The following is a 72,089-nucleotide window of genomic DNA, read 5'->3' as shown; positions in this document are numbered from 1 at the left end:
GACATAGAGCGGAGGATTGAGGGCGGGTGCCAGTGGCGGCTGGTGCTCCATGGGCCAGGGGGGGGGGGGGGGGCGGCAGACGGACTGCACCATACACCCCCCCCCCAGCCCCCACCAGGCAGCACACCAGGACCACACCAGGACCCCGGACCCCCCCAGGACCCCGGACCCCCCCCCCACGGCTAACTCACCCTCAGCGGTGGCGGCGGGAGCTTCAGCTTCGGCTTCTTCCCCCTCAGTAGAAGCCTCTCCTCCCCCATGCCCAATGGCCCAATTGGCCAGGAGGTGGATCTGTGTGACAATAGTGAATATTCATTCTCTAATGTCACACAAGTGGGTGGGCTCTGCGCCCCAAGCCCACCCTTTTCTTTAGTCTGTGAGAGCCTCTGGCCCTAGTCACATGGTTAAAAAAAAAAAAAAAGCCCCATTGAACTCGATGCGTCCGGCGCTCCGCATGTAGATTAGTGGGCTGGACGCATCGAGTTCAATGGGGCTTTTTTTTTTTTTAACCATGTGACTTTTTTTTATCAGATGTGTCCTGCGCCCCGCATGTAGATTAGTGGGCTGGATGCATCGATAGGGGGGGCGGCGCTCCTGCGCCCCCAATACACCAGCCACCACTGGCGGGTGCATAAAGTCCTCAATGGCGCTTACCTCCACGCTCTCTGCTACTGATAGTGCAGTCAAGGCTTTACCTTTGTCTAATGCTGATTTCGATGACAGGCCTAGTAACAGATCTTTCCCAATCCCTCCGGTACCACTCACAGGGGTATCCACTCCATTGTGCAAAAGGGAACAATAACTGCGCTAAACCTGATAAATAATAATAGAGCAAGCTGCAACTATACAGTGAGATATCACCCAACCAAAACAGAAATATAAATATAAACAGTTGCGCTAAAAAATGTGTACATATGACAGTCACAAATTGCTAACAGAGCAATGTAGAGAGCCACAGTGAATGGAACAACAGTGATAGTCCAAATGTAGAATCCTCAGTGTGTATCTTAGTTCAATCTCATTTTATTAATGGTAGATTTTCAATACAAACTGTGACGTAATCCAGATACCCTGACTGTGTATCTCCGCCAAGAAGCTGCTTCCTAAGCTCTGGAACACGGGATACGTGAATCTGGCTATAGTTACCCCAAGAACTCGACAGTACAAGTTTTGGAGTGAAACCAGAATCAAACTGTTTATTCAAACACAAAGCACAAGGAGATGAACACTTCTGGGACAACCCCTCCCCCTTAGTCAATCCACACAAACATACACATCCCATAATAAGCTTACTCAAGGCAGACAGGAACAACAGAACAATGGAATGCAGGTATTCAACAATAACAAACCCCCACCCAACTAGCAAGGGTCTGACGCACTTTTGCAATATCCTAGCAATCTGCAATATATTTTCATATATTTCCTGAGGGACACTGTTCAGAAATATTATTATTGTCCCAAGTGAAAGAGCCCCTCACTCTTTCAACACAAACCACACATATAGAACCCAGGATAACCGGGGTAACACGAAAGGTAGAGTCCAGTGTGGTTGTACAGCGAGTCTGATTAGTGCAGACCCGACTGGGGTTCTTGGTCACCCTGTGCCCCTAATAGACACAGGGTGACTTACACATAGGAGGAACTGGGGAAGCTGGACAAGGAGTCTCCCAACCTCCCTAAAGCAATCAGGGTTCCACAAGCCCCCCAACCAAAGTGACTCACGTCACACAAACATATAAATAAAGACATGAGTAATAAGCAAGAAAATCCAGCGATCTTGTAGTATCTCTTATGTCAAACAATCAATTTGAAGACGACTGATAGAACGTTGTATCAGCAGAGGACAATATGTAAACTAGAATCAGGTGACATGGCATATCAGCGCGCAACACATAGATTGTAACGAGCACCTCCAGAGGAAGTACAGAACTGTAGGAGAACCATTTACAGAGTAAATATTTATCCGTAACAATGAACAGCCGACAGGACATCAGTTTTGAATGTCAGGTAAAAGGAAAAGTGACATTAATAACTATCATTGTACATAGACCAATAATATATAGAAAGGAAGCCAGAAGAAAGAGCTAGAGAAAGTAAGAAAAGCAGAGTAAGGGGTATTGGTTGAAGCACGCCCCTTGCTAAGGCCCAACAGCTCTTGGGGTCAGGGCTCCCCCAATTCAGAATTTAGAGTTTTCTGAGCATCGGAACACATTCCAGGTGGACCAGACGGTGGAAAATCGCTCCTCCCTGCCACCCTCCCAAACCAACAGATTTTCCAGGTCTCTGATCCCATCCACCACCAAGGCTAACTCATGCTTAGAGGGCACGTTTGAAGTCTTCCAATATCTGGGGATCACCGTCCTGGCTGCTGCCAAAAAATGCAGAAGAACATCTTTCTTAATCGATTTGAAAGAGCCTGGAATTAGGGACAACATTAGTAACAGTGGTGGCCTGGAGCCTGCAGTACAGAGCAATAATTGTTTCCCAGAACCTGCAGATTGGGGGACATTCCCACCAGATATGGAGCAACGTACCCTTAGATGACATGCACCTCCAGCAAGCATCCAACAGAAGCGGATTAACATGTTTGGTCGTGGAGGGGCACCTATACCATCTGTTCAAAAGCTTAAACCCTTTCTCCTGCACCTTAGTGGCCGGAGAGAGTGTATGAGTCAGGGAAAAACATTTTCACCAGTCAATAGGGGAGATATCACTTCCTAACTCAAACAGATGTGTATGGGGGTAGATCAGGGAGGCAGACCCCGACAAACAGAGGGTACAGTTGGGACAAAGTGTGTGGAGGGAGGAGGGGGCAGGGCTGATCCTAGGGTAACAGACGCCTGGGTGCAGAAATATTTATGGCGCCCCGACGTGGGCAACGACGTGGGTAATCTTACTAACTCCTCCCCTTTTCCTAATGGGACCTCGAGAGGGGTCTCTCCAAGGAACACAGAGAGGGCCTCTGTTAGAGAGTCTGTTAGAAAGAGCCCCCACCAGGCCCCATTAGAGACTACAATGGGGTCGTATCATGGGACCTGGAGGGGGGTCTCTCGAACAGAGGTCATCTCTGAGTGCATTTTAAAGTCTATGTTAGAAAATTGCCCCACCAGTTCCCATTAGAGATTACAACCGAGTCTAATGGGACCTGGAGGGGGGTTTATCTTACAGAGGCCCTCTCTGTGGCTATTAGAGAGTCTCTGATAGAAAGAGTCCCCTCCAGCCCCCATGAGAAACTACATTAGAGTGTCACTGAACAATAGAAAAATAAACAATTTTATATTAATTAATAGCACTTTGATGCCCAGGCCCAAGACTAGAAGACTTCACTTACCTTAAATAATGGGTACTGGGGCTTTGCTGCTGGTCCTAGGGCCCGGCTTCTGGGACTGGGTCCTGGCTTCTGGGGCTTTGCTGCTGGTCCTGAGGTCTGGCTGCTGGTCCTCCTGATTCCTGGCTGCTGGTCCTGGTTTTGGGGCTGAGCTGCTGGTCCTGTTTTCCGGCTCCTGGTCCTGGCTGCTGGTCCTCCTGGGGTCTGGCTGCTGGTCCTGATTCTTGGCTGCTGGTCCTGATTCCTGGCTCCTCTGTGGTGTGCCGGTCTCTGTGGTATGCTGGGCTGTGGTGCCAGTCTCTGTGGTGCAGGTCTCTGTGGTATGCTGGGCTCTGTGTTGCTCGGCTCTGTGCTGCCAGTGGTGCTGGGCTCTGTGGTGCCTGTGGTGCTGGGCTCTGTTGTGCCGGTGGTGCTCGGCTCTGTGGTGCTTGGCTCTGTGGTGCCGGTGGTGCTAGGCTCTGTGTAGCTGGTGGTGCTGGGCTCTGTGGTGCCGGTGGCGCAGGGCTCTGTGGTGCAAGTGGTGCTGGGCTCTGTGGTGCTGGCTCTGTGGCGCCGGGCTCTGTGGTGCCAGTGGTGCTGGGCTCTGTTGTGCTGGCTCTGTGGTGCTGGCCTCTGTGGCGCTGGCCTCTGTGGCACAGGGCTCTGTGGTGCCGGTGGTGCTGGGCTCTGTGGTGCTGGCTCTGTGGCGCCAGGCTCTGTGGTGCCAGTGGTGCTGGCTCTGTGGCCCCGGGCTCTGTGGTGCCTGTGGTGCCAGTGGTGCTGGCTCTGTGGCGCCGGGCTCTGTGGTGCCAGTGGTGCTGGGCTCTGTGGTGCTGGCTCTGTTGTGCCAGGCTCTGTGGTTCCGGCTCTGTGGTGTTGGCTCTGTGGTGCTGGCTCTGTGGTGTTGGCTCTGTGGTGCTGGCTCTGTGGTGCCGGTGGTGCTAGGCTCTGTGGTGCCGGTGGTGCTGGGCTCTGTGGTGCCGGTGGTGCTGGGCTCTGTGGTGCTTGGCTCTGTGGTGCCGGTGGTGCTAGGCTCTGTGGTGCCGGTGGTGCAGGGCTCTGTGGTGCCGGTGGTGCTGGGCTCTGTGGTGCTGGCTCTGTGTGGCGCTGGGCTCTGTGGTGCCAGTGGTGCTGGGCTCTGTGGTGCCGGTGGTGCTGGTCTCTGTGGTGCTTGGCTCTGTGGTGCTGGTGGTGCCAGGCTCTGTGGTGCCGGTGGCGCAGGGCTCTGTGGTGCCAGTGGTGCTGGGCTCTGTGGTGCTGGCTCTGTGGCGCCGGGCTTTGTGGTGCCAGTGGTGCTGGGCTCTGTTCTGCTGGCTCTGTGGCGCAGGCCTCTGTGGCACAGGGCTCTGTGGTGCCGGTGGTGCTGGGCTCTGTGGTGCTGGCTCTGTGGCGCCGGGCTCTGTGATGCCAGTGGTGCTGGCTCTGTGGCGCCGGGCTCTGTGGTGCCTGTGGTGCCAGTGGTGCTGGCTCTGTGGCGCCGGGCTCTGTGGTGCCAGTGGTGCTGGCTCTGTGGTGCCGGCTCTGTGGTGCCGGCTCTGTGGTGTTGGCTCTGTGGTGCTGGCTCTGTGGTGTTGGCTCTGTGGTGCTGGCTCTGTGGTGCTAGGCTCTGTGGTGCCGGTGGCGCAGGGCTCTGTGGTGCCAGTGGTGCTGGGCTCTGTGGCGTCGGGCTCTGTGGCGTCGGGCTCTGTGGTGCCAGTGGTGCTGGGCTCTGTTGTGCTGGCTCTGTGGCGCCGGCCTCTGTGGCGCAGGGCTCTGTGGTGCCAGTGGTGCTGGGCTCTGTGGTGCTGGCTCTGTGGCGTCGGGCTCTGTGGTGCCAGTGGTGCTGGGCTCTGTGGTGCTGGCTCTGTGGCGCGGGGCTCTGTGGCGCCAGTGGTGCTGGGCTCTGTGGTGCTTGCGCTGTGGTGCCAGGCCCTGTGGTGCAGGCTCTGTGGTGTTGGCTCTGTGGTGCTGGCTCTGTGGTGCTGGGCTCTGTGGTGCCGGGCTCTGTGGTGCCGGGCTCTGTGGTGCCGGCTCTGTGGTGCCGGCTCTGTGGTGTTGGCTCTGTGGTGCTGGGTTCTGTGGTGCTGGGCTCTGTGGTGCTGGGCTCCTGTGTGATATCCCGGTGGGGCTGCGGCTGTCACTGTGAGATGGTGCCTCCATAGTCCTGGCTCACAGGCAGAGTGATATCAAATGCACTCCGCCTGTGAGAGGAGGAGCCGTACAGAAAAAGCACACGGCTGCAGTAGAGAGCAAAGTCGCTGCTTCCTCTGTACGGCTCCTCCTCTCACAGGCGGAGTGCATTTGATATCACTCCGCCTGTGAGCCGGAACTACAGAGAAGGTAATGGCTGCAGTGAGAGACTCCTGCGAATTGCGGGAGATTTAGGGTTATGTGCGCCCCCCCCCCTGACGCGGCGCCTGGGCGTGGTGCACCCCGCGCACCCACCCAGGATCGGCCCTGGGAGGGGGGTCATCTTGGAGCAAGAGCAGATCAAAACCTGAGGGGTCCCCACGGACGTCCGAGAGAGAGGAGAGAGTGCGTAGATAAGAAAGAACCTGCTTCCTCTGTAGCCAGCCCACTCAGTGTATATCCTTATTAAAAACTATGAACCAGTATGTATCCACCACCAAGTGTAATAATCCTCCACTAGTAAGTGAATTCGCTTACCGGAGCCACTCGACCTCAAGGGTCAGTCACACTCAATGTATCCTATAGGGCACAAATTCCAGGTAAAGGAATCACTGGTCAGTCATCCCAGCACATCCAACCATACCTCGCAGCATGGCAGAATATGGGTATACCATAGGAAGCAACAGAGAGCGTACCATAGTGTAAAACTTTCATTTATTTGGAATAGAACATAAAATATAGCACTATCCAAATATCCCCGTCTGTTACTTAATTTCAAAGAAAATATACCTTTAACTTTCAGGCCAGTAAAACTGGTTTGATGGAAATGTTAGGGGGCTATCCGGTTCTTTCTTCTTGATATCCCTTAGGCCCTGTTCACACCTGAGTGTATTTCAGCTCGTAAAACGCTCATTGCTGAAGTCTCAAAACACCCAACCAGCAAAATCCCATTCATTTCAATGGCCCCTGTTCACATATGAGCATTTTGTCGCCTGAAGCAAAATGCCTGAAGCTCAAAAAGTAAATGAGCTCTTTTTTAGGCATTTTTTTTTAAGCGTTTTTGTTAGATGTCCATGCCTGCCTCCAAACACCTGCAAAAAACGCCAGAAAAACGCCCCAAAAAAATCACCTGAAAATGACACGCTCAGGTGTGAATGGAGCATTAGGTGTTCCCCAATATGAATACGTAATTGACGCTTAGTTTTGCCTATGTAAAGTTTATTACATGGGCATTGAATACTGAAGATAACTTGTCCCCCCCCCCCTTTCCCCCCTTTTTTTCAACACATACAGTACATATATTTTTTTACATTCTTTATATATATTTTTAGATTTGGGATATCGTCTCCTCTTTGCTCCATGATCCCTTCTGCGGTCCAGGGAACTTCCGTCAATGTTTTTGGGGTGTCCCTTCCAAGTCTCTGACACACGGTTGGTTTTCCTATCATATGTATAGACTTTAAACTTATTATCTAGATGTGTGTATAGGTATTATTTTTCTTTATACAGTATCTCACAAAAGTAAGTACACCCCTCAGGTGACAACACTGAAGAAATGAGACTTTGCTACAATGTAAAGTAGTGAGTGTACAGCTTGTATAACAGTGTAAATTTACTGTCCCCTCAAAATAACTCAACACACAGCCATTAATGTATAAACCGCCGGCAACAAAAGTCAGTACACCCCTAAGTGACAATCTCCAAATTGGGCCCAAAGTGTCAATATTTTGTGTGGCCGCCATTATTTTCCAGCACTGCCTTAACCCTCTTGGGCATGGAGTTCACCAGAGCTTCACAGGTTGTCACTGGAGTCCTCTTCCCCTCCCCCATGATGACATCACAGAGCTGGTGGATGTTAGAGACCTTGCACTCCTCCACCTTCTGTTTGAGGATCCCCACAGATGTCTCAATAGGGTTTAGGTCTGGAGACATGCTTGGCCAGTCCATCACCTTTACCCTCAGCTTCTTTAGCAAGGCAGTGGTCATCTTGGAGGTGTGTTTGGGGTTGTTATCATGTTGGAATACTGCCCTACAGTACTTCTGGGAACTCGGCGGCAAATTTAAAAAAAATGTGAGTATTCAAAACAGCCAAACTCGGCATTTTGAATGCTTTCAAGTGCAGAGGAGGGGTTTGGGGTCTTTTAGACCCCCAGATCCCTCCACCACAGTACTTGTGAAAAAAAAAAAATTTAAATGTAGGAAAATATCGGCCAATATCGGCCGATACCGCGGCCAATATCGGCCGATACCGATATCCGATGACCAAAATACCAAAAAAGATATCGGTCGATCACTAGTTAAAACCTCCCTTATTTTATTCCACTGTGTTCCGTACTGTGTAATAACTCTTGTTGGTCCAAGAACTTCTTCTTTTTGGAGGACATGTGGTGGGACCTCCCCTACAAGGGTCGACCTCTCTCTACACGAGGCTTTACTTTTGGCTTTCTTTAGAACTTTATGAGTATAGTGAGTAAAGTTTTTGAATATGCCGTCCAGTTCTGGGCACCGGTCCTCAGGAAGGATGTTCTGGAACTGGAGAGAGTCCAGGGAAGGACAACAAAGATAATTAGGGGAATGGAGGACATCAGCTTTGAGGAAAGACTAGAGAAGAAATGCTTGAGAGGGGATATGATATCAACGTGCAAATACCATACTGGTGACGCTAGCATAGGGAACAAACTTTTCAGAGAAAGGGAATTCAATAAGACACCGGGCCACTCACTAAAACTAGAAGGAAAACAGTTTAACCTTAAACTACATAAGACTTTACTGTCAGAGCAGTAAGGATGTGGAACTCTCTTCCACAAGCAGTGGTATCAGCAGGGAGCATCAATATTTTCAAAAAACTATTAGATGGGCACCTTAAAGACCACAACATACAGGGGTATACAATGTACAACATACAGGGGTATACAATGTACAACATACAGGGGTATACAATGTACAACATACAGGGGTATACAATGTACAACATACAGGGGGTATACAATGGACAACATACAGGGGGTATACAATGTACAACATACAGGGGTATACAATGTACAACATACAGGGGGTATACAATGTACAACATACAGGGGGTATACAATGTACAACATACAGGGGTATACAATGTACAACATACAGGGGTATACAATGTACAACATACAGGGGTAAACAATGTACAACATACAGGGGTATACAATGTACAACATACAGGGGGTATACAATGTACAACATACAGGGGTATACAATGTACAACATACAGGGGTATACAATGTACAACATACAGGGGTATACAATGTACACCATACAGGGGATATACAATGTACAACATACAGGGGGTATACAATGTACAACATACAGGGGTATACAATGTACAACATACAGGGGTATACAATGTACAACATACAGGGGTATACAATGTACAACATATAGGGGTATACAATGTACAACATACAGGGGTATACAATGTACAACATACAGGGGTATACAATGTATGGTTAGCATAAAACACACACACATCATAGGTTGAACTGGATGGACTAATGTCTTTTTTCAATCTCACTAACTATGTAAGTATAGCCTCTCTCTCTGATTATTTTATACATTGTTTGTGCTTCTTTATCAAAATCAGTCTTTTGAGTACAATTTCTTCGCAGTATCTGCTGACTTCCATCTCCCCATAGAGGTCAATGGGTGGCCGATTGGGTCCGCATGAAAAAGGGACAGACGGACCCGATCAGCCTGATCGTGTGAAAGGGGCCTAAGGGTGCAGTGAAGTTCCTTCAGATACCATTTCAGATTTCCCATCCCTAGATGGGAACAATGGTTGGAAGGTGAAGAAAAGACAAAGGTCCTATTGTTTGCAGAGGTGTAAAGCCATTGTGTTATGGAGAAATGACAGTGTCCCCATTCATCAGGGTGATTCATTTGTTAGCTTGGCCCCTAAGGCAAGGTAGGTCATTAGAACCCCATTATAGAAGAAGAAGAAGAAGGTTTGTTTGTCCGGGTGACGGGTTACACAATCTGGACAATAAAAAGTATCACTTAGCAGCATTGGCTACTTTGTTGTGCCTAATTATATCTTATCTCCACTCTAACGATCAATAAAAGGGATGCCAGCTGATCAATTCTCCCTTTAAGTCTACAAACCCTCCTGGACTGTCAGTTGGTGTCGGTTTTACTGTCAGTTAGCTGCGTGTCTGCACTGGAAGTCCTGAATGAATCTAATCCCTCTGCCAGCTCAGGCAGCCCTGTGTGGGGTAAGAAGAGAAAGCCTCTTGAATTTCTCCGTGACGTCATCGGGACTATAAAAAGAAAGGGCGCTTTATGCGATGAACACAATGAGCTGCGGCTGAGCGTTTGTTTGCCGTTCCCTGGAGAAGTGAAGTGTCTCCTCTCTTGTTTTTACGAGCTGCTAAACGTTTTGAGCTCCGCATTATGCTGCAGCAAAGGAAACACGCCTGGACGGAGAGAAAGAAGAAACCAAAAAGTGAAATGGCAGCTGGGAAATGTGCCGGGAACTTCGGGAAAGTTTTCTCTCATCCTTCGGGTCGTTTTCACAAGACTTCCAGCCACAGGCAACACGAAGGCGGCAGGATGAGCTGCTCTGATGGGAACACCACCAGCTTGGTCTTGAAGGGGCCACCAGGAGGGGTCAGGACCTTCAGGAAATGTTCACTGGCCATGAGTCAGTTCTTACCCCCCATTAAGGCCCTGACCATGGAGGGCGGCCTGCCCCTTCAGTCTAAACAGTCCAGCGCCCTTCTCGGAGAGGCGGCGGTCAGAGGACCTGCGGACGGTGAGGTCTGGAACACGGAAGGGTCACCGAAAACCTCAGAGAAGGAAAACTATGACTCTGCCGGTCAAAAAGGGACCTTGGACTTGGGATCTTCTCCAGGATGTGCACTGAGCAAGTCCATTCACCACCCCAATTATTGGGAGGATAAGACTTTCGAGTTGGTGGACTTCATAAAGCCATCATTGAGGAAGGCTTCAATGCCAGATCCCTACAAGTCTTGTCTTTTGGTTCTTTCCACCAGGAGGGAGGGTGGGAAGGAACCCAAAGCCCAGCAGGTACCAGAGATCTTCAGGAGGCCACAGACCCGGAGCAAGACCACAAGAAAGGACCTGCTAACTTGGAAGAGCACCGAAGACTTGCTCAAGGGTGGGGAGAAACAGTCCTCAGGAGACTCGGCCTTCGGGACGGACACCTGGAGTGAGAACGTAGAAGTGGACCTGGAACTGGGTTTGGGAATGGGCAGCTCGGAAATGGATTTTCACACCCATCAGAGGATCATTAACTGGATCTTACAGGTCAACACCGCTTTGTTCTCCCCTTCCGCAGACTCTCTAAAATGTTCCCTCACCGAACAGGACACATCCATAAAGATTGTATATGAAGGAGATTGACATAGATTTAACATTTCTGAATGAACTAATATTATTTTGTGTATATATATATATATATATATATATATATATATATATATATATATATATATATATATATATATATATACACATATATATAGTATTGGGGGGGGGGGTGTAAATATTGTACATATTTCAGGTTGGGGTAAACTCTCTACACTCTGTACATCCATAACTGTTATACCCAGACTCATATGTGTATCAGCGTTTAATTCATTAATCTTTGTTCCTGGGGGGGCAGATTAATCAGCAATTAGAGCCACGATGATGAGTGAAATGCCCTACCAATAATGTCCAACTGGCGGCCCTCCTTAAGGAACTACAAGTCCCATCATGCCTCTGCCTGTGGGAGTCCTGCTTGTAACTGTCAGCCTTGCAATGCCTCATAGGACTTGTAGTTCCGCAACAGCTGGAGGGTCGCTAGTTTGACACCTTTGTGGCCTAACCCATAGCAACAAATCAGATCAGTGTGATATGAATATGGGCGGGTTGCTATGGAAACTGCACTTTGCACCTTGCTTCGTGATTTACTGAATAATCCCCTCTATGGATATCATATAAATGTAGACAATGCTCCTCATCTCTCTGATCCAGATCATGTGTGAAAGGGACTGAGATTAGGAAGAACAATGTAACAATATTATTTTTCTTTGATATTAACCCCCTGGTCACACAGGTGCGGCTTTAAAATCTTAAAACTTCAGCGTGAATGCAAAGCCGCACATCAGTGCAATTTTCACTACTGCTTGCAACTTCATACAACAGAAGTCTATGCAAATCGCAAGGAAATCGGCAAAGAGTAGTGCAGGAACCTTTTTTTAAAGTTGAGGAAGAACAATGTAACAAAATTATCTGTCTTTAATAATAATCCCCCTTTTACACAGGTGCGGCTTTAAAATCGCCCTACTTCAGCGTGATCTCAAAGCTGCACCTCAGTGCGATTTGTACTGCCGCTTGCAACTTCATTCAACAGAAGTCTATGCAAATCGCAATGAAATCGGCAAAGAGTAGTGCAGCAACCTTGCTTAAAGTCGCATTGCCGACAATGGGGTGTGACTTGGAACTACTGGGGGCTTATAGACAGATCGGCATTTATTTACCAAGATTTGGTTCCTGGAGGCAGATTAATCAGCGATTCGATGATGAGTGAAATGCCCTAACCCATAGCAACCAATCAGATCAGTGTGATATGAATATGGGCGGGTTGCTATGGAAACTGCACTTTGCACCTTGCTTCATGATTTACTGAATAATCCCCTCTATGGAAGCATATCATGAAGATCTCATATAAATGTAGACAATGCTCCTCATCTCTCTGATCCAGATCATGTGTGAAAGGGACTGAGACGAGGAAGAACAATGTAACAATATTATTTGTCTTTAATAATAATCCCCCCCCCCCCCCCCCGTTCACACAGGTGCGGCTTTGAAATCGCCCTACTTCAGCGTGATCTCAAAGCTGCACATCAGTGCGATTTGTACTGCCGCTTGCAACTTTATACAACAGAAGTCTATGCAAATCGCAATGAAATCGGCAAAGAGTAATGCAGGAACCTTTCTCAAAGTCGCATTGCCGACAATGAGGTGCGACTTGGAACTGTCAAATCGCATGGCAAATGGGGGCTTATAGACAGATCAGCATTTATTTATCAATCTTTGGTTCCTGGAGGCAGATTAATCAGCAATTCAATGATGAGTGAAATGCCCTAACCCATAGCAACCAATCCGATCAGTGTGATATGAATATGGGCGGGTTGCTATGGAAACTGCACTTTGCACCTTGCTTCATGATTTACTGAATAATCCTCTCTATGGAAGCATATCATGAAGATATCATATAAATGTAGAAAATGCTCCTCATCTCTCTGATGCAGATCATGTGTGAAAGGGACTGAGATAAGGAAAAACAATGTAACAATATTATTTGTCTTTGATATTAAATTGTTGGAGAGTATAATGTTATCATATTTTAGTGAATTTCATTGTAGATACATGTATTGTGTAGAGGGAACTATGGAGGAGATTTAGGCCCCTTTCACACTTATCCAACCTGAAAGTCACGCGACTTTGACGTGACTTTGATGTGCGACTTTGAAGCGACTTGAAGCAATGCCTGGAGGTCTATGGACCTGGAGTCGCATCAAAGTCGGACCAAAGTAATGCAGGGACTACTTCTGAAGTCGCACAGATATGAGCGGTACTCATTGAAAATCATGGGGTATGACTTGTCATGCGACTTTGCAGTCCCAAGTCGCAGGACAAGTCGCACAAATGTGAATGGGACCTTACTAAACCTGGAGAGTGGAAAATCTGGTGCAGCCCCACACACAAACCAATCAGCTTCCAGGTTTTATTGTCAAAGCTTCATAGAAGAAGCTGATTGGCTGTCATGGGCGGCAGCTCCCGATTCCGAGTGCTCCAGTTTTAGTAAATCTCCCCCTTTGTGCCGCCATAGAGGATTTATTTGTACCCCTTGGCTTACATCCATGCGTTTATTTACAGACATACAACTGAAAATATTGCATTTATTTTAATATCTTTTTTATTAATTTACTTTAAACACAAAAGGAAATGTCGCGTTTATTATCAGTCTAAATTATTAAAATGATAATTAACCCAAAAGCAAACGCTTCTTATGTTGCAGTTTACTAATTCTTAGATGTGACGGCTGCATTCCTTTTCTATTTATGCTTCCTTTCTTCTGTTTTTATTTTGCGATCCAGCCAGCGAGTCTGTTATTTTTCACAAGCTCAACCTCTCCCGCAGAATGTATCAGTTTGCATAGATGAGACAAATCATTTACCACTGGCAGGGGTGCTCACAATGATCAGCTTGTATTGATGTAAAACCTGGAACAAAACTGTAACTGACTATGAAGTGTGAAGTGGAGTTTGGCTTTAATGTGTTAGTGTATCTAAATCTGCTAGTCCATCTAACACTCCACTCCCCCCCCCCGGAGGACTGACAATGCTGCTGGCCAAAGGTCCCCCTGTGCTCCTTCATCCAAAGTGGGGGCGCTCTAATGCAGGAGGTGTGTTACTGGGCAGATCATCAGGGGAAAAAAGCCTAAAAAAAGGAAAAGGAATTCAGCCGTCACATCGAATGATCGGTGAGCTGCAATATGTTACATTTCTGGTTTTGGGTTTATTACCATTTGAATGATGGAAGTATGATGGGAGTATGATGGGAGTATGATGGGAGTATGATGGGAGTATGATGGGAGTATGATGGGAGTATGATGGGAGTATGATGGGAGTATGATGGGAGTATGATGGGAGTATGGTGGGAGTATGATGGAAGTATGATGGGAGTATGATGGGAGTATGATGGAAGTATGATGGGAGTATGATGGGAGTATGATGGGAGTATGGTGGGAGTATGATGGAAGTATGATGGGAGTATGATGGGAGTATGATGGGAGTATGGTGGGAGTATGATGGGAGTATGATGGGAGTATGATGGGAGTATGATGGGAGTATGATGGAAGTATGATGGGAGTATGATGGGAGTATGATGGGAGTATGGTGGGAGTATGATGGGAGTATGATGGGAGTATGATGGGAGTATGATTGGAGTATGATGGGAATATGATGGAAGTATGATGGGGGTATGATGGGGTATGATGGGAGTATGATGGGAGTATGATGGGAGTATGGTGGGAGTATGATGGGAGTATGATGGGAGTATGATGGGAGTATGATTGGAGTATGATGGGAATATGATGGAAGTATGATGGGGGTATGATGGGGTATGATGGGAGTATGATGGGAATATGATGGAAGTATGATGGGAGTATGATGGGAGTATGATGGGAGTATAATGGAAGTATGATGGGAGTAGGATGGGAGTATGGTGAGAGTATGATAGGAGTATGATAGGAGTATGGTGAGAGTATGGTGAGAGTATGATAGGAGTATGATGGGGGTATGATGAGAGTATGGTGAGAGTATGATAGGAGTATGATGGGGGTATGATGGGAGTATGGTGGGAATATTATGGTAGTATGATGGGAGTATGATGGGAGTATGGTGGGAGTATGGTGAGAGTATGGTGAGAGTATGATGGGGGTATGATGGGGTATGGTGGGGGTATGGTGGGAGTATGGTGGGAGTATGGTGAGAGTATGGTGAGAGTATGATGGGGGTATGATGGGGTATGGTGGGGGTATGGTGGGAATATTATGGAAGTATGATGGGAGTATTTGTAGCTGCAGCAGATGAATATCAAACCTCATACCTCAGATTCTGCTGGGGTGCAGATTTGTTTTATTATATAATGATACATTCATGGTGCAATAAATAAATATTTTCCAGCATGCAGAGCTGCTGTCAGGCAATGGTGGCACTGGTGTGTGTATGGGACTGGCTGGGACTCGGGACCGGCATGTTGGACATTCAATCCCCAATCACACCTCAGAGATGTGCGGCTGGAAGCTACAAAACACTGGAGGAGAAAAATAATCAATGATTCTCTATGGAGACGGTTCAAATCTCCGCTACAAGTCGCCTGACGCTCCAAAAAAAGTTCTGCAACTCAAATTGGGCAGATTGGTGCGTTTAACCCTAATATTACCCCTTAAGCATAATATTAACCCCTAACCCCCCTAACCCTAATATAAACCTAATATTAACCCCTAACACTAACCCTAATATTGACCCCTAACAATAATATTAACCTCTAGTCCTAATGACCCCTAACACTAATTATGGGCTGTCAGTCTCCCGCTGGTCTGTATTCCTTCAGTCAGTGCTTGTTTCAGGAAAATACTTGGAGGCGGAGTCAAGCACCGGTTGTCTATGCAGCTGTCTCCTTGCTAGTTGCGTTGTCAGGTGGGGGGGAGGGGCATCCTGTTAATGTCATGTGGGGGGAGGGGCATCCTGTTCAACCACATAGCTAGCATTCTACAGCACTAAACTGCATACCAAACTGCACCGCCCCCCCTTAAGATGTATGAGCATTATGTGTCACAAAAATACCCCCCACAAAAGCACTGCATGCTTACCCCTCCCAGTAAAAAATCCACCCCCTGCTGAAATCCCCCCTCTCAGCACAATCCCCCCCCCCCAAAAAAAAAAAAATTCACCCCTCCTAGCACACATTTTTCCCCCCTCCCCCCCACCTCAAATCCCTCCCAGCACAAATTCCCCCAAAGTCCCCCTCCTAGCACAGATCCTCTTATCCCATCCCCCACTCCCAACACAAATCCTTTACCCCTACAATTCCCCCTCCTAGTACACACCTTATCCCTCCCCCCACTTCAAATCCCCTCTCCCAGCACAAATTTCCCCCAAATCCCCCTCCTCTAGCCCTACAATTTCCCCTCTTAATACACATTCCCCCCCCTTACTTCAGAACCCCCTCCCAGCACAAATTTCCCCCAAATCCCCCTCCTAGCCCAAATCCACTTCCCCCATTGCGCCTCCCAACACAAATCCTCTAGCCCTAAAATTTCTTCTCCTAGTACACATCTCCCCCCCCCCACTTCAAATCCCCTCTCTCATCAAAAATCCCCCCCCCCCAACACAAATCCTCTCCCCCAAACCCCCCTCCCAGCACAAATCCTCTACAATTCCCCCTCCTATTATACATCTTTTCCCCCAATTGAACCCCCCCCCCCCCCCAGCACAGATTCCCCTGAAATCCTCCTCCTAGCACAAATCCTCTTTCCCCATCCTCCCTCCCAACACAAATCATCTACCCCTAATATTCCCCCTCCTAGTACACATCTTTCCCCCCACTACAAATCCCCTCTCCCCTCACAAAATCCCCCCAAATTCCCCTCATAGCAGAAATCCTCTTCCCACACTGTCCCCTCCAAACACAAACATCCCTAAATTTCTACTCTTAGCCCCCCTCCCTCAAATTTCCCCTCCTAGAACAATGCTTACCCCACAAATTCCCCCTTCCAACAAAAAACCTTTCTCCGCCAATCTCCTTGTGACCCCTCCCCCCACCTCACATGATACTACAGTGCCCAGGGCAGCCACCCCCTCCTGCCCACCCCTTGTCCCCGCCCTGCAGGTATGTAAATGGCTCCTTTTATGCAAGCCGCTTCCGAATGCTTCTAAATCGCTGGCGGTCAATTTAAAGGTACAGCAATCAGCTCACAAAATCTGCCGGAAGCTTTCAGAACACCGAGATCCGAGGTAAAGTCCAGAACAAATCCGGATCTCCGCATTTCTCTCCGATCGATACAATCCTGGATGATCATTTTCAGCCCCGGAAGATTTTACCCCCCTTAATGACCAGGCCACTTTTCGCGATTCGGCACTGCTTTACTTTAACGGACAATTGCGCGGTCGTGCGACGCTGTACCCAAATAAATTTGACGTCCTTTTTTTACCACAAACAGAGCTTTCTTTTGGTGGTATTTGATCACCTGGGCGATTTTTATTTTTTGCGCTATAAACAAAAAATGAACGACAATTTTGAAAAAATAACAATATTTTTCAAATTATTTTTATATGAAATTCTCAAAAAAAAAAGTAAAAATTATAATTTTTAACATTTTAGGCCAATTTGTTTCCTGCTACATATTTTTGGAAAAAAAAATTGCAATAAGCGTATTTTGATTGGTTTGCGCAAAAGTTATCACGTTTACTAACTACGGGAAAGATTTTTGTCATTTTTAGTGGTTTTTTTTAAACTAGTAATGGCGGGACTGCGACATTGCGGCGGACAGATAGGACCCCTGACTGACATTTTTGACACTTTTGGGGGTACCAGTGACATTACTACAGTAATCAGTGCTATAAATATGCACTGTCACTGTACTAATGACACTGGCAGGGAAGGAGTTAACTTTATTGGTGATCAAGGGGTTAAGTGTGTCCCTAGGGGCGTGATTCTAACTGTCAGGGGGCGTGGCTTGTCAGATCATCACAGAGACATACGATCCTACATAGCAGGATCGCATAACCTCTGTGATCATTGGCTTCCCCTCTGTCCGACCAGCGTGCGATCGCGCCTACACCACCTAGTGGCCAGTTTACAAAATGGCATACAGGTAGGCGATTTCAAGCAATAGAGCCACTTTGGGGCAGTAAATGTACGGTAGGCGGTCGTCAAGTGGCTAATCAAGGAAATCCATTTTATAAAATGTGCAATAATTTGTATCTCACTCCCAAGTCTTAATATTCCTCACCTAAACCCTAATACCGCCATCACTGAACAAGCCGAACACAGCGCTCACCTAAACCAAAAATAATCTTATGTCTAAAACAAGTTATTTATTTTTTTGTCATCATCATTATCCTCACTATTCTGTCTACAGCTGGCCATACAACTTACAATCTACAGTATCTGACAAAAGTAAGTACACCCCTCCCATGTGACAACACTGAAGAAATGAGACTTTGCTACAATGTAAAGTAGTGAGTGTACAGCTTGTATAACAGTGTAAATTTACTGTCCCCTCAAAATAACTCAACACACAGCCATTAATGTCTAAACCAATGGCAACAAAAGTGAGTACACCCCTAAGGGAACATGTCCAAATTGGGCCCAAAGTGTCTATATTTTGTGTGGCCACCAGTGGCGGCTGTTGCTCCATGGGCTGGGGGGTGGCAGACGGACCACACCATACCAAACCCCCCCCCCCGGACCCCAATAGCCCACACGCCATACCCTCCCCCCCCCGGTCAGCAGCTCACTCACCCTGGACATGTGGAGGGCAGGCAGCAGCGGTGGTGGCTTCCCCTCAGTCTCCTGTGTCTCCTCCCTCCTCCTTGGCCAATGGCATGGCTTCTCCTTTCGGCCAGTCGGGAAACGGATCTCAGGACCCGCTTCCTGATTGGCTAGGAGGAGGATCTGTGTGACAATAGCGAATATTCATTCACTTTTGTCACCCAACTGGGTGGGCTCAGGGCGCAGTGCTCTGTGCCCCAAGCCCACCCTTTTTTGAATCATGTGCTTAAGAAAAAAAAACAAACCCCATTAGAATCCATGCGTCCACGCCCTGCATGTAGAATAGGGGGCTGGATGCATGGATAGGGGGGGTAGCGCCCCTAATGGACGGGCTGCCACTGGTGACCACCATTATTTTCCAGCACTGCCTTAACCCTCTTGGGCATGGAGTTCACCAGAGCTTCACAGGTTGTCACTGAAGTCCTCTTCCCCTCCTCCATGATGACATCACAGAGCTGGTGGATGTTAGAGACCTTGCGCTCCTCCACCTTCTGTTTGAGGATCCCCACAGATGCTCAATAGGGTTTAGGTCTGGAGACATGCTTGGCCAGTCCATCACCTTTACCCTCAGCTTCTTTAGCAAGGCAGTGGTCATCTTGGAGGTGTTTGGGGTCGTTATGTTGGAATACTGCCCTGCGGCCCAGTCTCTGAAGGGAGGGGATCATGCTCTGCTTCAGTATGTCACAGTACATGTTGGCATTCATGGTTCCCTCAATGAACTGTAGCTCCCCAATGTATGTTGCAGTCTCCGCTCATCCATTATTTATTTATTATTATTATACAGGATTTATATAGCGCCAACAGTTTGCGCAGCGCTTTACAATGTGAAGGAAGACAATACAGTTACAATACAGTTCAAAACAGGAGGAACTAGAGGGCCCTGCTCGTTAGAGCTTACAATCATTAGCCCGGTTTCTTATACCACTATGAGGGGGTTCCTGCTGCATTCTCTCTAATACAATATACATTAAAACTGCAGCCAAGAATTAAAGTATAAAGACAAAACATTTTTTTTATTATAATTTTGGGTAGAGTGGGGGAGGGTAAACACCGGTATCAATTACATTTTGTGCTGTCTCATTAGGGAGATTTCCTTTCACTTCCTGTCCTTATGATTTAACAGGAAGTGGAGGGATATCTTTCGGATGTGAGGGGCTCCCCCCCCCCCCTTAGACAGGTGTCACAGGAACATTTGAGATCTTTGTAAGATTTCCCCTCAATTCCTTATATTGGATTTTCCCTCATTTCAGTCTTGATGACACTGGAGATCGGGACAATTATAGAGAGAGACAACGGGGTCACAGGCAGCGATAAACCCCCCACCACTCCATCAAAATCTAAGAAGAGTGTTCCCTCAAAGTGAAAATTTAGATACCCCAAAACAGGTCATCAATACACCTCCAGGAGGTTGGCTTGCAGGTTTTAAAATGTCCACAAGATGTCGCCCTAGCTCTGTTAAGCTGAGGCTGCTGCTTGTTCTTGTTCCGTTTTTTCATCTTGTCCGACTCTTTGTGATCTCTTGGATCATAGCACGTCCAGCTCTTGGATCATAGCTCCCCAGGCTGTTCTGTCCTCCACTGCCCCCCGGGAGCTTTCCTAACTTCCTAATGACCACCTGCCGCAGTTTTACTGCGGCCGGTCGGCTCTGTCCCGCGAAACGATGTAACTGTACATCGCGTTGCGGTACTACTAGTGGGGGCTCGCTGCTGGAGGCGCATCCATTCGTCACAGGGGAAGCCGATCAGCAGGTCCGGCGGCTGCGATTTCCGCCAGCCACCCACGATCGCTCATTGTGGAGATAGTACTGCGGTCTGCCATTGTAAACACAGCAAAGCGCTGTTCTGTCAGTTATAAAACACAGGGATCCTCTTATTTAGGAAAACAGGTCTCTGTATTCATTTCACAAGTCCCTCCCCCATACAGTAAGAAAGCACCCCCCAGGCTCACACGTATCTTTGATCACCCCTGGGTTAACCCCTTCCCTGCCAGTGTCATTTTTACAGTAACAGTGCAAAGCTCTGTTTGTGGGGAAAAAATACATCAATTGTATTTGGGTACAGCGTCACACGACTGCGCCAATGTCAGTTAACGTAACGCAGTGCTGAATCGCAAAAAATGGCCTGGTCATTAAGGGGGGCAAATCCTTCCGGTCTAGAAGTGGGTAACTTCATGTTAATGGTTTCCATGTTGGTATCTATCCATCTTGTTTTCTGATGTCCTCTTCTCCTCTTTCTTTCCATGTTTCCCAGCATCAGCGTCTTCTCCAATGAGTCCTCTCTTCGCATTAGGTGGCCAAAGTATTTCAGTTTCAGCTTCAGGATCTGCCCTTCCTGGGCGTCCGCAGAACTTTTTTCAGGGGGGGGCATCATTTTAAGGTCACCCATGCTCCACCCCTTTTTGCCCCTATAGATCCCCCTTTAGAGCAGGCCAAGCCAGGGTCCCCCATAGATCCCTTTTAGAGCAGGGTCCCCATAGATCCCCCTTTAGAGCAGGCCTGGCCAGGGTCCCCATAGATCCTCCTTTAGAGCAGGCCAGGGTCCCCATAAATCCTCCTTTAGAGCAGGCCAGCGTCCCCATAGATCCTCCTTTAGAGCAGGCCAGGGTCCCCATAGATCCTCCTTTAGAGCAAGCCAGGGTCCCCATAGATCCTCCTTTAGAGCAGGCCAGCGTCCCCATAGATCCCTCTTTAGTCTTCACCTATATTCTCCATGCTACCAGGTTTTCCTGCACCACCAGGTACTCCCTGCAAAGGATATATATATATATTTAGCCAATATGACCCCTCTTTAGAGCAGGCCAGGGTCCCCATAGATCCCTCTTTAGAGCAGGCCAGGGTCCCCATAGATCCCCTTTAGAGCAGGCCAGGGTCCCCATAGATCCCCTTTAGAGCAGACCAGGAAATTTTGAGGACGCCCATGCTTCCAGTGAATATTCAGGGTGGATTTCCTTCAGGATTGGCTGGTTTGATCTTAGTGCCCTTTCCTGCAGTTTTACTGTACTTTTTATGTATATATACAGTGCCTTGCGAAAGTATTCGGCCCCCTTGAACTTTGCGACCTTTTGCCACATTTCAGGCTTCAAACATAAAGATATAAAACTGTAATTTTTTGTGAAGAATCAACAACAAGTGGGACACAATCATGAAGTGGAACGAAATTTTTTGGATATTTCAAACTTTTTTAACAAATAAAAAACAGTTTTAGGTCACTACTTTGACGTTAAATACCGAGCTTTTGGCAGCAGATAGCAGCCATTACCCCAGTATTTTTTTTACAGGGTGGGCGGTCCTCTTTCTTGTAAAAGTGGTCCCGGCGGTGGGATCACTTTTATGGGCGGCAGGAGAGGTGCCCCCCCCTGCTGCGTCTTCCCGGTCCTTTTCCCTGCTAATAATCCAATCCTTTCCCCTCTTAGGCAGGGAGTTGAGTGAGGGCAAGCTGGCCCCACTCCACTCTATGGCCTTGGAGGACCGGAGCGACATCATACATCACTTCCTCAACGGCCTTAAAGGGCCCATTTTTTTTTTCATCGTGAAAAAAATTACTTTTTTTTTTTTTTTTAGTGTAGATTTGAGGTGTGAGGTCTTTTTGACCCCCAGATCTCACATTAAAGAGGTCCTGTCCTGCTTATTTCTATTACAAGGGATGTTTACATTCTTTGTAATAGGAAAAAACGTGATCAAAAACATTATTTTAAAGGGACAATGTAAAAATAAAAAATAATAGGTAAAATAAATAAGAAAAAAAAATGAAAGCGCCCCGTCCCTCCGAGCTCGCGAGCAGAAGCGAACGCATACGCAAGTCGGGCCCACGTAGTCAAACGGTGTTCAGACCACACATGTGAGGTATCGCCGCGATCGTTAGAGTGAGATCAATAATTCCATCCCCCGACCTCCTCTGTAACTCTAAACTGGTAGCCTGTAGAAATGTTTCAATTGTCGCCTATGGAGATTTTTAAGTACCAATGTTTATCGCCATTCCACGAGCGTGCGCAATTGTGAAGCATGACATGTTGGGTATCTATTGACTCGGTGTAACATTATCTTTCACATTATAGAAACAAATTGGGCCAACTTTAATGCTTTGTTTTTTTTAAATGCAGTGAAATGTATTTTTTCTCTCAAAAATACCGCGTGACAAAAAATATTGCAGCGACCGCCATTTTATTCTCCAGAGTCTTTGCTAAAAAATGTAATGTTTGGGGGTTCTAAGTCATTTTCTAGCAAAAAATACTGATTTTTACTTGTAAACAACAAATGTCAGAAATAGGCCCAGTCCTTAAGTGCCGGTTTAAACATATGCAATGTCAGAAATCGCATGCGATTCGGAGCGCACTGCTGACATTCGATGTCTGTGCGATCCAAATTCAGCCATACAGATTGTACAGATTGCATGGCTTGCATTCAGGCCAAAGTCGCACAGGACCCTTTTTGTGGTCCACACCAGAATCGGATCACATGGATGTTCACACCTATGCGATCCGATTCCTGTCCGAACTGACAGTTCACACTGCAATATATAAACTGATCTGGGGGTGTCGTTAACTTTGTATTGACACCCCCAGCGATTCGCATATGGCAGAGTGAACTGCTTGTGAGTCGAGTGAGATGCGGGAACCCGTAGTGGATTCGCAGGGTTCCCGCATCGCATAGGTGTGAACTGGGACTTAGTGGTTAATCTACAATTTTTTTACAACACAAATGTAATCTCGGGTCACACATATGTGATGTGGGAACCCTGCGAATCCACTGCAGGTTTCCGCATCTCACTCGACTCGCAGGCAGTTCACACAGCCATATACGAATCGCTGGGGGTGTCAATACAAAGTTAGCGACACCCCCAGATTAGTTTGCATATCGCAGTGTGAACTGTCAGTTCAGACAGGAATCGGATCACATAGCTGTGAACACCCATGCGATCCAATTCAGATGCGGACCCAAAAAAGGGTCATAAGCGAGTTGTGTCCAAATCCGATGCGAATTCAGCCATGCAATCTGTATGGCTAAATTTGCATCGCACAGACATCGCATGTGATTTGCAGAGCAGCGCGCTCCGAATAACATGCAATGTCTGACATCACATACATGTGTGAACTGGCACTAAAGGTCCGGGGGGCGTGAAAGAGCCATGTGATGAGAGGCTGCAGTCCCACATAGAACATCATAATAACACACGGAAGGGTATAAGACGGGAAGTATAGGGAGTATAGAGCTCAGTGATCCGCACAATTCTGTGATATGGAAATAACTTTATTTCTGATAACAAATGAAGAACAAATAACAGAAAGAAATAATCATCTGAGGAAGAGAGAAAAATAACAAATTATATACATATTTCTATCCTTGGTGGGAGCGGATGTTGGGCGGATGTTGGGAGGGAGCGGATGTTGGGCGGATGTTGGGAGGGAGCGAATGTTGGGAGGGAGCGGATGTTGGGCGGATGTTGGGAGGGAGCGGATGTTGGGAGGGAGCGAATGTTGGGAGGGAGCGGATGTTGGGCGGATGTTGGGAGGGAGCGGATGTTGGGCAGATGTTGGGAGGGAGCGGATGTTGGGAGGGGCGGATGTTGGGAGGGAGCGGATGTTGGGCAGATGTTGGGAGGGAGCGAATGTTGGGAGGGGCGGATGTTGGGCGGATGTTGGGAGGGAGCGGATGTTGGGCGGATGTTGGGCGGATGTTGGGAGGGAGCATATGTTGGGCGGATATTGGGAGGGAGCGAATATTGGGAGGGAGCGGATGTTGGGAGGGGCGGATGTTGGGCGGATGTTGGGAGGGAGCGAATGTTGGGAGGGAGCGGATGTTGGGTGCATGTTGGGAGGGAGCGGATGTTGGGCGGATGTTGGGTGGGGCGGATGTTGGGTGCATGTTGGGAGGGAGCGGATGTTGGGCGGATGTTGGGTGGGGCGGATGTTGGGAGGGAACGATGTTGGGAGGGGCGGATGTTGGGCGGATGTTGGGAGGCAGCGGATGTTGGGAGGGAGCGGATGTTGGGAGGAGCGGATGTTGGGCGGATGTTGGGAGGGAGCGGATGTTGGGAGGGAGCAGATGTTGGGAGGGGCGGATGTTGGGAGTGAGCGGATGTTGGGAGGGGCGGATGTTGGGAGTGAGCGGATGTTGGGCAGATGTTGGGAGGGAGCGGATGTTGGGCGGATGTTGGGAGGGAGCGGATGTTGGGAGGAAGTGAATGTTGGGAGGGAGCGGATGTTGGGAGGAAGTGAATGTTGGGAGGGAGCGGATGTTGGGCGGATGTTGGGAGGGAGCGGATGTTGGGAGGGAGCGAATGTTGGGAGGGAGCGGATGTTGGGAGGGAGCGAATGTTGGGAGGGAGCGGATGTTGGGTGCATGTTGGGAAGGGCAGATGTTGGGAGGGAGCGGATGTGGGGCGGATGTTGGGAGGGGCGGATGTTGGGAGGGAGCGAATGTTGGGAGGGAGCGGATGTTGGGTGCATGTTGGGAAGGGCAGATGTTGGGAGGGAGCGGATGTTGGGCGGATGTTGAAAGGGACAGATGTTGGGCAGATGTTGGGAGGGGCGGATGTTGGGAGTGAGCGGATGTTGGGAGGGGCGGATGTTGGGAGTGAGCGGATGTTGGGCAGATGTTGGGAGGGAATCGGATGTTGGGCAGATGTTGGGAGGGAGCGGATGTTGGGCGGATGTTGGGAGGGAGCGGATGTTGGGAGGAAGTGAATGTTGGGAGGCAGCGGATGTTGGGAGGAAGTGAATGTTGGGAGGGAGCAGATGTTGGGCGGATGTTGGGAGGGAGCGGATGTTGGGAGGGAGCGAATGTTGGGAGGGAGCGGATGTTGGGCGGATGTTGGGAGGGGCGGATGTTGGGAGGGAGCGAATGTTGGGAGGGAGCGGATGTTGGGTGCATGTTGGGAAGGGCAGATGTTGGGAGGGAGCGGATGTTGGGTGCATGTTGGGAAGGGCAGATGTTGGGAGGGAGCGTATGTTGGGAGGGAGCGGATGTTGGGCGGATGTTGGGAGGGAGCGTATGTTGGGAGGGGCGGATGTTGGGCGGATGTTGGGAGGGAGCGGATGTTGGGAGGGAGCGGATGTGGGGCGGATGTTGGGAGGGGCGGATGTTGGGAGGGAGCGAATGTTGGGAGGGAGCGGATGTTGGGTGCATGTTGGGAAGGGCAGATGTTGGGAGGGGCGGATGTTGGGAGGGAGCGTATGTTGGGAGGGAGGGATGTTGGGCGGATGTTGGGAGGGAGCGGATGTTGGGAGGGGCGGATGTTGGGCGGATGTTGGGAGGGAGCGGATGTTGGGTGCATGTTGGGAGGGAGCGGATGTTGGGCGGATGTTGGGAGGGGCGGATGTTGGGAGGGAGCGAATGTTGGGAGGGAGCGGATGTTGGGCGGATGTTGGGAGGGAGCGGATGTTGGGAGGAAGTGAATGTTGGGAGGGAGCGGATGTTGGGCGGATGTTGGGAGGGAGCGGATGTTGGGAGGGAGCGAATGTTGGGAGGGAGCAGATGTGGGGCGGATGTTGGGAGGGAGCGAATGTTGGGAGGGAGCGGATGTTGGGTGCATGTTGGGAAGGGCAGATGTTGGGAGGGAGCGGATGTTGGGCGGATGTTGAAAGGGACAGATGTTGGGCAGATGTTGGGAGGGAGCGGATGTTGGGTGGATGTTGGGTGAATGTTGGGTGGATGTTGGGAGAGGCGGATTTTGGGCGGATATCGGATTCATAGATTGATATTTACTATGAAGAATGGAATGTAGAGCCGCTGTACATCCCCAGAGAGGAAGATAATAAAAGTCTCTTCCATGTATCTAATATTCTTCTTATATACACTCCCACCTTCTCCTCCTATATATTACATTATAACATCTAACCAATCACATTGCATATAAATGTGCTGTAATAAAACTATTCAAAGTCCGCCTTGAGGCTCCTTCATACTCGCATTTGTGGGTCAAAAAAAAAAAAAACTTGCAGTTGAGCCACACATTTACTGCCCCCCAACCTCTACTACATTTAGCTGCAAAGGTAGCAGGCAGAGGTGTACACATGGCAGGGATGATACCCCCCCCCCCCCCCCTGTCACTTTCACAGGGTATAAAAGCTGTGAACAAGAAGCTGTTTTTTAAGGTCCCCATCAGAGTCCCCCCCGTCTTACATGAGTGTCCCTATCAGTCTCCCCCCCCCCCCGTCTTACATCACTGTTCCCATCTGAGCCCCCCCACCCCTTACATCAGTGTCCCTATCAGAGTCCCCCCTTATTGTTGGAGGTGGGGGGGGGGTTAGCAGGGACTGTGCACATCAGCTGTGGACCAGATACAATCTTGTATTGGATTTCATGTGTTTGGAGACTCCGGGTTTACACCAATAAGTACACTCACCGGACACTTTATTAGGTACACCTGTTTAGTTGCTTGGTAACACAAATTGCTACTCAGCCAATCACATGGCAGCAACTCAATGGGTTTAGACATCTAGACGTGGTGAAGACGACTTGCTGAAGTTCAAACTTAGCGTTAGAATGTCGAAGAAAGGGGATTGGAGTGACTTTGACCATGGCATGGATGTTGGTGGCAGACGGGCCGGTCTGAGTATTTCTGGGATCTCTCGGGATTACAGAGAATGGTGGGGAAAAGAGAAAATATCCAGTGAGCAGCAGTTGTGTGGAGGAAAATGCCATGTTGAGGTCAGAGGAGAATGGGCAGACTGGTTCCAGATGATAGAAAGGTAACAGTACCTCAAATAACCACTCATTACATCCAAGGTATGCAGAATACCATCTCTGAACCCACAACACATCCAGCCTTGAAGCAGATGGGCTACATCAGCAGAAGACCACACCGGGTGCCACTCCTGTCAGCTAATGCCCCATACACACGTGCAGATTATCTGCAGACTTACCAAAACCATATAATATGAGGTCAAACCTAAACACTTTCAATTTGTATGCAATCCAGCAGGCCCTTCACTACATAGAAAAGGTAAATCTGCAGATAATCTGCACGTGTGTATGGGGCATAAGAACAGGAAACTGAGGATACAATTGGCACAGATCACCAACATTGGAGAATAGAAGATTGGAAAAACGTTGCCTGGTCTGAGGAGTCTGGATTTCAGCTGCAACATTCAGATGGGGGAGGGTCAGAATTTGGTGCATGGATCCATCCTGCCTTGTATTACCGGTTCAGGCTGGTGATGGTGTAATGGTGTGGAGGGGGGGGGGGGGTAACAGTTCAGGCTGCTGGTGGTGGTGTAATGGTGTGTGGGGGGGTAACAGTTCAGGCTGGTGGTGGTGGTGTAATGGTGTGGGGGGGGGGTAACAGTTCAGGCTGGTGGTGGTGGTGTAATGTTGTGGGGGAGGAAGGGGGGGTAATGGTTCAGGCTGGTGGTGAAATGGTGTGTCACAAAGCTCCAATCATCTCACCACTGGTTTCTTCACCATGACAATGAGGTCACCGTCCTCCAATGGCCTCCACACTCACCACATCTCATCCAATAGAGCACCTTTGGGATGTGGTGGAACGGGAGATCGGCATCATGGATGTGCAGCCGACAAATCTGCAGCAACTGTGTGATGCCTTCATGTCTCTATGGAGGAAAATCTCTGAGGAAAGTTTCCCGCACCTTGTTGTATCTATTCCACCAAGAATGAAGGCAAAAGGGAGTCCAACCGGCGACTAGGAAGGTGCACCTAATAAAGTGGGCGCTGAGTGTATATTGGGGGTTTTCATGTTATTGCCCCCCCCCCCCCCCCGGGCAGTAAGGACATTATCATGGTGAAATAAACTTCCAATCAGAATGTTTTACAAGCATCGGACATTGGAGAAAGGCGTCTGCGCTGCGCAACGCAAGTAAAATATTATCTGACTGGGTTGCTAAGGCAACAAAACCCTTTCCTCCGATCCTCCGATTTTTCTTTTATATCCATTCTGATTGTTCTGATAAATTGAATCATTTTCTCATCCTTCATAGGAGAGCCCATAAAACATTTCCCCGTGTCTTCCCATAGAGGGCGCCGTTCTCATCTTCATGAAGCCTGGTTTCCATTGGCCGGATTCCTGTTACCCTTTCTTGCACTTGTGTACATAGTAACCTGTGACATAACCAATGATGAATATAATCCAGAACAAGGCCAGTCCTGCCAGGACTTTCATGAAGATTCCAATCCTCCCGGTGCACAGAACGTTGTAGACTCTGGGGGGAGAAAATGAGACGTTACTTGGGGGGTTATCATCATTGAGAGGGGAGCACCCAGTACACCCCTCCCCCCTACTACCCCACTACACATACAGCCAGTGCCCAGGGCAGGTTCCCCCCCCGCCCCCCTGCACATACAGCCAGTGCCCAGGGCAGATGCCCCCCCACCCCCTGTACATACAGCCAGTGCCCAGGGCAGGTGCCCCCCCACCAACCCCCTGCGCATACAGCCAGTGCCCAGGGCAGGTTCCCCCCACCAACCCCCTGTACATACAGCCAGTGCCCAGGGCAGATGCCCCCCCCAACCCCCTGCACATACAGCCAGTGCCCAGGGCAGGTTCCCCCCCACCCCCCTGCACATACAGCCAGTGCCCAGGGCAGGTTCCCCCCCCGCCCCCCTGCACATACAGCCAGTGCCCAGGGCAGATGCCCCCCCACCCCCTGTACATACAGCCAGTGCCCAGGGCAGGTTCCCCCCACCAACCCCCTGCGCATACAGCCAGTGCCCAGGGCAGGTTCCCCCCCACCCCCCTGCACATACAGCCAGTGCCAAGGGCAGGTGCCTCCCACCCCCCTGCACATACAGCCAGTGCCAAGCGCAGGTGCCCCCCCACCAACCCCCTGCGCATACAGCCAGTGCCCAGGGCAGGTGCCCCCCACCCCCCTGCACATACAGCCAGTGCCAAGGGAAGGTGCCCCCCCACCACCCCTGCACATGCAGTCAGTGCCCAGGGCAGGTGCCCCCCCACCACCCCCTGCTCATATAGCCAGTGCCCAGGGCAGGTGCCCCCCACCCCCTGCACATACAGTCAGTGCCCAGGGCAGGTGCCCCCCCCACCCCCTGTACATACAGCCAGTGCCCAGGGCAGGTTCCCCCCACCAACCCCCTGCACATATAGCCAGTGCCCAGGGCAGGTGCCCCCCTCCCACCCATTGTCCCGGCTCTGAATGTTTGTATGTGGCAGAGTGATGCCGAGGACTTTTTCTTATAAAAGGAATTCCATCTACAGAGCATCCGGAAAATATTCACAGAGCTTCACTTCTTCCACATTTTATGTTACAGCCTTATTCCAACATGGATTAAAGTCATTATTTTCCTCAAAATTCTACAAACCCCTCCCCCATAATGACAACGTGAGAGAAGTTTGTTTGAAATCTTTGCAAATTTATAAAAAATAAAAAAGGAAAAAAAATCCCATGTACATAAGTATTCACACCCTTTTCCATGTACATAAGTATTCACACCCTTTTCCATGACACTCAGAATTGAGCTCAGGTGCCTCCTGTTTCCACTGATCATCCTTGAGATGTTTCTACAACTTGATTGGAGTCCACCTGTGGTAAATTCAGTTGATTGGACATGATTTGGAAAGGCACACACCTGTCTATATAAGGTCTCACAGGTAACAGTGCATGTCAGAGCACAAACCAAGCCATGAGGTCCAAGGAATTGTCTGTAGACCTCGGAGACAGGATTGTATGGAGGCACAGATCGGGGGAAGGGTACAGAAACATTTCTGCAGCATTGAAGGTCCCAATGAGCACAGTGGCCTCCATCATCTGTAAATGGAAGAAGTTTGGACCCACCAGGACTCTTCCTAGAGCGGCCGCCCGGCCAAACTGAGTGATCGGGGGAGGGGGGGCTTAGTCAGGGAGGTGACCAAGAACCCGATGGTCACTCTGACAGAGCTCCAGCGTTTCTCTATGGAGAGAGGAGAACCTTCCAGGAGAACAACCATCTCTGCAGTCCTCCACTAATCAGGCCTGTATGGGTGTGGCCAGACAGAAGCCCCTCCTCAGTAAAAGTCACATGACAGCCCGCCTGGAGTTTCCCAAAAGGCACCTGAAGGACTCTCAGACCATGAGAAACAAAATTCTCTGCTCTGATGGAACAAAGATTGAACTCTTTGGCCTGAATGGAAAGCGTCATGTCTGGAGGAAACCAGGCACCGCCCATCACCTGGCCAATACCATCCCTACTGTGAAGCATGGTGGTGGCAGCATCATGGTGTGGGGATGTTTTTCAGTGGCAGGAACTGGGAGACTAGTCAGGATGGAGGGAAAGATGAATGCAGCAATGTACAGAGACATCCTTGATGAAAACCTTCTCCAGAGCGCTCTGGACCTCAGACTGGGGTGAAGGTTCATCTTCCAACAGGACAACGACCCTAAGCACACAGCCAAGATAACAAAGGAGTGACTACGGGACAACTCTGTGAATGTCCTTGAGTGGCCCAGCCAGAGCCCAGACTTGAACCCGATTGAACATCTCTGGAGAGATCTGAAAATGGCTGTGCACCGACCCTCCCCCATCCAACCTGATGGACCTTGAGAGGTCCTGCAAAGAAGAATGGGAGAAACTTCCCAAAAATAGGAGTGCCAAGCTTGTAGCATCATACTCAGAAATACTGGAGGCTGGAATTGGTGCCAAAGGAGCTTCACCAAAGTATTGAGCAAAGGGTGTGAATACTTATGTACATGGCAAAGGGTGTGAATACTTATGTACATGGGAGTTTTTTTTTCCTTTTTTATTTGTAATAAATTTGCAAAGATTTCATACAAACTTCTCTCACGTTGTCATTATGGGGGAGGGGTTTGTAGAATTTTGAGGAGAATAATGAATGTAATCCATGTTGGAATAAGGCTGTAACATAACAAAATGTGGAAGAAGTGAAGCTCTGTGAATATTTTCCGGATTCTCTGTAGGTAGAATTTATTAATTATTATTAATTTAGTCCTCGGCATCACTCTGCCACATACCCACATTCGGGGCCGGGACAATAGTGGGGGGGCTGCCCTGGGCGCTGGCTGTATGTGCAGTGGGGTGGTGGGGGGAGGGGGTGGGGCATACTGGGTGCTCCCCTCTTACTGATGACAGTGACTCCAGTTCTATGTGACTTGCTGCAGCTTCTAATGCACATTGTGAGAAGCTCACAGTGTGCGGTGAAATCAGAGGAAGCCGTTTCAGTCCAGGAAAGGAGCCGCTACACCTGTGCAAGACTGAAGGGGGAGGGGGATTTATTGATGTATTAATGAATACAGAGCTGCATTAATTTGTGACTCAGCATGGAAGCCAGGCACACTAGATTTTCAGAAGCGTGTTAGCAATGGCATCTTATGTATTTTCCTCCTTTACACCACATGTGTCATTATAGTAAAGTTTCCAGGAGAAATTACAAAGTACAAAAGAAGACTCTCTGACTGCATGCTGTGACTGACCTCTCTTTCTGAAAATGCTCCATGCCTGGCTGTCACACTGATCTTTAGCTTAGATGGTTCATGAGATCATTAATCGTGAACTCAGTCTGCCTTTGTCAGGTACAGGATTGCTCCAGGTGAAGGGTCTAGACACAGCCAGGCAGATAGCATTTTTAGATGAGGATCAGCAATGGCGGTGACTACACCAAATCTGGCTCCCATTACCTCTTCCAAGCCGGGGTCTCGGGGTTCGATGTGTTGACACTGACTTCATCCTGACTTTGTTCGGTCCATCGGCTATAATGAACTGCCGGGGTTTCCTGAGACTCCATCTCCGCACTGAGCCAAGCTGGCGGGGGGAGACAAAACAAATCCAATGAGACTACACAGATCCAATGAGACAACACAGATCCAATGAGACAACACAGATCCAATGAGACTACACAGATCCAATGAGACTACACAGATCCAACAAGACTACACAGATCCAACGAGACAACACAGATCCAATGAGACAGCACAGATCCAATGAGACAACACAGATCCAATGAGACAACACAGATCCAACGAGACAACACAGATCCAATGAGACAACACAGATCCAATGAGACTACACAGATCCAATGAGACAGCACAGATCCAATGAGACAACACAGATCCAATGAGACAGCACAGATCCAATGACACAACACAGATCCAATGAGACTACACAGATCCAATGAGACTACACAGATCCAATGAGTCAACACAGATCCAATGAGACTCCACAGATCCAACATAACTACACAGATCCAACGAGACAACACAGATCCAATGAGACAACACAGATCCAATGAGACAACACAGATCCAATGAGACTACACAGATCCAACAAGACTACACAGATCCAACGAGACAACACAGATCCAATGAGACAACACAGATCCAATGAGACTACACAGATCCAATGAGACAACACAGATCCAATGAGACTACACAGATCCAATGAGACTACACAGATCCAATGACACAACACAGATCCAACAAGACTACACAGATCCAACGAGACAACACAGATCCAACGAGACAACACAGATCCAACGAGACTACACAGATCAAACGAGACTACACAGATCCAACGAGACTACACAGATCCAATGAGACTACACAGATCCAACAAGACTACTCAGATCCAACGAGACAACACAGATCCAACGAGACTACACAGATCCAACGAGACAACACAGATCCAACGAGACAACACAGATGCAATGACACAACACAGATCCAATGAGACAGCACAGATCCAATGAGACAGCACAGATCCAATGAGACAGCACAGATCCAATGAGACTACACAGATCCAATGACACAACACAGATCCAATGAGACAACACAGATCCAATGAGACTACACAGATCCAATGAGACAACACAGATCCAACGAGACAACACAGATCCAACGAGACTACACAGATCCAATGAGACTACACAGATCCAACGAGACTACACAGATCCAATGAGACTACACAGATCCAACAAGACTACTCAGATCCAACGAGACAACACAGATCCAACGAGACTACACAGATCCAATGAGACAACACAGATGCAATGACACAACACAGATCCAACGAGACAACACAGATCCAATGAGACAACACAGATCCAATGAGACAGCACAGATCCAATGAGACTACACAGATCTAACGAGACAGCACAGATCCAATGATATAACACAGATCCAATGAGACAACACAGATCCAATGACATAACACAGATCCAACGAGACAACACAGATCCAATAAATAGTGGTATAGCAACTTGAAGACTGTCTTTTCTGGCAATTTTTGTTTACATGTAACAATCTGTATTTTTTGCTGGTAAAATTCTTAGAACCCCCAGATTGGAGGAGAATTTGGGGATGAGGATTGGATGTTATATTTTTACTATAGAAAGGCTTTAAGACTTTCCCGGAAGCTGCAACACAGGAGCACAGAGGACATGCCAACCCCTCCCCCCCCCCCCCCCCCCCCCGCTGGAGCATTCAGCCTTCAATTGAGTCGCTTTATTTAAGTTTTTTTTTTTTTTTTGGAGAAACGTTTTAGAAAATGATTTATTTTTAGAATAAAGTGGAGTCTGTCACTGGTGGGGTGTTTGTTTGTCAACAAAGTCATGTGATCGTTGTTTCAGTGCTGATTGGATGACTGTTACATTGTGATCACATGGATTTGTAGGATAACAAAGGGTAAAGTTATCAACAAAGTCATGTGATCACTGCGCCGGTGTTCCGTGAGAATTACCTACCTGTGAGAAAAACCTACCCCCGTCACTTCCGGTTCCGCTACGGAGGGTATGGATTTCTCACGGTAGTTAAACTTGTGGCGGGTACATTAAAACACTTCGGGTGCAACATAAATCATGTCCTCTCCTATCGCTGTAACATCCCTCATCTCCGGTAATAAATATAAAAGCGGATCACGGAGCCGCGATCGCTGTCATTTACCTCTCATACACCCGCCGCCGCTTTTATATTTATTACCGGAGATGAGGGAAGTTACAGCGATAGGAGAGGACATGATTTATGTTGCACCCGAAGTGTTTTAATATACCCGCCGCAAGTATAACATTAGACACAGTCCCGTGATTATTTCATGCCCACCGAGCATGCGCACTTCTCAAATTCTTTCTTCTTCAATCACGTATCCGGGGCTCTGAGCATGCGCACTACTGCGCTGCTCAGCTGTTTCAGACCGGAAGTGACGACGGTATGGTTTCTTCACGGGGTATGGTTTTTTAACGTTACACCGGTGTTCCGTGAGAATTACCTACCCGTGAGAAAAACCTACCCCTCGTCACTTCCGGTTGCACGGCACTGTATGTAATGCGGCGGTTACATTAAAACAGCTGTGCTGCAATACGAGTCATCTCCACTCCTATCCCTGTCACTTCCCTGACCTCGGATAGTAAATATTAAAGTGGCGGTGGCTGTATGAGAACATAAATCACGGAGCCGAGACCCGCTTTTATATTTACTAACCCAGATCAGGGGAGTGACAGGGACAGGAGCGGAGATGACTCATATTGTAGCACAGCTGTTTTAATGTAAGCGTGGCGTGGGTAGGTTTTTTTCACGGACACCGTAATAATTTCCTACTAGTGAGCATGCGCACTAGTCAGGTCCTCAGCTCTTTCATTAGGTATCCGGGGATGTGAGCATGCGCACTGCTGCACTGCTCAGCTGTTCCTGGCCGGAAGTGACGAGGGTAGGTTTTTCTCACGGGATAGGTAATTCTCACGTTACACCGGCATTGACTGTCTTTATAGAAAACAAAGCCGTGTGATTTCTTCTGCAATCTCACTTTACCGGTCCATCTGGTGAGATTTGAGAATCGGTTCAACAACATTTTTAATAAGCAAAATGAGAATGAAATCAACTTCACGCCGCTCATCCCTAAGTGTTAGAGGAGATTATTTATAAACTACAGGTATGGGGGGGGGGAGGTGATATACAGGAGTATCTAAAAAAAATTGAATATCATCAAAAATTTATTTCAGTAATTGAATTCAGAAAAGTAACCTCCTATATTTTCTATAGAGAGAGATTTCCAGCATTTATTTCTCCTAATTTTGATGATTATGGCTTCCAGCGAGTGACACCCCAAAATTCACCATCTCAGAAAATTAGAATATTACATAAAACCAATAAATAAAAGGATTTGGAGAAATGTTGTCTTAGTGAGAAGTCTGTCCATGTACAGTATAGGGGGAGAAGTCTGTCCATGTACAGTATAGGATGAGAAGTCTGTCCATGTACAGTATAGGAGGAGAAGTCTGTCCATGTACAGTATAGGGGAAGAAGTCTGTCCATGTACAGTATAGGATGAGAAGTCTGTCCATGTACAGTATAGGAGGAGAAGTCTGTCCATGTACAGTATAGGATGAGAAGTCTGTCCATGTACAGTATAGGGGGAGAAGTCTGTCCATGTACAGTATAGGAGGAGAAGTCTGTCCATGTACAGTATAGGAGGAGAAGTCTGTCCATGTACAGTATAGGATGAGAAGTCTGTCCATGTACAGTATAGGATGAGAAGTCTGTCCATGTACAGTATAGGGGGAGAAGTCTGTCCATGTACAGTATAGGGGGAGAAGTCTGTCCATGTACAGTATAGGATGAGAAGTCTGTCCATGTACAGTATAGGAGGAGAAGTCTGTCCATGTACAGTATAGGGGGAGAAGTCTGTCCATGTACAGTATAGGATGAGAAGTCTGTCCATGTACAGTATAGGATGAGAAGTCTGTCCATGTACAGTATAGGGGGAGAAGTCTGTCCATGTACAGTATAGGAGAAGTCTGTCCATGTACAGTATAGGATGGGAAGTCTGTCCATGTACAGTATAGGATGAGAAGTCTGTCCATGTACAGTATAGGATGAGAAGTCTGTCCATGTACAGTATAGGGGGAGAAGTCTGTCCATGTACAGTATAGGGGGAGAAGTCTGTCCATGTACAGTATAGGGGGAGAAGTCTGTCCATGTACAGTATAGGAGGAGAAGTCTGTCCATGTACAGTATAGGAGGAGAAGTCTGTCCATGTACAGTATAGGAGAAGTCTGTCCATGTACAGTATAGGATGGGAAGTCTGTCCATGTACAGTATAGGAGGAGAAGTCTGTCCATGTACAGTATAGGAGAAGTCTGTCCATGTACAGTATAGGAGGAGAAGTCTGTCCATGTACAGTATAGGAGAAGTCTGTCCATGTACAGTATAGGAGAAGTCTGTCCATGTACAGTATAGGAGGAGAAGTCTGTCCATGTACAGTATAGGAGGAGAAGTCTGTCCATGTACAGTATAGGATGAGAAGTCTGTCCATGTACAGTATAGGAGGAGAAGTCTGTCCATGTACAGTATAGGAGAAGTCTGTCCATGTACAGTATAGGAGAAGTCTGTCCATGTACAGTATAGGGGGAGAAGTCTGTCCATGTACAGTATAGGGGGAGAAGTCTGTCCATGTACAGTATAGGAGAAGTCTGTCCATGTACAGTATAGGAGAAGTCTGTCCATGTACAGTATAGGAGGAGAAGTCTGTCCATGTACAGTATAGGAGGAGAAGTCTGTCCATGTACAGTATAGGAGGAGAAGTCTGTCCATGTACAGTATAGGGGGAGAAGTCTGTCCATGTACAGTATAGGATGAGAAGTCTGTCCATGTACAGTATAGGAGAAGTCTGTCCATGTACAGTATAGGGGGAGAAGTCTGTCCATGTACAGTATAGGATGAGAAGTCTGTCCATGTACAGTATAGGAGGAGAAGTCTGTCCATGTACAGTATAGGATGAGAAGTCTGTCCATGTACAGTATAGGATGAGAAGTCTGTCCATGTACAGTATAGGAGGAGAAGTCTGTCCATGTACAGTATAGGGGGAGAAGTCTGTCCATGTACAGTATAGGATGAGAAGTCTGTCCATGTACAGTATAGGGGGAGAAGTCTGTCCATGTACAGTATAGGAGAAGTCTGTCCATGTACAGTATAGGAGAAGTCTGTCCATGTACAGTATAGGATGGGAAGTCTGTCCATGTACAGTATAGGATGAGAAGTCTGTCCATGTACAGTATAGGAGAAGTCTGTCCATGTACAGTATAGGAGAAGTCTGTCCATGTACAGTATAGGGGGAGAAGTCTGTCCATGTACAGTATAGGGGGAGAAGTCTGTCCATGTACAGTATAGGATGAGAAGTCTGTCCATGTACAGTATAGGGGGAGAAGTCTGTCCATGTACAGTATAGGGGGAGAAGTCTGTCCATGTACAGTATAGGGGGAGAAGTCTGTTCATGTACAGTATAGGAGGAGAAGTCTGTCCATGTACAGTATAGGAGGAGAAGTCTGTCCATGTACAGTATAGGATGGGAAGTCTGTCCATGTACAGTATAGGATGGGAAGTCTGTCCATGTACAGTATAGGGGGAGAAGTCTGTTCATGTACAGTATAGGATGGGAAGTCTGTCCATGTACAGTATAGGGGGAGAAGTCTGTTCATGTACAGTATAGGAGGAGAAGTCTGTCCATGTACAGTATAGGAGGAGAAGTCTGTCCATGTACAGTATAGGATGGGAAGTCTGTCCATGTACAGTATAGGGGGAGAAGTCTGTTCATGTACAGTATAGGAGGAGAAGTCTGTCCATGTACAGTATAGGAGGAGAAGTCTGTCCATGTACAGTATAGGAGGAGAAGTCTGTCCATGTACAGTATAGGAGAAGTCTGTCCATGTACAGTATAGGAGGAGAAGTCTGTCCATGTACAGTATAGGAGAAGTCTGTCCATGTACAGTATAGGAGAAGTCTGTCCATGTACAGTATAGGAGAAGTCTGTCCATGTACAGTATAGGAGGAGAAGTCTGTCCATGTACAGTATAGGAGGAGAAGTCTGTCCATGTACAGTATAGGAGGAGAAGTCTGTCCATGTACAGTATAGGAGGAGAAGTCTGTCCATGTACAGTATAGGATGAGAAGTCTGTCCATGTACAGTATAGGAGGAGAAGTCTGTCCATGTACAGTATAGGAGAAGTCTGTCCATGTACAGTATAGGAGAAGTCTGTCCATGTACAGTATAGGGGGAGAAGTCTGTCCATGTACAGTATAGGGGGAGAAGTCTGTCCATGTACAGTATAGGAGGAGAAGTCTGTCCATGTACAGTATAGGAGGAGAAGTCTGTCCATGTACAGTATAGGAGGAGAAGTCTGTCCATGTACAGTATAGGGGGAGAAGTCTGTCCATGTACAGTATAGGGGGAGAAGTCTGTCCATGTACAGTATAGGGGGAGAAGTCTGTCCATGTACAGTATAGGAGAAGTCTGTCCATGTACAGTATAGGAGGAGAAGTCTGTCCATGTACAGTATAGGGGGAGAAGTCTGTCCATGTACAGTATAGGGGGAGAAGTCTGTCCATGTACAGTATAGGATGGGAAGTCTGTCCATGTACAGTATAGGAGGAGAAGTCTGTCCATGTACAGTATAGGAGGAGAAGTCTGTCCATGTACAGTATAGGAGAAGTCTGTCCATGTACAGTATAGGATGAGAAGTCTGTCCATGTACAGTATAGGATGAGAAGTCTGTCCATGTACAGTATAGGATGAGAAGTCTGTCCATGTACAGTATAGGATGCACTCAGTACTTGGTCGGGGCTCCTTTTGCATGAATTACTGCATCAATGCGGCGTGGTATGGAGGCGTGGCATGGAGGCGTGGGATGGAGGTGTGGCATGGAGGCGATCAGCCTGTGGCACTGCTGAGGTGTTATGGAAGCCCAGGTTGCTTTGATAGCGGCCTTCAGCTCCTCTGCATTGTTGGGTCTGGTGTCTCTCATCTTCCTCTTGACAATCCCCCACAGATTCTCTATGGGGTTTAGGTCAGGCCAGTTTGCTGGCCAATCCAACACAGTGATCCCATGATCATGTGACCAGGTATTGGTAGATTGGGCAGTGTGGGCGGTGCCAAGTCCTGCTGGAAAATTAAATCCGCATCTCCATAAAGCTGGTCAGCAGAGGGAAGCATGAAGAGCTCTAGAATTTCCTGCTAGAGGGCTGCACTGACTTTGGACTTGATAAAACACAGTGGGTCGACACGGCTCCCGAAATCATTCCTGACTGTGGGAAATTTTGCATTTCATTTGGAAATCAATGTCCCAGAGTCTGGAGGAGGAGTGGAGAGGCACAGGAACCAAGTTGCATGAGCTCCAGTGTAAAGTTCCCACAGTCATTCACCCTAACCAGTGCCCATCAATGCAGCCTCACCAATCAGTGCAGCCTCACCAGTGCCCATCAATGCAGCCTGATCAGTGCCTATCAATGCAGCCTCACCAATGCCTATCAGTGCAGCCTCACCAGTGCCTATCAGTGCAGCCTCACCAGTGCCCATCAATGCAGCCTGATCAGTGCCTATCAATGCAGCCTCACCAATGCCTATCAGTGCAGCCTCACCAGTGCCTATCAGTGCAGCCTCACCAGTGCCCATCAATGCAGCCTGATCAGTGCCTATCAATGCAGCCTCACCAATGCCTATCAGTGCAGCCTCACCAGTGCCCATCAATGCAGCCTGATCAGTGCCCATCAATGCAGCCTCACCAATGCCCATCAGCTCAGCCTTACCTTTGCCCATCAATGCAGCCTCACCAGTGCCCATCAATGCAGCCTCACCAGTGCCCATCAATGCAGCCTGATCAGTGCCCATCAGCTCTGCCTCACCAATGCAGCCTCACCATTGCCCATCAATTCAGCCACATAAGTGCCCATCAGATCAGCTTCACCAGTGCCCATCAAGGCAGCCTTACCAGTGCCCATCAATGCAGCCTTATCAGTGCCTATCTATGTAGCCTGATCAGTGCCCATCAGCTCAGCCTTACCTGTGCCTAGCAATGCAGCCTGATCAGACAGTTCCCATCAATCAAAGTAGCCTTGCCTGTGCATGGGGAGAGGAGAGCCACTGGTTTACACAGAGGGAGGAATCTCCTGCTTACCTTGCACCGTGCGGCCATTGTCACATGGTCTTGTCTCCAGGACCGGCTCCTATGATGGAGGTCACACATCCCGGCATTGGACCAGTGTGACGTCCATCATAGGAGCTGGTCCAGAAGGTGGAGCTTCGTATGACACTCGGCCGTGCTGGGTAATCGAGAGATCCCCTCTCTGTGTAAACCGGCGGCACTCGCGGGGGGGCCCCTTTCCTTCAGAGGCAGCCCGGCGTGCACCCACCCAGGATCCGCCATGCAAAGTGGCCCCAGGGCCGGCGGCCAAAAGCCCAGAGTTCCTGGCCAACCCCAGGCCTTGGGACTCAGGGGTAATAATTGTCATTGAGTATTACGAGACCCAGGGCTTTTCAGGGGCCCAGTTGGGGCTATAGCCCAGGTCAGCCCCCCCCCCTTTTTTTTTTATTGGTCTTGTGTATTTTTCTAATTTTAGGAGATGCTGAATTTTGGGGTGTCACTCGCTGTAATCCATAATCATCAAAATTAAAGGAAAGAAATGCTTGAAATATTTCACTCTGTGTGTAACATCTATAGAAAATATAGGAGGTCACCTTTTTTGGATTGAATTACTGAAATAAATTAACCTTTTGATGATATTCTAATTTTAGGAGATATACCTGTATATTATAATTATATATAATTATTACATTACAAGGATACAACTTTGTGACCTGCAGGATGTCTCGTGGCACCGGCTAAGGTCTCCTCTTCTGGAAAAAATCCCAGCTTTATCATCTATTTACTTTTTTTTTAAAGGTATTTTTATTAATACACATAAAACACAGACAACAGTCCGATATAAATCAGAAAGTACAACCAAGAAGGAAATAATGCATATCCAAAAATCATACAGACAGAAGTACAGGGTAGTAAGGCAAGTAACATCAACCACAGTAGCGCACATATAGCAACCTCAATTGACTGCCCCCACCTCGCCTCTCCCGCACCAACCAGAGACTTCGTAGGATGATATTCAAAAAGTTTTTTTTTTTTTTTTTTTTTTTTTTTTCCCCTCCCCCCTTCCCCCCCCCCCCCTCCCAACAACTTAAAACATATAACCTTCCAAATAGTATAAGGAGAAAGTACAAACCTAACAAAACCCTTCACGGAATGCATTCCTATCACATCAGCAAGTATGCAACCCACCATAGGGAAGAAGCACCACCCCCCTCCCAGCCCCGGGCACCCAATAGGTGAGAAAAAAAACAAAACAAAAACGTCCCCAAGGCGGAGCAATAAGTTTGACAGACAGTCACACAACATCTCAGAAGTTTAGACCTCTCTGGACCCTAGAACCGAGTCCATCCAGGAGGACCATACCTTAGCAAATTTTTTCTTGGAACCCCTAGCCAGATATGTCAATTTATACATAGGAAGAGCATTGTTGACCAGTTCCACCCAGGCTGCTACCGTAGGCGGAGCGTCCTGTTTCCATCTCAGGGCAATCAATTTCTTGGCATAGAAAAAAAGTATACACAACAGAGTCCTCTGGGACTGCCGAATACCCTCCTCCCCCAGATTGCCAAGTAGGCATCTGTCCGGCGCGAGAATATTCGGCAGTGCCAATTTTTCCGCGATAAAGGTACATACCCCCTTCCAGAAGGACTGAATCAGCGGACATAACCAGACCATGTGAAAGAAGTCCCCCCTAACTTCCTGGCAGCGGAAACACAATGGGGAGGCAAGCCTTCCCATCGCAAAGAGACGGCAGGGAGTATAGTAAATTCTATGTAAATAATTCAGTTGAATAACCCTGTCCCCCGCAGCTATCAATCCATGGAACTGGGCACTGAGCAAATCATCCCAGTCCGCCAGTTCCAATTGAGGTATATCAGCCTGCCACTTTGCCCGAAGGGACCCCATCCTCCCCTCACCCTGGTCAAGAGTCAACCCATATAGTCGAGAGATGAGTTTAGTGTGGTCGGGATTCATCAGTTCCTTTTCCAACCGAGTCGGAGCCAGGTGGACCCCCCGAAGACCAAATTGGGCCGCCACTGCGTGTCGAAGTTGCTGATACAGAAACCAGCACGTCAAGGGAATCCCCAGCTCCGTCCTCAGCTCAGCAAAGGACTTAAAGGTCTGGTTCACAAACAATTGGTGGGCATATTTTAAGTCAAATCCCGCCCACCTCCTAGAGGAATCCAACTTATGTAAATCTGGCAGTCCCGGGTTAAACTATATAGGAGCATTAGGGGATCTATTGAAGGAAGAACCCCCCATTCTAGCGTTACAAATATGCACAATTTTGTAGGATAATCTAAGGATAGCGGCACCCTCCTTCGGGTAAGGACCATTCCTATATAGTGAATTAAGGAGTGCCTCATAGGAGCCCATCACCGCTGCCGACGTGGTGACCGCTGCGTTCGGCAGGTCCGGGAAGAACCACGCATGGACATGTGTCAATTGAGCAGCCAAGTAGTAAGCCTGCAGATCAGGAGCCGCCAGACCCCCAGCGTGAGCGGGGAGTTTTAGCGTGCTGAACGAGATCCGCGCCGGCTTCATACCCCATAGAAAAGAAATCAGTATGGATTCAATGCTTGCAAAGAACCGTTTGGGAAGGTACACCGGTGCCTGCCAAAAGAGATAGAGGAAGCGGGGCAGATAGATCATTTTAAATATATTGATTCTACCCATCAGGTTAAGGGGCAATTTGCTCCAGGTGACCAAGGTTTGTTTCAACCGTTGTATCAGTGGAGCAATATTGTTGTCAACGTACATGCCCACCGGTTGCTGAATGACCACACCCAGGTATCGAAATTTAGTCACTACCTGAAGGCTACGCGGAAGCACCAGGTCAGGTGCCCGATTAGGGTCGAGGGGGAACGCCACCGACTTATCCCAGTTAACCTGGAATCCCGAGAATCGCCCGAAGGATTCTATCACCTCCAGGGCAGCATCCAGGGACTCCCGGGAGTCAGCCAAATAAAGCAGCATGTCATCGGCATATAGAGATGTTTTCTCTTCCAGCTCCCCCACCCTGCAACCACGTATCCTCTCATCACGCCTGAGCAAGTTGGCCAGTGGTTCCAGGGCCAGGGCAAACAGCAGGGGGGACAATGGGCACCCCTGCCTAGTGCCACGGGACACCGGAAATTGTTCAGTAACCCTGTTGTTGACACGCAAGCGCGCCACTGGCGAGTCATAGAGTAATCGCACCCACCTGATAAACTTTGGACCAAATCCCATCCTGCCCAGCACTGCGAATAAATAGGGCCACTCCACCGAGTCAAATGCTTTATGAGCATCTAAGGATAATATCAGTCTGGTGTCCACTCCAGAGGGTGGAGCCTGTAGGTTGATGAAGAGACGACGCAGGTTTATCGCCGTAGAGCGGCCTGGAATGAATCCAGTTTGGTCGGAGTGAATAATCTTAGAGACAACGTTATTCACCCTACGGGACAAAACCTTTGCCATAATTTTGACGTCAGCATTGATCAGGGATATAGGCCTATAAGACTCGCAGTACATCGGGTCCTTTCCTGGCTTGGGTATCAGCACTATCAGGGCCTCCCGAAGAGACGGTGGGAGCTTCCCAGTCTCAAAAGCGTCAGCATAAACCTTAGATAGTCGGGGGACTAGAGTCCCCGAGTAGGCTCTGTACCACTCAATCGGAAACCCGTCCATCCCCGGTGTCTTATTAGCCGCAAAAGAGGAAATCGCAGCCGCGATCTCCTCAGCAGTAATAGGGCCCTCAAGCGACACACTATCCTCCACCTCAAGCGTCTCCATCGGGATATCCCGTAGGTAGGAGTCCAGTTCCTCTTGAGAGTAGGTGGCTCTTGAGGAGTACAAGGACTTAAAAAAATCTAGAAAGGCTCCCACTATCTCCGTGCCCTCCGTGCACCGCCGATGCTGGGCATCGTAAACACTGGCAATAGCCGTGATCGGGTGCTCAGAGCGAGAGAGATACGCCAGAATCTTACTATTCTTATCGCCATATTCAAACACTCGCTGCTTTTGATAGAGTAATTTTTTCTGAGTCTTTTCTATTAAAATGAGATCCAGCTGCCGAGCACTGTCCCGCCACACGGAATAGTTCTCAGATGAGGGGTTTTTAATATATTCCAATTCAGCCTTAGTCGCCTCCGACTGGAGAGATTCCACCCTCCAGGCCCTATCCTCCCTGAGTTGCTTAATCACCCCGGACACTGAGCCCCGCATGGTAGCCTTGAAGGCATCCCACACCATAGCACCAGAGGCCGTCTCCTGATTGACCAGCCAGAAATGAGCCATCTCCTTCTCAGTGATATTGAAAAAGATTTCCTCGTTGAGCCACTGAGGGCTCAACCTCCACAGTTTGTAACCGATTGAGGAGGAGAGGCCAATTGTAATAAGCAAAGGAGAATGGTCCGAGACGGCCCTAGGCAAGTAGGAGACGGAAATTAGTCTCGGGAGCAAGTCCGGGGAGACCAAACATATATCCAACCTGGAGAGGGTTTTATAAGAGGCCGAGTAACAGGAATATTCTCTAGCGGTCGGGTTCCTCCACCTCCAGCAGTCCACCAACTGATATTTGTCGACTGAAGCCGCAAGAGAGGAAGAAGCCGACACATCTCCAGGATACCTATCCACCGCAGGGGACATCACTGCATTAAAATCACCCGCAATCAGCAAAGGCCCTTCGGCCACCTGTAACAATTGGGCCATTACCTTGTCCCAGAAGGCTAGTGTAAATGGGGGCGGGATATAAACAGACAAGAAAGTATACACCACATTCTCAATTTGCAGTAAAGCAATAACATATCGCCCATATATATCGGTAACAACCTGTTTCACCAGGCACCGAAGTGAACGAGTCACCAGGATTGATACCCCCCTGGCGTGTGTGGAAAACATGGAGTGGAAGCCATGCGCCACAAACGCCCGCTTAAGGGCAAGAACCTTAGACCCAGTCAAATGTGTTTCCTGTAAAAATACAATCTGAGGGGTATATTTCTGTAAGTAATTAAAAACCAGGGCCCGTTTCACTTTATCGTTAAGCCCCCTAACGTTCCAGGAGAGCACAGTTAACTTGTCCACAGCCATGGTAAGAAAAAAGAGGACAGTCCCATGCTGATGAGGTCCCCCAGAAACCGGGCAATAGGGGGCAGCGCATCAACCGCCGTAGGAAGCGTCTGTATACAGAAGGTAAGGAGCGCAGGAAGCATCCGTGAAGGGTAGAAACCAGTCCCGAAGAAACAAAAAAACAAAAAGTCCCCAACCCCCCACCCTGCCCGTAGCCCCAACATGCCCGAGCCTGAACCCCAAACCAAACCAAGTCAGTGGAACTAGTGGAGAACCGAACCTAAGTAACGTTCCTAGAATGCCACCATACAGTCACACCACATAGAAGTTACCATCCGGGAAGGGGAATCAGGAGTACACCTCCCACAGGTAAAGAAGAGGAGACGGGCAATAATCCAAGGCACAAAAAAGGGTATCCCCAACCTTGTGACAGGCTCAGCATCCGGAGAGATATATCAGGAAAAAGGATACCCCACTCAGCAAAGTCCTCAGCCCCTGCCCAAGGAGTCCAGCCATTGAGCAGCGTCCGCAGGATCCAGGAAGAATTGCGTCTTGCCTCCACACACCACACGTAATTTAGCAGGATACAACATACTGTAAGGTAGCTGCCGCTCCCTGAGACGTTTCTTGACATGCACAAATGCTGCTCTCTGTTTTTGCGTGCCCGCTGAGAAATCCGGAAAGATGGTAATGACAGCATTGTCAAAGCGGAGATCCGGTAGTTCCCTGGCCTTCCTCAGAGCTGCATCTCTATCCCTGTAGTGAAGGATCCTTGCCAGCAAGGGTCGGGGCCTAGCTCCCGGTGCAGGGGCCTTAAAGGGGACCCTATGAGCCCGCTCAACAGCAAATAGTGGGGAGAAGGAATCAGGGCCCAGCGCCTGTTTCAGCCAGGATTCTACAAAGGCCTCAGGATTTCTGCCTTCAGCTCCCTCCGGGAAGCCCAGGAATCTCAGATTATTGCGCCGCAGGCGGTCCTCCATGTCCCCTAACTTAGCCGCCTGGGCCTTCTGCTCCGCCTGTATGCCTCTAAGTGCTGCAGGGAGAGGGAATACATCGTCCTCTACGGAGCTTATACGTTGTTCTGCAGTGGTGACCCTCTGCCTGAGCTTGTGGACATCGTCTTTAAGGAGGGAGAAGTCCACCCTAAGAGCATCAATCTGGGATGTAAGGGAGGTCTGACACATTTTTATGGCATCCATTATTTGCGACAGGGTGGGTTCAGGTACCTGGGATATGCGTGGTCCCACAGGTTCTGCAGCGGTATGGGCACTCGGTGACAGTGCAGGCCATTCAGGACTGTCTCCCATCCAGGATGCGTGAGCAGCTGCAGCGGAGGCCCCGGCAGCGTGAGAGGATCGGGCGCCATCTTGGACCTGTGCCGAGGGATCCGGATCGCGATCCTCCGGGGACACCGGCCTGTCCCTGCCGTACTTCACCATATCTGTCGGATGCAGGAGTGATCAGGGAGCCGAGGGAGGTAAGTAGACAGCGAAATAGAGCCCGGATGGCAAAGGATTAGATACAGGAGAATCGATCGGCAGCGGAGCTAGGAGAAGAAGCTCCTCACATCCCGGAAGTCAGCCACGCCCCCATCTATTTACTTTTAATAATATTGGCAACAATCCCAGTTTTACTGGCCGGGAGATGGAAGGTGCGGCACCAGCTTAGACTCTTTACAGCCCCCTTAAAGCAGAACTCCAGTAATTTTTTTTTCCCCTCCTACAGTGGGGTTTTGCCAGCACTGCATGAGTTAACTGCTCGTTTTGTCCAGGGGTGCACAGAAAGGCCATACTTACCCGATCCTCTGGAAAACAGCGCTCCCCTGTGCCCAGTAATGGACTGTTCCTGAAGTCCTCATGTCCAGAGAGGGTCTATAGGGGGTAATGATGTCAGGAACAGTCCACCACACAAGACCGGGGGTGGGGACAGGTGTGGCAGGGACTGGTTTTGCAATGGAAGGATCGGTGTATTAGGTAAGTAATCTCCGCTCTCCTCACCCCTAGACAAAAAATGAACAGTTACCACATGCAGTGTCCGCACAAAAAAAAAATAATAATTCCCAGAGTTCTACTTTAACCACTCCCGGGCCGCCCACCACTAATATACGTTGGTACTTTGATGTTAAATACCGGGGTTATGGCCGCAGATAGCAGAGAGCAGAGAGCTGCCATAACCCCGGTATTTTTTTGAAACGGCGGGCGATCCTCTTTCACATAAGGGTGGTCCCAGCAGTGGATTCACCACAGGATCACCCTTACGGTGCGGCAGGAGAGGTGCCCCCCCCACTGTTTCCCGGTGTTCTAAAATTTTCTCGGACCCGTGAAAAAATCGGACCTCGTCACTTCCGGTGACAGAGCATCACAAAACAGCTGATAGGAGTCGTCCGTGCGCATGCGCAGAAGACATTTTTCGAGGTTTGGAAAAATTATAACAGAGAGCGGACAGCTGATTGAGAGAAGGCGGGGCTGAGGTGCGACGGAGGACACCGCCGCGTCATCGAGACATCAGGGAGGGAGGCACATATGCAGAGCTGGCGGAGGAGGCGGGACGGAGGTGCGGCCGTGTAATATATGCAGGGCTTAAGCGACTCCTTCTGTTTTATTATCTTTAGTAATTATCGTATTATTTATCCTTAGGATTTCATTACATTTAGTATTTCTATAATACAAAATAAGAAATACTAAATGTAATAAAATCCTAAGGATAACTAATACGATAATTAGTAAAGATAATAAAACAGAAGGAGTCGCTTAAGCCCTGCATATATTACACGGCCGCACCTCCGTCCCGCCTCCTCCGCCAGCTCTGCAGATGACGCGGCGGTGTCTTCCGTCCCACCTCAGCCCCGCCTCCTCTCATTCAACTGGCCGCTCTGTGTTATAAGTTTACCAAACCAAGATAATGTCTTGTGCGCATGCGCACTTGAGACTCCCATAACCGGAAGTGACGAGGTCCGATTTTTTCACGGGTCCGACAAAATTTTACAACACCGGTCGTTTTTCCTGCTTACCGGCCCCCCTGGCAGACTCTATGGTCTTGGAGGACCGGAGTGACATCAAACGTCGTCTCCTAGCAACGCAATTAAAGAACCAATTTTTTTTCATCATTAAAAAAAATTATTATTTTTTTCTTTTTTAGTGTAGATGTGAGGTGTGAGGTCTTTTTGACCCCGGATCTCACATTAAAGAGGACCTGTCCTGCCTATTTCTATTACATGTTTAAATTCTTTGTAATAGAAATATAAGTGATCAAAAAACATTTTTTTTTAAAAGGACAGTGTAAAAATAAAAGGAAAAATAAATAAGAAAAAAAATAAAAAATTGTAAAACGCCCCGTCCCTCCGAGCTTGCGCTATTTCCTATTACAAGGGATGTTTACATTCCTTGTAATAGGAAAACAAATGATCAAAAATTAAAAAAGAAAAAAAAAACTGTGTCAAAATAAAAAATAATAGATAAAATAAATAGGAAAAAAAAAATTAAAGCGCCCTGTCCCCGCTAGCTCGCGCGCAGACACGCAGGTCCCGCCCACATATGTAAACGGTGTTTAAACCACACATGTGAGGTATTGCTGCGATCGTTAGAGCGAGAGCAATAATTCCATCCCCCGACCTCCTCTGTAACTCTAAACTGGTAACCTGTAGAAATTTTTAAGGTGTCGCCTATGGGGATTTTTAAGTACCAATGTTTGTCGCCATTCCACGAGTGTGCGCAATTTTGAAGCATGACATTTTGGGTATCTATTTACTCGGCGTAACATTATCTTTCACATTATGGGAAAAAATCAGGCTAACTTTACTGTTTTCTTATTTTTTAATTAAGAAAAGTGAATTTTTTAAAAAAAAATTGCGTTTGGAAGACCGCTGCACAAATACGGTGTGATAAAAAATATTGCAACAATCTCAATTTTATTCTCTAGGGTCTCTGCTAAAAAAAATGTATATTTGGGGGTTCTAAGTAGTTCTCCAGCAAAAAAAAATTATTTTAACTTGTAAACAACAAGTGTCAGAAATAGGCCCGGTCCTTAAGTGGTTAAAGAAGGTTTCCACCTTCAGCTTGCTGTAGTTATAATAGTGACTAGGGATGGGCGAGAAATTCGTGGCGAGTATCAGTTTGGCCCGAACATCGACTGTTCGGGTGTTTACTGAACACCCAAATTTTCTGTGCGCTCAGCAGGATGGTCGCCCACCGAGCGCACCGTCAATAGGTTGTTAAAGTGCGGGCTCAGGAATCCTTGTGTCAGTGATGTCACAAGGGGGTGGGGCCCGCCAGGTGACATCACCAGGTGGCCCCGACCCCTCTTATCTATTTAAGAACTGTCAAATGGAGGAGTGGGCAGTCGGCGGTTAGCCTTTGTTGCTGGCAGAGAATTTATTTTTCTTTTTTCGGGTCCGTAGTGCAGCGGTATGATTGACAATGGATCTACATTGGGGGAGAATGGTTTTTATTTTTAAATTTTTTTTTTGTCAAATTGTTGAATTGTCAAAAACCCTCTACCGTTATTATTTATTTTTCACATTTTTTTGTGAATGAGTAGAGGTACAATGTACCCCATACTAATTCACATAGGGGGGGGGCAGGATCTGGGGGCTCCCTTGTTAAAGGGGGCTTTCAGATTTCGATAAGTCCCCTGCCCACAGACCCCCACAACCACGGCCCAGGGTTATTGGGAAGAGGCCCTTGTCCCAATCAACATGAGGACACGGTGCTTTGGGGAGGGGGGGCAGAGCCCCCTCTGCCCTAAAGCACCCACCCACACGTTGAAGCTCGCTCATCCCCCCCTTTCCTGGTCTGCCAGGCTACATGCTCAGATAAGGGTCTGGTATGGATTTTGGGGGAACCCCACGCCATTTTGATTTTTTAATATTGGCATTGGGTTCCTCTTAAAACGCATATACAAAAAGACCCAAAGGGCTTGGGAAACATGGGGGGGGGGGAGGGGGAAACCCCACGTCATTTTTTCATTTTTATTTCTATTACCAGCAATAACTTTCAGCCGTGATAATCAATTTGAATGTAATTTTCTTTTCTTTATTAATATCATTTTTGCTGCAGCAGCTTCTATACACAGTACAGATGCACCACTTTACAGGCGGACTAAAGGGACCCCCCAGGCATTATATTTAAAAAGATTTTTCATTTTTATTGTTTCACTTTAAGAATTATTACAATCACTTCTCTTTGAAAACAATCTTTTTTTAAAAAAAAAAATATTCGAACAGATACATGTCCCCTAGGGCAGTACCTGGACCCCCATACCTTTTTATGGGCAATGGCTTTGATATAAGCCTTCAAAATGGGCACTTTTGATTTTTCATGTTCAGGTCAAATAAACTTCAATGGAGTTCACGGTTTGGGTGTGAGTTTCATGCGAGTGGGAGGGGGGGGGGTTGGCCCATCACTAAGAGTGACTGGCAGAGGTAACGTTTCTCCCCCTCCCCTTGAATGGATGTTTGATGAAAGCCGGGTAAGGCCATTACTTTAGAGGCCACAATGGAGGGGTCATCCACCAATAGGAGCCACGATGGAGGGTTCATCCATCAAGGGAAGCCACAATGGAGGAGTCATCCACCAATAGGAGCCACAATGGAAGGGTCATCCACCAATGGAAGCCACAGTGGAGGGGTCATCCATAAATACAAGCCACAATGGAGGGGTCATCCACCAATGGAAGTCAGAATGGGTGGGTCATCCACCTATAGAGGCCACAATGGAGGGCTCATCCACCAATGGAAGACACAATGTAGGGGTCTTTCACCAATAGGAGCCACAATGGAGGGGCCATCCACCAATCGAAGTTAAAATGGAGGGGGTCATCCACCAATGGGAGCCACAATGGAGGGGTCATCCACCAATAGGAGCCATAATGGAGGGGTCATCCACCAAGGGAAGCCACAATGGAGGGGTTATCCACAAATGAAAGCCACAATGGAGGGGTCATCCTCCAATGGAAGCCAAAATGGAGGGGTCATCCACCAATGGGAGCCACAATAGAGGTGTCATCCACCAATAGGAGTGTGCAGAGACCCTTGCTCGCTCACTTCCGCTCTCCCGACACTCCTCTGCTTCTAGTGAGTCAGCTTGCAGATCGCAAAGTCTGATGGTTCGGTCAACCAAGGCTCCGGGATCCGAACTACAGCTATGTGCCGTTCGGAATCCATTAGAACAAACACCAGGCAGGCTGTATGTAAGTTCAAACAGGAAGACATTTATTGGAAGTACACAACACACTTTTATACAGAATTTGGAACATCCTGCCCCCAACAACCGCTTTCCCATTGGTCAATTGCAAAGTACATGCCGTTCTCCTTCAGGTCCTCCTTAGCCATGCAAATGAGGACTTGAAAATTAGTCAGCAGGGATTGGTCCGATAGCTTGATTAGAAGGACTGTTATGTGTAATGAGACAGAAGCCCCCAGGGGACAATCAATGTACACAATAGCCAGACACAGAACAATGGTTCCATAACGAGCCCCCAATACACATTACTCTGAGTGTCAATATATCCCTTAGCAGACAACAGGTGGGTTCATTAGCACACCAGACAATAGGTGAATGGAGAGCCACCTCAGACAAAAGCAACATTGTTACCTGTCTCCTCATTGAACTTCCTGGAATGACCATATTAGGAGTTGTACTTCCTGGTCAGAGACCTCATGGCAAATGGGAACAAATCTCAATATTTCTACATGGAGACCTTGCTGACAAATATGAAGCAATCCAAACCCTCACCCATCTGTCCTTAAATTCCAGTGACGGTGAACACCGTCACAAGGAGCCACAATGGAGGGGTCATCCACCAAGGGAAGCCACAATGGAGGGGTCATCCACCAATGGAAGCCACATTGGAGGGGTCATCTACAAATGGAAGCCACAATGGAGGGGACATCCACCAATAGGAGCCACAATAGATGGGTCATCCACCAATAGGAGCCACAATGGAGGGGTCATCCATCAATGGAAGCCACGATGGAGGGGTCGTCCACCAATGGAAGCCACAATGGAGGGGTTATCCACAAATGAAAGCCACAATGGAGGGGTCATCCACAAATGGAAGCCACAATGGAGGGGTCATCCACAAATGGAAGCCACAATGGAGGAGTCATCCACCAATAGGAGCCACAATAGAGGTGTCATCCACCAATAGGAGCCACAATAGAGGTGTCATCCTCCAATAGGAGCCACAATAGAGGTGTCATCCACCAATAGGAGCCCCAATGGAGGGGTCATCCACCAATAGGAGCCACAATGGAGGGGTCATCCACCAATAGGAGCCACAATGGAGGGGTCATCCATCAATAGGAGCCACAATGGAGGGGTCATTTATCAATGGAAGCCACAATGGAGGGGTCATCCACCAATAGGAGCCACAATGGAGGGGTCATCCACCAAGTAGGCTGAACATGGTAAGCCTAGTATGGTTTTCAGCATCCTCCATACTCCCTTCCACTGGAGGCTCATTGATGCCCCTCACCTACATCCACAGGACGGAGATCTTCCTCCTAATATCTCATCCAGAGAATAGAGGATGATCCTCACAGCGGGGGGGGGGGGATCATTCAGAAAATGTGAGATCCGGGGCTGCGCCTCGTCCTCTGACACACAGACATCTCCACCATACACCGTGTACTGCAGGGAGAGGCACAGCCTGGCACACCGAGAGCTCATCAGTGAAATATCCACAAACAGAAAACTTCTCCAGCATTGCAGAGTTCCAAAGATAAAGGCTGAAGGTAAATCTGTTTATATACAATCCCTAAAAACCAGGAACAGTCCCTCAAAACCAGGAACAGTCCCTTCAAAATCAGGGACAGTTCCTCGAAATCAGGGATAGTCCCTCAAAACCAGGAACAGTCCCTCAAAACCAGGGACAGTCCCTCGAAACCAGAGACAGTCCCTCAAAATCAGGGATAGTCCCTCGAAACCAGGGATAGTCCCTCGAAACCAGGAACAGTCCCTCAAAACCAGAGACAGTCCCTCAAAATCAGGGATAGTCCCTCAAAATCAGGGATAGTCCCTCGAAACCAGGGATAGTCCCTCGAAACCAGGGATAGTCCCTCGAAACTAGGAACAGTCCCTCAAAACCAGGGACAGTCCCTTGAAACCAGAGACAGTCCCTCAAAACCAGGAACAGTCCCTCGAAATTAGAGACAGTCCCTCAAAACCAGGAACAGTCCCTCGAAAACAGGAACAGTCCCTCAAAACCAGGAACAATCCCTCAAAATCAGGGACAGTCCCTCAAAACCAGAGACAGTCCCTCAAAACCAGGAACAGTCTCTCGAAACCAGAGCCAGTCCCTCAAAACCAGGGACAGTCCCTCGAAACCAGAGACAGTCCCTCAAAACCAGGGACAGTCCCTCAAAACCAGAGACAGTCCCTCAAAACCAGGAACAGTCCCTTAAAACCAGGAACAGTCCCTCGAAATCAGGGACAGTCCTTCAAAATCAAGGGACAGTCCCTCCAAATCCGGGACAGTTGGGAGCTATGCACATGTGATGGTGATCCTCCATAAATGAAAGAACTGAAATCCAATGAATGAAAAGGCGGGCCCAGGGACTATCAAGCTGGGGAGGTAAGAGCTAAATGATGCTGGATGTCCTCTAGCCAGGAAATGGGGCGGGGCTCTATCTGACTTGCTGCAGCTTCTAATGCACATGGTGAGAAGCTCACAGTGTGCGGAGAAATCAGAGGAAGCCGTTTAAGGAGAGGAGCCGATACACCTGTGCAAGACTGAAAGGGGAGGAGCCGATACACCTGTGCAAGACTGAAGGGGGAGGAGCCGCTACACCTGTGCAAGACTGAAGGGGGAGGAGCCAATACACCTGTGCAAGACTGAAGGGGTAGGAGCCGCTACACCTGTGCAAGACTGAAGGGGGAGGAGCCGCTACACCTGTGCAAGACTGAAGGGGGAGGAGCCGATACACCTGTGCAAGACTGAAAGGGGAGGAGCCGATACACCTGTGCAAGACTGAAGGGGGAGGAGCCAATACACCTGTGCAAGACTGAAGGGGGAGGAGCCAATACACCTGTGCAAGACTGAAGGGGGAGGAGCTGCTACACCTGTGCAAGACTGAAGGGGGAGGAGCCAATACACCTGTGCAAGACTGAAGGGGAGGAGCCAATACACCTGTGCAAGACTGAAGGGGGAGGAGCCAATACACCTGTGCAAGACTGAAGAGGAGGCCGGAGGGAGGAGTTAAAGGAAACCTGTAGTGACAAATGATGTGAGATGCCAGTGCTGATCTCTTTCTGGAAATGCTAGAGTTCTGGCTGTCTCGATAACATCAAAGCCACTGAGCATGCGGCTGGGGAAGTCACTGGAAAGGCGGAGCTCCTGATTGGAATTATTTCTCTGGACCAATAACTGGGAAATCCTTCAGAAGAACTCACAGAACCTGCAGAAGTTCTTCATACCAACCGGAGCTGGAAATGTGAAGTCTCCGCCCACTCCTTTATACTTCTCTATTGGTTCATTCATGTGATGGGCATCTTAATAGACTAACAGTGATGGGGGGAGGGGGGCGGAGTCTCATCCGTCTCAACATTTTAATGAATAAGTATCACTGGATTAGAGATCCATGGGAGCCCGGGGGGGGGGGGGGGGCAGGCGTGTGCAGTCACCTCTACCACTGGATGTAAGCAGGATGTGTGCAACATAAAACAAACCCTACAAGACTTATCCTGAAATTGATTTTATCTCAAAGGTTGTTGAGCAAAGGTGCTGATTGCACTGTCTGACAAAACAGCAATTCTACATGTGACAACACATCCAGTCTTCAAATAATGACCCAGGACACACCCACATAGTCATTACTGTGAGGGAGTTTATAACGAATACTGGTATTAGAGCCGTCAGCCATTCCAGTCTGTACAGAAACACGTCACATGACACATCACATGACACGTCACATGACACGTCACATGACACAAGAAAGATTCATTTTAGTTGTATTAATAATAACGACTCCACTGGGCAGCACAGTGGCTGGGTGGTTAGCACTCCTGCCTGGCAGAATTAGGGTTGTGGGTTTGACTCCCAACTGTGACATTACCTACATGGAGTTTGCATGTTTTCCCTGTACCTGCGTGGGTTTCCTCCCACACTCCATAGACATGGTTGGAGGTAAATGGGCCCTTGTATGTATGAATGTGAGTTAGAGGCCTTAGACTGTAAGCTCATGGGGGGGTTGGAACATCAATGAATCTTCCCTCCATCAATGAGCCTTCCCTCCCCACCTCCATCAATGAGCCTTCCCTCCTCACATCCATCAATGAGCCTTTCCTCCCCACCTTCATCAATGAACCTTCCCTCCCCACCTCCATCAATTGGCCTTCCCTCCCCACCTCCATCAATTGGCCTTCCCTCCCCCTCCATCAATGAGCCTTCCCTCCCCACCTCCATCAATGTGCCTTCCCTCCCCACCTCCGTCAATGAGCCTTCCCTCCCCCCTCCATCAATGAGCTTTCCCTCCCCACCTCCATCAATGTGCCTTCCCTCCCCACCTCCATCAATGAGCCTTCCCTCCCCACCTCCGTCAATGAGCCTTCCCTCCCCCCTCCATCAATGAGCTTTCCCTCCCCACCTCCATCAATGTGCCTTCCCTCCCCACCTCCATCAATGAGCTTTCCCTCCCCACCTCCATCAATGAGCCCCCCTCCCCACCTTCATCAATGAGCCTTCCCTCTCCACCTCCATCAATGAGCCTTCCCTCCCCCCTCCATCAATGAGCTTTCCCTCCCCACCTCCATCAATGAGCCTTCCCTCTCCACCTCCATCAATGAGCCTTCCCTCCCCACCTCCATCAATGAGCTTTCCCTCCCCACCTCCATCAATTGGCCTTTCCTCCTCACCTCCATCAATTGGCCTTCCCTCACCACCTCCATCAATGAGCTTTCCCTCCCCACCTCCATCAATGAGCCTTCCCTCCCCACCTCCATCAATGTGCCTTCCCTCCCCACCTCCGTCAATGAGCCTTCCCTCCCCCCTCCATCAATGAGCTTTCCCTCCCCACCTCCATCAATGTGCCTTCCCTCCCCACCTCCATCAATGAGCCTTCCCTCCCCCCTCCATCAATTGGCCTTCCCTCCCCACCTCCATCAATGAGCCTTCCCTCTCCACCTCCATCAATGAGCCTTCCCTCCCCACCTCCATCAATGAGCTTTCCCTCCCCACCTCCATCAATTGGCCTTTCCTCCTCACCTCCATCAATTGGCCTTCCCTCACCACCTCCATCAATGAGCCTTCCCTCCCCAACTCCATCAATGAGCTTTCCCTCCCCACCTCCATCAATGTGCCTTTCCTCCTCACCTCCATCAATTGGCCTTCCCTCTCCACCTCCATCAATGTGCCTTCCCTCACCACCTACATCAACGAGCCTTCCTTCCCCAACTCCATCAATGAGCCTTTCCTCCCCAACTCCATCAATGAGCCTTCCCTCCCCACCTCCATCAATGAGCCTTTCCTCCCCAACTCCATCAATGAGCCTTCCCTCTCCACCTCCATCAATGAGCCTTTCCTCCCCAACTCCATCAATGAGCCTTCCCTCTCCACCTCCATCAATGAGCCTTTCCTCCCCACCTCCATTAATGGGTCTTCCCTCACCACCTCCATCAATGAGCCCCCCTCCCCACCTTCATCAATGAGCCTTCCCTCTCCACCTCCATCAATGAGCCTTTCCTCCCCAACTCCATCAATTGGCCTTCCCTCTCCACCTCCATCAATAAGCCTTCCCTCCCCACCTTCATCAATGAGCCTTCCCTCCCCTACCTCTATCAATGAGCCTTCCCTCCATAAATGAGCCTTCCCTCCCCACCTCCATCAATGAGCCTTTCCTCCCCATCTCCATTAATGAGCCTTTCCTCCCCACCTCCATCAATGAGCCTTCCCTCCCTACCTCCATCAGTGAGCCTTCCTTCCCCCACCTCCATCAGTGAGTCTTCCCTCCCCACCTCCATCAGTGAGCCTTCTCTCCCCATCTCCATCAATGAGCCTTCCCTCCCCACCTCCATCAGTGAGCCTTTCCTCCCCACCTCCATCAGTGAGCCTTTCCTCCCCACCTCCATCAATGAGTCTTCCCTCCCCACCTCCATCAATGAGCCTTCCCTGCTCACCTCCATCAATGAGCCTTCCCTCCTCACCTCCATCAATGGGCCTTCCCTCCCCATCTCCATCAATGGGCCTTCCCTCCCCATCTCCATCAATGAGCCTTCCCTCCCCACCTCCATCAGTGAGCCTTTCCTCCCCACCTCCATCAGTGAGCCTTTCCTCCCCACCTCCATCAATGAGTCTTCCCTCCCCACCTCCATCAATGAGCCTTCCCTGCTCACCTCCATCAATGGGCCTTCCCTCCCCACCTCCATCAATGAGTCTTCCCTCCCCACCTCCATCAATGAGCCTTCCCTCCTCACCTCCATCAATGAGTCTTCCCTCCCCACCTCCATCAATGAGCCTTCCCTCCTCACCTCCATCAATGGGCCTTCCCTCCCCATCTCCATCAATGGGCCTTCCCTCCCCATCTCCATCAATGAGCCTTCCCTCCTCACCTCCATCAATGGGCCTTCCCTCCCCACCTCCATCAATGAGCCTCCCCCTCTCCACCTCCATCAATGAGCCTCCCCCCCCCCACCTCCATCAATGAGCCTTCCCTCCCCATCTCCATCAATGGGCCTTCCCTCCCCATCTCCATTAATGAGTCTTCCCTCCCCACCTCCATCAATGAGCCTTCCCTCCTCACCTCCATCAATGGGCCTTCCCTCCCCACCTCCATCAATGAGTCTTCCCTCCCCACCTCCATCAATGAGGCTTTCCTCCTCACCTCCATCAATGGGCCTTCCCTCCCCACCTCCATCAATGAGTCTTCCCTCCCCACCTCCATCAATGAGCCTTCCCTCCTCACCTCCATCAATGGGCCTTCCCTCCCCACCTCCATCAATGAGCCTCCCCCTCTCCACCTCCATCAATGAGCCTCCCCCCCCCCACCTCCATCAATGAGCCTTCCCTCCCCATCTCCATCAATGGGCCTTCCCTCCCCATCTCCATTAATGAGTCTTCCCTCCCCACCTCCATCAATGAGCCTTCCCTCCTCACCTCCATCAATGGGCCTTCCCTCCCCACCTCCATCAATGAGTCTTCCCTCCCCACCTCCATCAATGAGCCTTCCCTCCTCACCTCCATCAATGGGCCTTCCCTCCCCACCTCCATCAATGAGTCTTCCCTCCCCACCTCCATCAATGAGCCTTCCCTCCCCATCTCCATCAATGAGCCTTCCCTCCTCACCTCCATCAATGAGTCTCCCCCCCATCTCCATCAATGAGCCTTCCCTTCCCACCTCCATCAATGAGCCTTCCCTCCCCATCCCCATCAATGAGCCTTCCCTCCCCACCTCCATCAATGAGTCTCCCCCCCATCTCCATCAATGAGCCTTCCCTTCCCACCTCCATCAATGAGCCTTCCCTCCCCACCTCCATCAATGAGCCTTCCCTCCTCACCTCCATCAATGGGCCTTCCCTCCCCACCTCCATCAATGAGTCTTCCCTCCCCACCTCCATCAATGAGCCTTCCCTCCTCACCTCCATCAATGGGCCTTCCCTCCCCACCTCCATCAATGAGTCTTCCCTCCCCACCTCCATCAATGAGCCTTCCCTCCCCATCTCCATCAATGAGCCTTCCCTCCTCATCTCCATCAATGAGTCCCCCCCCCATCTCCATCAATGAGCCTTCCCTTCCCACCTCCATCAATGAGCCTTCCCTCCCCACCTTCATCAATGAGCCTTCCCTCCCCACCTCCATCATTGTACTCCCCACCTTCATCAATGAGCTTTGATCACTCATGACCGTGTCTACTTTAAAACAGGTGCCTCATTGTGCCTGGACATATTAACTCAAAGTTCCCCAGGAATTACCTCTACCGAAACCCTCTGTATAAAATTATTGACTTCTTGTTCAAAAGTCACTGCACCGCCACACCCCCTGCAATGTGTGTGCCTGACTTTGATCATTGAGACCCAGAAACAGCACCAAGGATTGCCAATGGAGACGTGACAGAGCTCTGAGCTTGAGCCCAGAAACCACCATAGCCATGGACCTTAGTTCAGGCCCCGGGAACCCTTAGAGGACCCTATAAAGACAAATTCCTGACACTTCTTTACTTTCCACATTAAATCTTTTACATGGGCTGATCACTGATCACTGATCACCAGCAACTTACAGGAAGCCATCAGAGATCCCCCCCATCGCCCAGAATATCTGACCCTACCACACATTTCCCAGGGGGCTTTCCTGGAAGTTTTGCTCTCTGCAGATTGCACTCCAATACCAGCCAGCTTCCCTAACTCTTCCATCTCTGTGATGGTACTCAGTACCACCCCAAATCCAAACTCACCCATCTTTTTGACAGTTCCCAGTACCACCCTAGGTCCAGACTCCCCCTTCTCCTCGACACTACCCAGTACCACCTTAGGTCCAAACGTCCCCCTTCTCCTTGACACTACCCAGTACCACCTTAGGTCCAAACGTCCCCCTTCTCCTTGACAGTACCCAGTACCACCCTAGGTCCAAACTTCACCTTCCCTCCAAAGTACCCAGTACCACCCTAGGTCCAAATGCCCCCTTCTTTTTGACAGTACCCAGTACCATCCTAGGTCCAAACTTCACCTTCCCTCCAAAGTACCCAGTACCACCCTAGGTCCAAATGCCCCCTTCTTTTTGACAGTACCCAGTACCATCCTAGGTCCAAACTTCACCTTCCCTCCAAAGTACCCAGTACCATCCTAGGTCCAAACACCCCCTTCTCTTTGACAGTACCATGCACCACACTAGGTCCAAAATCCCCCTTCTCTTTGACAGTACCCAGCAACACCCTAGGTCCAAACACCCCCTTCTCTTTGACAGTACTCAGCACAACCCTAGGTCCAAAATCCCCTTTCTCTTTGACAGTACCATGCACCACAGTAGGTCCAAACTTCCCCCTCTCTTTGACAGGACCCAGTACCACCCTAGGTCTGAACTCCCCCTTCTCTTTGACACTACCCAGTACCACCTTAGGTCCAAAACTTCACCTTCCCTCCAAAGTACCCAGTACCACCCTAGGTCCAAACGCCCCCTTCTGTTTGACAGTACCCAGCAACATCCTAGGTCCAAACACCCCCTTCTCTTTGACAGTACCCAGTACCATCCTAGGTCTAAACACCCCCTTCTCTTTGACAGTACCATGCACCACCCTAGGTCCAAACCTCCACCTCACTTTGACAGGACCCAGTACCACCCTAGGTCTGAACTCCCCCTTCTCTTTGACAGGACCCAGTGCTGTCCTAGATCCAAACTCCCCCTTCTCTCTGACAGGACCCAGAACCACCCTAAGTCAGAACTTCTCTTTCTCTTTGACAGTACCCAGTACCATCCTAGGTTTAAACACCCCCTTCTCTTTGACAGTACCATGCACCACCCTAGGTCCAAACTTCCACCTCACTTTGACAGGACCCAGTACCATCCTAGGTCTGAACTCCCCCTTCTCTCTGACAGTACCCAGTACCACCCTAGGTCCAAAACCCCTTCTTTTTGAGAGTACCACCCTAGTATAGGCGTGCGCACACCTATGCACCCTAGGTCCAAACAACCCCCCTGTACTTAGTTACAATAAATGGTATCGCTCTAGGGCCACGCTCTCCCTTCTCCTCCACTTTTCATATTTGGCTTCAACTCTCAGCTTCTCATTAAACTGTCGTGTTCAGTAAAGTGAGACTCTTTGCTGTTGTAGGAAATTCCTTTCTCCTTCCAAATCCAATAAAAAATAAAACATTTCCGCCGAATCCATAAGATGAGCCCTGGCTTACCTCAATGGAGTTTAGAGGACACGTCCACTTCTGCAGAAGTTTTACTTGGTGGCTCAGACAGAAAACAAAGTTGCATGAGAAGGGGCCTGACTGATCCAAAGCTCAGCTGACCGAGTGAAGTTCCTTTCTGGAAGGGATCCAAAGCCTTCCTTTCAACAGAAGGGAGAAGAATGAGACTTTGCTGGATGAGCCAATAGCTGATGGGGAATGGAGGCCGGAGGGGGAGAAAGGGAGGGCAGCCTGAGACTCACAAGGGGTGGGATGGATGAGGCTTAGAAGAGGGACTGAGTCTGATAACAGAAGACAAGAACTGTTACATTGTAACCAGCAACTCCTCCCTTGTGACAAATTGTGAGACAGAGACATAATGTGGCTGCAAATACCTGATAGGCACTCATGCCTGGAAGCACTGGGCCTGATACCACCACACGCCGTCTGCATGGAGTTTGTATAGCGTCCCTGTGTATGCGTATTCCTCAGTATGGATGAGCGCAAAGACTTCGGACAAAAATATTCTAAAGCTGAAACTATTTTTATAGAGCTGGCAAAAAATTTTGGGGGAGCATACCCATGTATTTCTAAAGCTGCTGCAGCTATGAACCAAAAGACATGTATATTAAAAAAGAATAGCGCGCAAATGCAAAAGAAATAACTACCAAATCTGAAGACAATTCATAAATAAAAATGGGGGTTTGGTCCCACCATATGGCCATATCGTGCTCAAGCCCACTACTGCGTCAAAGTACCCCATTTTCATGGATAGTGTAGGACCCACTGATAAAGAGATGAATCCAGCCTTTCTAACCCTTGGAGCAAGGAGTATTATCTCCAAGGGTTAGAAAGGCTGGATTCATCTCTTTTTCATGGATAGTGTAGGACCCACTGATAATGGGGTACTTTGACGTAGTGGTGGGCTTGAGCACGATATGGCCATATGGTGGGACCAAACCCCCATTTTTATTTATGGATTGTCTTCAGATTTGGTAGTTATTTCTTTTGCATTTGCGCGCTATTCTTTTTTAATATATTTTTATAGAGCTACTTAGATGAATTTTGCTTTATTTAAAAAAAAATAAAAAAAGTCTATACATATATTTTTAGGGGGTTTATATCTGGTATTTAGGATTATTTATTTTATTTCTTTAATCATTTTTTGTATTTGTGATTGTTTTCTATTGGTCGAGCCAGATGGACTTGTGTCGTTTTTCAACCTGACTAACTATGTAACTATATATTTGTATTATGTCAATTTTAGTATTTTATTTTACTAAGGCCCCGTTCACACTGGGGCGATCCGACTTCCCGGGGCGACCTCACAGGTCGCGGCGCGCTGCTCGCACCGCGACCTCGGAGCGGCCGGCACGGACTTCATAACATTGAAGTCAATGCAGGTCGCTCCAGGTCGCCCCAAAGAAGCTCCGGACCCTTTTTCTAAGTCGGAGCGACTTGTGTCGCTCCTATTAGAACGGGTCCGCAGCTTCTCTATGCCAGACGACCTACGGCGACCTGTCAGGCAGTGTGAACGGGGTCTTACTGTTTTTTTTTATTTGTATAAAAAACACTTTAACCACTTAGGACACTTGTTGTTTACAAGCTAAAATCTTTTTTTTTTTTTTGCTAGAAAACTACTTAGAACCCCCAAACATTATATATTATTTCTTTTTAGCAGAGACCCTAGAGAATAAAATGGAGATTGTTGCAATATTTATTATTACACCGTATTTGCGCAGCAGTCTTCCAAACGCAATTTTTTTTGAATAAATTACATTTTTTTAATTAAAAAATATTAAAACAGTAAAGCTAGTCCCATTTTTTTTTCTATAATGTGAAAGATAATGTTACACCGATTAAATAGATACCCGACATGTCATGCTTCAAAATTGCGAACGTTCGTGGAATGGCGACAAACATTGGTACGTAAAAATCCCCATAGGCAACAATTTAAACATTTCTACAGGTTACCAGTTTAGAGTTACAGAGGAGGTCTAGGGCTCAAATTATTGCTCACACTCTAACGATGGCGGCGATACCTCACATGTGTGGTTTGAACACCATTTACATACGTGGGCAGGACTTGCGTATGCGTTCGCTTCTGCGCGCGAGCTAATGGGGACGGGGCGCTTTCATTTTTTTTTCCCTATTTATTTTATTTATTATTTTTCACAGTTTTTTTTTTTTTTTAAATGTTTTGATCATTTTTATTCCTATTACAAGGAATGTAAACATCCCTTGTAATAGAAATAAGCAGGACAGGTCCTCTTTAACCACTTTACCACCGGAGGATTTTCCTGCTAAAAGACCAGGGGTTTTTTTGCGATTTTTTACTGCGTGACTTTAACGGACAATTGCCCGGTCGTGCGACGCTGTACCTGAACGAATTTCACGTCCTTTTTTTCCCACAAACAGAGCTTTCTTTTGGTGGTATTTGATCACCTGTGCGATTTTTTGATCACGCGCTATAAACAAAAAAAGAGCGTAATTTTTGCAAAAATAACAATATTTTTCACTTTTTTTTATATGAAATTCCCCCCAAAAAAAAATGTAAAAATCAAAATTTTTTAACATTTTCGGCCAATTTGTTTTATGCTACATATGTTTGGTAAAAAAAATCGCAAAAAGCGTATTTTTATTGGTTTGCGCAAAAGTTATCGTGTTTACTAACAAAGGGAAAGATTTTTGTCATTTTTGGTGTTTTTTTTTAACGAGAAATGGTGGCAATCTGCGATTTTTTTGGCGGTACTGCGACATTGCGGCGGACAGATCGGACCCCTGACTGACATTTTTGACACTTTTGGGGGTACCAGTGACATTACTGCAGTAATCAGTGCTATATATATATGCACTGTTACTGCAAAAATGACACTGGCAGGGAAGGGGTTAACTGTATTGGACAGGGAGGGGTTAAGTGTGTCCTAGGGGCGTGCTTCTAACTGTAGTGGGACATTCCTATTGGTGTAAAAAAAAAGATCAACGGTTCTACATAGTAGAACCGTCTGATCTTCATTTTTACACAGGGAGAACTGACAGGCGGCTTGTTTACATTAGCCACTCTGTCTTTCTCCCGCTGTACCGACGATCGTAGTGTGACCGGCGGACATCGGGTCCGCCAGTCACACTCCCGCACTCCTCCGTGAATGAGCCAAGGCGGGCGCGCGCTCGCCCGCTATTGGCTCTAGAAGGAGTGACAGGCGAGCGACGTAGACCTACGTCACTCTGCCTGGCCGGGGCCGACTGCCGCAGTAAATATACTGTGAGCAGTCGGCAAGTGGTTAATGTGAGATCTGGGGGTCAAAAAGACCTCACACCTCACATCTACACTAAAAAAGAAAAAAAAAAATTGCTGAAAAAAAATTGTCGCTCCGGTCCTACAAGACCATAGAGTTGAGTGGGGGCCATCTTGCCCTCACTTGACATCCTGTCTGTGAGGAGCGCGGACCGGATCATTTTCCCAGCTGCCGGCGGGTTCAGGTTAGCAGGGAAAACGACCGGGACTCGGCGGGAGGGGGGGCACCTCTTCCGCCGCACAGTAAGGGTGATCCAGCGGTGCATTCGCCGCTGGGACCACCCTTATCTGAAAGAGGACCGCCCGCCGTTTCGAAAAATACCGGGGTTATGGCAGCTATCTGCTATCTGCTGCCATAACCCCGGTATTTAGCATCAAAGTACCGACGTAAATCGACGGCAGGCGGTCGGTAAGTGGTTAAAGCGGGCTGTCACCCTAAGGCCCCTTTCACAAGGGCTTTCCTATCCGGTCCCTGACAGTTTTTTTTTCAGGCGGACCTGACTGGATGCTCCATGCACCTCTATGGAGCGGCGGTTGTCAGCGGTGACATGTCCTCTGACACCCGGCGCTATCCGATCCGATCCTGTCTGTGAAATCCAGATGGATGAAAACCCTATTTTCCATCTGTCTGGAGGAACGGATCAAATGGGATCGGAATAAAGGGACAGGCGATTCATTTTCATCGGATCTCCCATAGAGGAGAGCGGGGATCTGACTGCTCCGTCTCTGCACACAGAGCGGTGACTGACCTGTCATCCACCTGGTGAGCGGGGATTGCCGGATCGATCCCCCCTGAGCAAAACGGAGTCCGCCGGGCACACCGCTCGTGTGAAAGGACCCTCAGGGCTTGCTTTGGTCTCTGAAGAGCGATCCATGCTCAGATCACTTTTGAGAGAGCATTTGACAGGTGCTGAGAAGGCGTTGTATCCTCACTGCTTGCTTTAACCCCCTGAATCCCGGATTAGCAGCTGCATGCATTGCACAAGGTGGTTGTGGGACGCATGCAGGGCAGCCCCATTTACTTGAATAGAGGTGCACAGCAGGGGCCAAGCCTGCCAAAAGTGACATACAATGTATCCGGAAAGTTCTCACAGAGCTTCACTTCTTCCACATTTTATGTTACAGCCTTATTCCAACATGGATTCCATTCATTATTTTCCTCAAAATTCTACAAACCCCTCCCCCATAATGACAACGTGAGAGAAGTTTGTTTGAAATCTTTGCAAATTTATTAAAAATAAAAAAGGAAAAAATCCCATGTACATAAGTATTCACACCCTTTTCCATGACACTCAGAATTGAGCTCAGGTGCCTCCTGTTTCCACTGATCATCCTTGAGATGTTTCTACAACTTGATTGGAGTCCACCTGTGGTAAATTCAGCTGATTGGACATGATTTGGAAAGGCACACACCTGTCTATATAAGGTCCCACAGGTAACAGTGCATGTCAGAGCACAAACCAAGCCATGAAGTCCAAGGAATTGTCTGTAGAGCTCGGAGACAGGATTGTATGGAGGCACAGATCGGGGGAAGGGTACAGAAACATTTCTGCAGCATTGAAGGTCCCAATGAGCACAGTGGACTCCATCATCTGTAAATGGAAGAAGTTTGGAACCACCAGGACTCTTCCTAGAGCGGCCGTCCGGCCAAACTGAGCGATCGGGGGAGGGGGGCCTTAGTCAGGGAGGTGACCAAGAACCCGATGGTCACTCTCACAGAGCTCCAGTGTTTCTCTATGGAGAGAGGAGAACCTTCCAGAAGAACAACCATCTCTTCAGCACTCCACCAATCAGGCCTGTATGGGTGTGGCCAGACAGAAGCCACTCCTCAGTAAAAGTCACATGACAGCCCGCCTGGAGTTTACCAAAAGGCACCTGAAGGACTCTCAGACCATGAGAAACAAAATTCTCTGCTCTGATGAAACAAAGATTGAACTCTTTGGCCTGAATGGCAAGCGTCATGTCTGGAGGAAACCAGGCACCGCTCATCACCTGGCCAATATCATCCCTACTGTGAAGCATGGTGGTGGCAGCATCATGCTGTGGGGATGTTTTTCAGCGGCAGGAACTGGGAGACTAGTCAGGATGGAGGGAAAGATGGATGCAGCAATGTACAGAGACATCCTTGATGAAAACCTTCTCCAGAGCGCTCTGGACCTCAGACTGGGGTGAAGGTTTATCTTCCAACAGGACAACGACCCTAAGCACACAGCAGTGGCGGCTGGTGCTCAAAATTTTTGGGGGGGGCGCAAAAAGAAAAATATAATAGGTATTGCTTTGCGTCAAAAAACGCAGTAAAAAATTGCGTGACTTTGAAGTCATGGTACAGGCATGGCATAGGTGATGGTACAGGAGATGGTATAGGCATGGCACAGATATGGTATAGGCATGTCACAGGTCATGGTACAGGAGATGGTATATGCCCCCTTTCAATGCAGTGACCAGCGTACATGCCCCCTTTCAATGCAGAGACCAGCGTACATGCCCCCTTTCAATGCAGAGATCCGCGTGCGTGCCCCCTTCAATGCAATGAACACTGTGCTATGCCCCCTTCAATGCAATAAACACTGTGCTGTGCCCCCTTCAATGCAATGAACACTGTGCTGTGCCCCCACAATGCAGAGTTCAGCGTGCTTGCCCCCTTCAATGCAACTGTGCTGTGCCCCCTTCAATGCAATGAAGAATGTGCTGTGCCCCCTTCAATGCAATAAACACTGTGCTGTGCCCCCTTCAATGCAATAAACACTGTGCTGTGCCCCCATCAATGCAGAGTTCAGCGTGCGAGCCCCTTTCAATGCAGAGCGCCACAGCATTGTCCCCAATCACTGCAGAGCGCCACAGCATTGTCCCCATTGATTGCAGAGTGCGCCACAGCATTGTACCCCAATGATTGCAGAGTGCCCACAGCATTGTCCCCAATGATTGCAGAGTGCCACAACATTGTACCCCAATGATTGCAGAGTGCCCACAGCATTGTACCCCAATGATTGCAGAGTGCCCACAGCATTGTACCCCAATGATTGCAGAGTGCCCAAAGCATTGTCCCCCAATCAATGCAGAGACCAGCGTGCGTGCTCCCTTCAAACTTACCTGGCGGCGGCTCGGCTCCCAGCGGCGGCTTCTTCCCTCCTCGATACTTCCTCTTCTGCGGCGGGTCCTTCTCCCTCGTCTCGGCCTCTCCTCTGCAAAGGGAACCGGCGGGCGACCTCTCCTCTTCTCTGAGCGGCGTTGACGGTGAGTGACTGGCGCATGCACCGTCACCGCCCCCATTGCGAAGTCGGCGATGTCCTGGATGATGATTGGTCCAGGCTGGAGACTGGACCAATCACAGCCAGGATACAACGAAGGTGGGGGTGGCCAAGCGCTCTTTGCTGCGCCCAGGTTACGCCCCCAGAAGGCAGCCAATTGGCGCCTCTTCTGAGTCGTAAACCCCACCCCCCCTTTAGCCACCACATAGGCCGGTCAGGCCGGCGAACCGATTTTATTTTTTTTCCCGAACTTTATTGTTCTTTTTGTTTTTTTTTTTCCTTTTCTTTAGGGGGGGCGGCGCCCTGGCGCCCCCTATGCACGGGCCGCCACTGGCACACTCTGGAGAGATCTGAAAATGGCTGTGCACCGACCCTCCCCCATCCAACCTCATGGAGCTTGAGAGGTCCTGCAAAGAAGAATGGGAGAAACTTCCCAAAAATAGGAGTGCCAAGCTTGTAGCATCATACTCAGAAATACTGGAGGCTGGAATTGGTGCCAAAGGAACTTCACCAAAGTATTGAGCAAAGGGGGTGAATACTTATGTACATGGCATAGGGTGTGAATACTTATGTACATGGGATTTATTCCTTTTTTATTTTTAATAAATTTGCAAAGATTTGAAACAAACTTCTCTCACGTTGTCATTATGGGGGAGGGGTTTGTAGAATTTTGAGGAAAATAATGAATGGAATCCATGTTGGAATAAGGCTGTAACATAAAATGTGGAAGAAGTGAAGCGCTGTGATTTTTCCGGATGCTCTGTAGTAAATCTGGTTCGAGAAAAAGACACAAATCCATCCAGTTTAACCAACAATGTAACTCCTGCCACAGCTGCAAAGCATTTCGGATACGTCATGTGTACAATCCGTACTGTTGCCTCTGCAGCTAAACAGGGAAGTTGGGGGATGGTAAAAACATGGTGTAACCTCAGTGTTTTACCACCCCTCACCTGCTAGCATGAATGAATCCTGTCTTCTTCCTCCTCCTTCTCACATTTAAATATTATTATTTTTATTGTTTCATTTCATAACGTTTTGTTCCGCAATTCAGCACCTCCCCCTTTCTCATCTAGACAAGAATGATGTTCGATTCTGATTCTGCCGGGTCCTGCTGTACATCTGCGCATGCATGGGGTTCCCACGTATGCATAACAATTCATGCCGGTTCCTGCTCATGCCTGATGATGCATGTGATGCAAGCCTCAAACCTCACCATGCCCCCCCCCCCCGCCCCTCTTCTTTGGCCCATCTTTGTGGGTACCGGGCTTACAATGATGGTGGTGTCTGAGTGGGGGGCAGGGAGAAAGGTAAAGGGGACTGAAGTTCCTCTTTAAATAATAAGGATCATCGGAGACCATTTTTGGTACCTGATCAGTTCCTGTGTAATTGAAAGGAGATTCTGCAGCCCTCAAGATCCCCTCCCCCACCCTTGCCCTCAACCAAAATGGCGACTTTTTATCAAAATACTCTGATTTTTACTGACATTTCAGGGAAAAGACAATTCTTGATTTCTTATCCTTTCTTGTTCAGTTTATTGGACTCCATCTAGATTGCCCATATTGTATACCCCCCCCCCCCCGTGTCTGTAGTAGGGGTATTAGATTGTGAGCTCCTTCGGTGTGAATGGTGTCATACTCCCTGTAAGGTGTAAAGTATCTGCCGCACCCAATGAGAACAATTCCACCCTTTCTTGTAGAATGCATTCCATAGGAAAGTGATACATGATAGGGTGCTGCAATCTTCCAGATCTGGATACAAAGGATACCTCAAGATCCAGTACAGGCCTAGAATAGTAATAAATTCTGAGATCAGACTGCTGGGTTTGGTCTAGTAGCGGTGCGGGATTATCACATATTCGGGGCCTTTCTAATGTACTTTATACACTTTTCTGTCCCAGCGCTCTGCAAACCTGGCTGGGAGCTTTGTCTGGGAATGCTGGAGCACTTTGGGACTACAAATCCCATGATCCTTTGCACATTCCTGCCTGGTCCTAAGGCTGGCAGTGTCAGCAGGCTGTGTATAGGCAGTAGCACACCAACTTGTAGTGAGGCTCATAGAAGGGTGGCAATGCCTTGCTCCATACTGCGCATGCAAGGGCAGCATTAGCGGAATAATAAAGATTTTACAGCAATTGTTGCAGAATGAAGTAGCAAAAAATAATCTCTTTAAGGAAAAAGAAATACTTATTTATTGTCTGGCTGAGGGGTTAGATACACTTTAACCAAGAAAAATAGATAATATACAAAAGAAGTTTACAAAGTTGAAAATTACGCATGACTGACCTCTGAACTCTGCGTCATTTACTCCTGACCCCTGCACTCTGCAACATACTACCAAACTGATCTCTGTGTAACAAATGACTGACCTCTGAACTTTTGTTACATACTAATGGCCTCTAAACTCTGTGCTACATACTACTGACATCTGAATTCTGCTTTACTAATTTACTAATTACATCCTAATTCTGCACTCTGTGTTAATCTGGATACACACTATACAATTTACTTTAGATTTTTTCCTTTGGATTTACCAAAGTCATCCAAGGTCATGAGGTCAAACCTAAACACTTTCAATTTGTATGCAATCTGGCAGGCCCTTGCACTACATAGAAAAGGTAAATCTGAAGGAAATTGAACAACAAAAGTTGTATAGTGTGTATGCACCCCTGCACTACTTCCTCCTAACCCCTTCATTGTGCATAACATTCTATTGAACTCTGCACTCTGCATCCCCTACTCCTGACCCCTGCACTGTGCATTACATTCTACTGATCTCTGCACTATGTATCCCTTACTTCTGACCCCTGCACTGTGCATTACTGACCTCTGTACTTTGTGCAGAGTTGTATAAAGTACTGGAAACCCATACTTGAGTAGAAGTGGAAGTGCTCGATCAAAAAGTGACTTGAGTAGAAGTACTAAAGTATTCAACATTTTTTGTACTTAAGTATTGCAAGTAGTTTTTTTTTTTTAAATTTTGCTACTCAAGTACTGAAAGTAAAAGTACAAGTACTGTGTTATGTAGTTATTAAAGAAAGAAGTCAAAAGTTTGGACATCATATTGTTTTTTATTATTTCAAATGCAGCTTTTATTTATACATACAGTAGCATTTATTTTCGTATGCGCTGATAATACACAATGTTTTGAGCTTCATGAAAGCTGCCATCTACTGTTCTGGCAGTGGTAATTTTTATAATAGTAACGAGTAACAATGCAGCACAAAAAAAAATATCGGAGTAGAAGTATTGAAATCATTGAAAAAATGTAGTGAAGTAAAAGGGGAAGTAGGAGAAAAAAATTCTACTCTAGGAAAGTACAGATACCGCCTTTCCGTACTTTAAGTACAGTAGTGAAGTAGTTCTACTTAGTTACTATACATCTCTTACTTTGTGTTACAAACTATGGAAGCCCTGCACTACTTTCTCCTAACCCCTTCATTGTGCATTACATTCTACTGAACTCTGCATCCCTTACTTCTGACCCCTGCACTGTGCATTACTATTGGCCTCTGAACTTTATATCCTTTACTTACTCCTAGCCCCTGCACTCTCCATTATATACCACTGACCTATGCATTCTGCGTTACTTGCTTGTGATCCTTGACCTCTAAATTACATACTACCAACCTCTGAACTATTCGTTACTTACTCCTGACCCTTGCACTTTGCATTGCTTACTTCTGACCTCTGACCTCTAAAATTGACATTACAAACTACTGACCTCCAAATTCTTTGTTACATACTTTTGACCTCTAAACTTTGCTTTATATACTATTGACTTCTGCATTCTGTTTTACTAATTCCTAACCCCTGCACTCTGCATTATATACTACTGAACTTTACATTGTGTGTTACCCCTAACCCCTGCACGTTGCCCTACTTACTACTGACCTCTAAACATTTTGTTACATACCACTGACCTCTAAACTCTGCGCTACATATTACTGACCTTTGCATTCTGTGTTACCTACTGCTAACCTCTGCACTCTGCATTACATACAACTGAACTCTGCACTCTATTATTTACTCCTGACCCTTGCATTCTGCATTACATACTACTGAACTCTGCACTCTATTATTTACTCCTGACCCCTGCATTCTGCATTACATACTACTGAACTCTGCACTCTATTATTTACTCCTGACCCCTGCATTCTGCATTACATACTACTGAACTCTGCACTCTATTATTTACTCTTGACCCCTGCATTCTGCATTACATACTACTGAACTCTGTACTCTGTGTTACTTACTCCTAACTCCTTCACTCTGCATTATATACTACTGAACTCTGCACTCTGTACTTACTAATGACCCTGCACTCTGCATTATATACTACTGAACTCTGCACTCTGTACTT

The 72,089-nt window shown here is 48.3% G+C and overlaps 1 protein-coding gene across 1 annotated transcript; it reads right to left on the bottom strand.

Annotated features, from left to right (window-relative positions):
• Positions 1–28,432: 28,432 nt before the first annotated feature.
• On the bottom strand, positions 28,433–61,472 carry SMIM1 (small integral membrane protein 1 (Vel blood group)). Its single transcript, XM_082274449.1, has 3 exons — positions 61,200–61,472; positions 32,099–32,222; positions 28,433–28,672 (listed from the first exon to the last, which is right to left on the bottom strand). Exons 2-3 carry the CDS (start codon positions 32,203–32,205, stop codon positions 28,540–28,542), a joined length of 240 nt encoding a protein of 79 aa, XP_082130575.1. The 5' UTR covers positions 32,206–32,222; positions 61,200–61,472; the 3' UTR covers positions 28,433–28,539.
• Between the last annotated feature and the right edge of the window lie 10,617 nt (positions 61,473–72,089).

The sequence above is a fragment of the Pelophylax lessonae genome, assembly GCF_965119305.1.
Source record: "Pelophylax lessonae genome assembly, chromosome: 12".
Taxonomy (NCBI): domain Eukaryota; kingdom Metazoa; phylum Chordata; class Amphibia; order Anura; family Ranidae; genus Pelophylax; species Pelophylax lessonae.
Note: the sequence above shows the minus strand (reverse complement) of the source record. Positions and strands in the feature narration are given on the sequence as shown.

Excerpts from the sequence above, each read along its gene's own strand:
- SMIM1 (XM_082274449.1), bottom strand. The coding sequence starts at position 32,205 with ATGGAGTCTCAGGAAACCCCGGCAGTTCATTATAGCCGATGGACCGAA. Across the intron at positions 28,673-32,098 it reads GAGACCCCGGCTTGGAAGAG|AGTCTACAACGTTCTGTGCA; the intron begins GTAATGGGAGCC and ends TTCTCCCCCCAG.